The 50,827-nt window shown below is 35.3% G+C and overlaps 2 protein-coding genes across 10 annotated transcripts; both read left to right on the forward strand.

Moving 5' to 3' along the window:
- The first annotated feature begins 6,777 nt into the window (after positions 1–6,777).
- Positions 6,778–13,440, forward strand: LOC104592612 (putative sulfate transporter 3.5). 2 transcript variants are annotated; one of them, XM_010252056.2, is made up of 12 exons: positions 6,778–7,186; positions 7,322–7,529; positions 7,636–7,807; positions 7,928–7,993; positions 8,095–8,205; positions 10,656–10,772; positions 11,025–11,151; positions 11,494–11,780; positions 11,946–12,136; positions 12,417–12,499; positions 12,677–12,753; positions 12,839–13,440. In XM_010252056.2, exons 1-12 carry the CDS (start codon positions 6,874–6,876, stop codon positions 13,001–13,003), a joined length of 1,917 nt encoding a protein of 638 aa, XP_010250358.1. In that variant the 5' UTR covers positions 6,778–6,873; the 3' UTR covers positions 13,004–13,440. The 2 variants fall into 2 exon arrangements, with proteins under 2 accessions (XP_010250358.1, XP_088749668.1); XM_088893542.1 differs by lacking the exon at positions 8,095–8,205.
- A 5,931-nt stretch (positions 13,441–19,371) lies between these two features.
- Positions 19,372–43,160, forward strand: LOC104592256 (coatomer subunit beta'-2). Of its 8 annotated transcripts, none has more exons than XM_088893997.1 (27): positions 19,372–19,682; positions 19,961–19,981; positions 20,097–20,158; positions 20,349–20,403; positions 21,880–21,916; positions 22,001–22,326; positions 22,436–22,567; positions 22,664–22,812; positions 24,485–24,553; positions 24,719–24,869; positions 24,951–25,016; positions 27,975–28,163; positions 28,343–28,483; positions 28,571–28,645; positions 28,797–28,973; positions 29,068–29,159; positions 29,250–29,366; positions 30,460–30,574; positions 30,688–30,759; positions 31,412–31,608; positions 31,727–31,820; positions 32,088–32,194; positions 34,220–34,352; positions 34,567–34,748; positions 41,217–41,289; positions 42,609–42,678; positions 42,883–43,160. In XM_088893997.1, exons 1-24 carry the CDS (start codon positions 19,680–19,682, stop codon positions 34,702–34,704), a joined length of 2,718 nt encoding a protein of 905 aa, XP_088750123.1. In that variant the 5' UTR covers positions 19,372–19,679; the 3' UTR covers positions 34,705–34,748; positions 41,217–41,289; positions 42,609–42,678; positions 42,883–43,160. The 8 variants fall into 8 exon arrangements, with proteins under 8 accessions (XP_088750123.1, XP_088750124.1, XP_088750125.1 ...); XM_088893998.1 differs by having other exon boundaries at positions 42,613–42,678; XM_088893999.1 differs by having other exon boundaries at positions 34,567–34,672.
- Positions 43,161–50,827: the final 7,667 nt, after the last annotated feature.

A 50,827-nucleotide genomic window follows, 5' to 3' on the forward strand; every position in this document is an offset into this window, starting at 1 on the left:
AGATGGATTTTCACCAAAATTCATAGGAGTTGTGATTGGTCAAAGACTTTCTAGTATGATGTTTTTATAGTATTATAGATTTTTTTCGATATTTTACTATTTAATTATTTTATCCACTAAAAAACAAAATGATAAGCCATCATCCATTTCAACCGTTATCATTTATATTAGAGAATTAGGAAAAAAAAAAGAACAGTTAGAAGGTATATCTAAGGAATATGGGTGTTCGAGTGATGGTTGAGCTAGCCAATTATGCCACATGGCAACCTCTGTGTCCGTCCATTCTCTCAAGCCACGTCGACACCATGCATAACGAAAGAGCATAATCACAAACAATGAAGCGGACTCCGTCGGGGAAGGGGAAACCTCCCAAAGACCTTGGCAGACGCCCTCATTTTGATAAGCCCAGAAGCCTTATCCATCTAGGACATGGACACCCAATTATAAATAGGTATTCCCCGCTCGAGATAAGGGACTTTTGGAAAAACATTCTTTGAATACCTCTCTAGACTATCTCTCCAGCCCGGACCAGTATTATTTCAACCTGTTCGACCTGGCCATCTTTTTCTCCACCCAACTAACTTGAGCGTTGGAGTACCTACCCGGGGAACAATTCCTCGGGCCTATGACCTTTCTCCTCGTTTCAGATATCGGTATATGTCTTCGTCCTTCCACCTTGGCCTCATCCAGTTGGTAGGATTAGATAATTATGTCTTCGGCTCAAAACACCTCAAATCGGACAACATCAACGAATATCATTATTGATTAAAAAATACGAAAAAATGAACAGATAGGCTTATTTTAAAAATATTCAGACAAACCAAAAAGAATATGTGGGAAAAGGGTCCGATCTGTATTGATCTCGAGGCATGATTCTGACCGTCAGATCTTTACATTATTCCCTCTGATCCAATGGAGGGATATAAAAGCAGGTTGGCTTTATTCTATTTGAACTCGATTTATCCACGTGCTTGTTTCTTCACCGGCTCTCCCTTTTAAACCTTTAATTTATTTATAAGAGGGGAATTCTTTGGTGGAATCAATGGTAATTGGGCTCTAAAGCGTAAAACTGATATCTACTTTATTCATAAATAAATTTATTGATGATATATACGTGTTCCTATATATCATTTTTTATGGTAATTTTATCAGGGTGATTGGAATTTGATTCGATTAGTTATCAAAGACATCTACCTACCATTTGGTCTCTATATCTGCTTTAGCTAAATCATATTCGGATCAGATCCGAATAAAGATGCAATCAACTGTCGATTGTACCCAATGTTTATGGGAAACTCTTTAAGATAATTATGGTTAAGTAACGCATATACATGCAATACCCTTCATATCATCACTTATCAGCTACAAATTAAGTGCCCGTTTGTGAGGGCTTAAGTGCAATTTCTCTTTGTTGAAAAATCTGGATGTTTTTGAATCGTTGTTGATCTGAACAGTTGAATTGTTCAGCCTGTAAATCGTTCAGACAACCAGTTCTGTTTTACTTTAAATTCAGTGTTAAAAACTATTGAATTGGTAGATGACCTGTTCAACTCGTTTAATTGTTGACCCGAAAATTAGTGATTAGAACGGTTTTGATTCTGGATTGGTTCGAATAGTTGACCTAAAAATTGGTGGTCAGAATGGTTCCAATTCTGAATTGGTTTTTAAAATCTTAATTATTAGTTAGTCATTTAATTTGAAGGGTTGTCAACTTCATCAGCCTTTTTTAGATAGTTTATCAGGGGGAAAAGTACGGATACACACGATGCAGAATTCTGAATTCCAGCCCCCCCTACAACTAGCCCTCTCCCCCCTACAAACCACATCCTGCCCGTGAATTTGGCATCAATTCACAGTCAGGATGCATTCCCCCTGTACTTTGGGCCTAATAAATTCTGATCTGGGCTGATTGGTACTTCTCCCTTTATCAGGAGCACTTCAAGGCAACTGAACCAGGTAAACTGAATCTTGAGCTCAGCCCTCCCAAATGGGCCCTAAGGCCCCTAACCAATAAGCTTCCTAAGGAGCTCTATGCTCACTATGAACCCTGCTAGGAAAGTTACCGGGCTGTTTCCATGTATTTATATATATTTTACATGGTTTTCTCCATTTTCTTTTCTGATGCATGTTTGTTTTTTTTTTTTCTTTTTTTCTCTAATTAAGGAACATGTTCCCTATAGTATGATATTAATGAAACAATAAAGAAAAAACATATAGTCTCCCATTAAGTGAACCCACTTCTTAGATCTGATGCAGTTTTAATTTCAATTAGATTCCCATGTGAGAGTAACCCAGTAATTAGTGCCATATAAATAACATTAATTACTGATTATTACAGTAATTTAATAAATATATAATTAGTGATTATAATTAATAATTATCGTTATTATAAATATTGTTAATAAATAGATATTTACTTTAATTTTATTTTAAATTAAAATTATAAATATTGTTATTAAATTTAGTAACTATTGTTATATTAAAAACAATTAAAAATGTTATTACAAGTATTGTTATTGATTATTTAATAAAATATTATAATTACTGACTATTACTGATAACTACTGTTAATTTAATTTAAGTTTGGTAATTAGTAATTTAATGAATATTGTTAATAAATTCTATTCATAAATTTAATATTTACTGTTATATTAAAAATAACTAAATAATATTATTAAAACTATCATTAATGATTATTTAATTAAGTAGTATAATTACTTACTATTATTGATAAATGTTGTTAATAATGTTCTGACAACTGACAGTTCAACCGTCCGATTCGAACGGATAGCCCGTTCTGACAACAAAAATTATAGAACCATTCTGGCCATCGGTTTTCGGGTCGATGGTTCGATCATCTGGTTCGAACGGACGGTTCGTTCTGACAACAAAAATTATAGGCAAAAAATTGAGTTTGTGAGGTTCATTAAGTTGTATCATACGTGTTACGTCATTCAAGCATGTGACTCATATGACCCGAAAACGAAATCGTTCTGGCCACTGGTTTTTGGGTCGATGATTCGACCATTCGATTTGAACGGATGACCCGTTCTGACAACAAAAATTACAAGCAAAAAATTACAGAACCGTTCTGGCCACCGGTTTTTAGGTCGAGGGTTCGATTGTCCGGTTCGAACGAGCGACCCATTCTGACAACAAAAGTTATAGGCAAAAAATTGAGTGTGTAAGGTCCATTAAGCAATATCATACGTGTTATGTCATTCAAGTGTGTGACTCATACAACCCGAAAATGGAACCGTTCTGACCACCGGTTTTTGGGTTGACAGTTCGACCGTCCGGTACGAATGGATGGCCCATTCTGACCACAAAAATTAAAAAAAAACAAAAAAACAAAAAAAATGGCCAAAAACCATTGAACGGGTCAATGGGTTAACGGTTCAACCACTCAGGTCAATGGGCCGTTAATCGATTCAATGGTTTTTGGCCAGGGACCGGGATTGGGGTAAAACGGAACTGGTTGATTGGATGGTTCCCAATTAAAAGAAAAAAAAAGACAACCCGTTCTGATAAAAAAATTACAGGCAAAAAATTGAGTGTGTAAGGTCCATTAAGTAGTACTATACGTGTTATGTCATTTGAGCGTGTGACTCGTACGACTTGAAAACGGAACCGTTCTGGCCACCGATTTTTGGGTCAACGGTTCAATTGTTCGGTTCAAATGTATGGCCCGTTTTGACAACAAAAATTAAAAAATAAAAAATATATCCAAAAACCATTGAATGGGTCAATGGTTCGACCGCCTGGGTTAATGGGTCGTTGATTGATTCAATGATTTTGGCCAGGGACCAAGATTAGGATAAAACGGAACCGATTGCCTGGATGGTTCCTAATTAAAAATAATAATAATAAAAAATAGTCAAAAACCATTGAACTGGTCAACGGTTTGATCGCTTGGATCAATGGATCATTGACCGATTCAACAGTTTTTGACCAAAGACTGAATCAAAAGATCAACAGTTCCACTCCACTCCAGCCCTTGCTAAGCAGGGCCCCTCCGCCAGTACTTCTATTTATAATGATAAAGCTAATTCGTAGAGGCTCTTTTGATCTTAATCTAAATAGTGCTTTGAATGTTAACCAAGGTTATGCTTGGATTCATAGAAAAATAAGGTAGAAAGATAAAGCTGAGGTGAAGTTCTTAAAACTAATTAATCTTGTCAAATTCGTTATCTCAGTTTGGGAAGAGTATAATAAATACAAATATGTATAGTGTAAATATATATAAAATACAAGGTTTTTGCACTTTATATATTTGCATTTGTACTCTTACCAAATAGTCATAAGAATTTTTTCCTCAAATTTCCGTTTCACTCTCATTTTCTATCAAACCAAACAACCTTGTTATAAACTTATGCAACCATCCCTGAGTAAATAAAGAAATATAATTGAATACTGGAAAATGCATTTGTGAGAGACGTGTATCATTCTGTGGGATATATTGCATGTCCCCGCTCCCCATCGTTAGATTTTCTAGCTCTCAACTATAAATTATTGATCAAATAAAAGGTTCTGATCAATTCAACTCTTCAAGATCTGTAGAGCCAAAAGGTAGGACGTTAGAAGATGGAAAAGAAAAAGAAGAAAGCAGAAATGAATAAAATATTCCTTAATGGGTATATCTACTTTCAAGGTTCATGACTGAATTTTCACGAACACCTGCGATTGGTTAAGCTTTTCAAGCCAGAATTCTGTTAACTTCTTCTTTCTCTTTGTTACTTCAAATAGACCTCCCTTAGTTAACCATGAAACTTATCACCTACTCCACTATTGTGTTTAACGTGTTAGTGGGTTTCTGGGTTTAGCTCAATTTTGATTAGTAACTGAATTGCAGTAGTACTCTCTTCTGGGGTGAAATATGAAGACCCACGTTTTCATGGATTAATGCTCTTCATCATAGCGAGTTCACCAGAGTTCAAAAGACTAACAATAAGAACAGCTCCACCTGATGAGAAAATATATTTATTTGTCTTAAAACAAGAGAGGGGTTTCAATGAAATGAAACCCCTGAAAATGTATTTTTTTAATTGGGATGATTCACCTCAAAAATCTGAAATTACAGTCACCTCTTAATCTACTGAACTATAAAACCCTTTATTATTTTGGGTTTCAAGGAAATTTAGAGAATTTTGAGATGCCATTAACATCTCAAGCAGTTTAATTCAAATGACTTTCTTTCCTTTAACTAAAAATTAATCATCCTCAAGTTTATCCAATGTCAGTAATCCCTTTGACTCCAACACTTCAATACTTGGTCGAGCTCTTTTCTAAGACCAATCAGGTCTAAGTGGGAAAGCTAGCTTTCTTCTTGAAGCCATGTTAAAGCAGTTAATTAATGGAAAAATTAATAATTGTGGAAGTAGGCATCATCACATATTTGACACTTTGAGGGAATCCACTGGTAGCCATGCTCGCCCATCCCACATAACAATTAATATAATAAAGTGTATTTTGTCAAGGGAAAATTCCCGATTAGTACTCTATATTTTGGGTCTAGTGACATTTTGGTCTCTAAATTTTAAAACACAACAGTTTAGCATCTGAACTTTCAAAACGTGTCAATTTGTACCTACCGTTAACCAACTGTTAATCAGCCATTAAGTAGCATTTGAAAAAGACATAAGTGCCCTTCGAGTGTCATCTAATTTTCTTGATCAATCATCCAAACGTTGACAAAAAATTTAACAATCCCAAATCCTTGCCTCTTTTATTCAAGAAAGTTGGGGTCACCACTTTGTTAATATTTGGATAATTGGATGATTTATAAAGAAAATTAGATGACACTCAAAGGGCATTTGTGTCTTTTTCAAATGTCATTTAATGGTTGATTAACAATCGGTTAACAACAGGTACTAGATTGACATGTTTTAAAAGTTCGGGTACTGAATTGTTGCATTTTAAAGTTTGGGGACCAAAGTGACACTAGGCCCAAAGTACAAGGTACTAATTGAGAACTTTTCCTTTTGCTAATTAAATTTAAGTTACATTTGGGAGTGTGTAAAAATAAGTGCTTGTAATTAGAATAAACATTTTATTTTGGGTTGGGATCACATTAATAAGCACTTATTTTCATTTGGAAAATAAGTCTGAATAAGTGCTTATTTGAAAAACCTAAATTATAAGCTTAACCTTAAGTGCTTATTTGCTTTCTGACTTATCTTAGTCCATCATGCCATTTTGAAAATACTTATCATATGGTTATCATTAGAATAACCACTCCCAAACTTCACCTTATATACACATTGTAATTGTAATAGAGACTAGAGAGGTTTTATTTTTGCTCTTTATCAGTTTGAAAGCAATACAAATGTAAATATATAAAGTATAAATACATACAAAATATAAGGTTTTGCACTCTACATATTTACATTTATACTCCTTCCAAACTCAGCAACCCACCCACGCCATAAGACATTTGGTGTAACCGTTAGAGAGCGATATGAACAGTTATAATTAATCATTTTGGTCGGATTAGTGGAAAAACTTTGGCTGTTGGGAGCCAACAGCCTTTCCTGCTGTTGAGAGAGTTTCTGGATTGGGCATATAGACAGCCGAAGTTTGATCCCTTCTGCATTCCAATTTCCAACACATCAAGACTGACTCTCTCTCTCTCGGACATATATTACGTGTAGTTCGGATCTCTCTTTCGGACATATTATTACATATAGTTCGGATCTCCTGCAACTACGTATAGTTCGGATCTCCTGCAACTACGTATAGTTGGGCTCATCCAATCATACCACGTCTGAGAGTCTAAGACCTCCACTCTGCGGTCCTCTCTATATATACCCTTCTTCGCTTCTTACACCTTAAACACTCGATCTCTCTCTCTGGGTGTACGCCGTGTGCATCGCCATGGGAAGCCGTCGTGAGGTCGTTCACAAGGTGAACTTTTCTGACCCAAGAAGCTTCGCATCCTCGTTCAAATCTGATCTGAAGGAGACCTTCTTCCCCGACGACCCCTTCCGGCAATTCAAGAACCAACCACCACTTGGGCGAGCGAAGAAGGCCGTCCAATACTTCTTTCCTGTATTCGAATGGTTGCCGAAATACAATTTCCGTCTATTCCAGTACGACCTGCTCTCCGGGATCACCATTTCTAGCCTTGCAATCCCTCAAGGGATCAGTTATGCTAAGCTCGCTAGCCTACCACCAATCATCGGCCTATGTGAGATGCTGCTTCAATCTTTCTCTGTTATTCATCGGTTTGATCTCCACTAGTCGAAATCTGACTAATGGGTTATCTTCTGTTCATTGAAATACGCTGGATTGATTCATGACGGTGAGATTCTCTGTGTTGCAGATTCGAGCTTTGTACCTCCTCTCATTTACGCCGTTTTCGGTAGTTCCAAGGATCTTGCTGTTGGGACTGTAGCCGCTGCATCGCTGCTCTTGTCTTCAATTATAGGTGGAGTAGCACCACCCAAAGACGATCCAACATTGTATCTTCATTTGATGTTCACCGCTACTTTTTTCACCGGTGTCTTCCAGACAGCTCTAGGCATCTTCAGGTGAGAGAGAGAGAGAGAGAGAGATAGAGACTTTGGTCTTATTGTACGTTTTGCCTTCTACTCTGCATGGACGTGAGTGGTGAAAGGAAAATCGCTTTGTTTACAGACTTGGGATCTTGGTGGAGTTTTTATCGCATTCCACCATCACAGGCTTTATAGGAGGAACAGCGACAATTATCTGTCTGCAACAGCTGAAGGGCTTGTTTGGATTGAAGCATTTTACGTCGAAAACTGACGTAATTTCTGTAATACATGCGATCTTTAAAAACAGAAGCGAGGTCTGGCCATCTTACTTCCAGCAGCTAGCTCTTTTATTATTCATTCAAGGAAAAAAGGCTTGAATTTTCACAATTAATTAATTAATTGAATTCACTAATTACTTTCTTACGTTGTTGAAGTGGAGATGGGAGAGTACAGTTATTGGTGTCGTCTTCCTTATGTTCCTCCTCTTGACCAAATCCCTGGTGAGGATCGATCTTAGACAGTTTCTTTCTTTTTCAATTTTCCTCAAATTTCCTTGCTTTTTTTATGGAAAAGTAGCAATCAATAAGCATAAATAATGCAGAGGAACAAGAGGCCAGATCTGTTCTGGGTCTCAGCAATGGCACCAATGGTGACTGTGGTTGTGGGCTGTCTTTTCGCTTATTTTGCCCATGGAGAGCACGGAATTCAAATCGTTAAGTCGTCCATATCTCTTATTTTTTTCTCCCTTGTCTATCTAATTATATCCTTGTTTTCGTTATTAATTATATAATTGCTCCTCTTAATCTCTCTGTGCCACCATGCTAAGGCCCTGTTTGGGAGTGCTTTTTTAATAAACAAGTGTTTATTCTAATAATTGCTTATGAGTGTTTAGTGAAAAAATGCTTCTTTTAAACAGGGTAGGATGAACATTTCAAAAATTGTGTGACAGGGCAAAAGAAGCCACAAACACAAAAATCACTTTTACAAAAAGTGTTTGAAATAAGATAAAATTTTGGGAGAAGTACCAATCAGCCCATATCAGAATTTACTAGGCTCAAAGTACAGGGGGAATGCATCCTGACCTGAATTGATGCCAAATTCATGGGCAGGATGTGGTTTATAGGGGGAGAGGGCTAGTTATAGAGGGGGTTGGAATTCAGAATTCTGCATCCTATGTTTCCGTACTTTTCCCTAAAATTTTAGGCTTATTCAAAATGGGCTTATTTCCTCAAAAAGTGTTTATTTAAACTTATTTTTCAAATACATGTAAGTGATTATTGATGTGGTCCAGGCCTAAAATAAGTATTTTTTTTCAACAAGTACCGGCAAACACAACATAAATGTCTACTGTGAATGAGACGAGATATACTACCAATAAAAAACTCTTTCCAACATTATCTATATCTGCACACATGTCAACCTAAGACTGGGATTCATCATGTTTGAGATGTGTTGACATCATGTTGGAAGCATTGGAATGGCTGTTTGTTGAGAACATAGATTTCTTATTCACTTTTTCTACCCATGAATCGCAACCACATGTCTCACAATTCAATATGGCGATATATGCTGCAATTCATAGCCGGTAGAGTGTGGGTAAAGAGTAGTGGGCAAGAAATCCGGTTTGGGATGGACTAAGTACCAACTGAGCCCAAAGTGATGGGACTAAGTACCCGATCAAACTCGGCCAATTTAACACCGCTACCCACCCTTGTCATTGAGTTGTATAAGTTATAAAGTTCTTTATCCTTGATTCATCATCCATCATGCAGTCTTATTTGCGTAGTTGGGTTTGTATTTTTAGATAAAGGTGATCCAACCCTAATTCAATTAGTTAGGGATGGTAATTTGTCCCATTTTTCCTATTCATGTGGGGATTCGTCCCGAATGGGGTGGGGATGGGGATATTTTTCCCTCACGGAAATGGGGATGAAGAAATTTTCATCCTCATTAGCAGGGATGGGATATATATATATGTATGTATGTACACATACATCTATATATTAATATTTTTAAAAATATGGTTGAATATGTTTGAATCTTTTCTAATAGGATTGTAAATTTTAATTATTTTATTTTTATTCTTTTAAATAAAATAAAAAACAAAAACAAAATTATTAACATTATAAAAAATCACAGAGAATGGGGATCCCTGCGGGGATGGGGATATCCTTGTCCCCATTAGCGGGGACGTGGACGAGGACGGGGATAACCTTGTCCCCGTTAGCGGGAACAGGGATGGGGAGAGGCTCCTCGTCCCCGCCCCGCCCCGCCCCGTTACCATTCCTAAATTCAATAGGATTGATGAAGGCAAGTTTACCACTTAGTCCTATGCACTAGCATCCTTATCCTTGGTTTTCATAATCCAAGGGTAACTAGGGGTGTCAACGGTATTTGAAAATTCAGTTTAAAAATCAAGATTTAGCATAATCGAATCAATTTTGGATAATTGGAATATTTAATTGGATTCGAATTCAGATATGACCTGATTCGATTCGATAAATATCCAAATTCGATCGATTATTTAATTCTTATATATAATATATAAACTTTTTAAATATTTTATATAATTTATATATATAATAATTAAATTATATAAATAATTTATATATTTATATACTTTGTATAAATAAAATATTTATTAATTACCTAAATAATTAATTAGTCAAATTCGATTTGAATCGAATATTTAATTAGATTCGAATTCGAATATTAATTTTCAATATCCGTCGGATATTGAATTTTTTAATCGGATTCGAATTCGGATATTGCTTGATCTGATTCAAATTCGATCTGTTTACACCCCTAAGGGTAACAATATTCAACTCTTAGGTTGTGTTTGGTTTGAAGGAAAAAAGGTAGAGAAAGGAATGGAAAGGAAAGGAAACCTAGCTCTTTCCATGGCTTCTCTTTCAAACTAAACAAAGCCTGAGCCCCTTGGGTTGTGTTTGGTTTGAAGGAAAAATAAGGAAAGGAAGGAAAAGGTAAGAAAACCTTTACAAATCTAGGCTCCCTTGCCTTTCCCTACCTTTTCCTTCAAACCAAACATAGCCTTAGACTTCATAATGAATGACCCATTTTTTTCCTTCTTTTCCCTTTTATTGTGTGTTTGATTGTTTTGGGTTTTACCTAACATCTGTATTGTATGTTATATCTTGACAGGTGGGTCACCTGAGTAAAGGATTAAATCCTCTTTCTATTAAAGATTTAAGATTCGACTCTAAATACCTATCAGCAACGCTTAGCGCTGGGATCATTACAGGCATTTTGGCTCTATCTGTAAGACCACTAGCATCAAGTATTTGTGCTTTTGGATCAGTTTGGAAGGAGTACAAATGCAAATATGTAGAATGCAAAATCTTATATTTTGTATTATTTTATATGTATTTGCAATCTACATATTTGTATTTACACTCTTTCCAAACTGAGCCTTTTGTAGACTTTTATTTATCTTATCTTCTTTGAAATGAACTTCTCTGCAAATTTTATTCACTGCATAGGTTGAGTATGATTTGAAAACCATCTCTGCAGGAAGGAATAGCAATAGGAAGGAGCTTTGCAGTAATGAGAAATGACCAAATAGATGGGAACAAGGAAATGATAGCTTTTGGATTGATGAATGTTGTTGGTTCTTTCACTTCATGCTACTTAACTACAGGTTTTTGGAGTACTTTTGAGATTTTTCTTGATTTCCTAATTATATATTATTAAGGTTCCGTTTGTTTACACGAATAAGATGCAAATTTTACACCCAGCTCATATTTGCATCGATTTGTTTACAACTATGATTTGTATTCCTACTTGGTGCAAAATTTGCACTGTTTGTGCCACCTTCTTCCTATCTTTCTTCTCTCACATAAAGTGGGGGTTATACCAATGTAAATGAAATTTACAACCGGCCCATTCAATTTAAATGAAATTTGCAATGCAAAGTGTTGCATGCAGAACAGTCCATGAATGATCAATTTTCTTTTGACATGCTTAAACGTCTCGTATGCAGGGCCATTTTCAAAAACTGCAGTAAACAACAATGCAGGATGCAAGACAGCAATGTCGAATATAGTGATGTCTCTATGCATGATGCTGACTCTCCTATTCTTGGCTCCTCTCTTCAGCTACACCCCTCTTGTGGCCCTTTCAGCGATCATCATGTCTGCAATGCTGGGTCTCATTGAGTATGATAAGGCTTATCGCTACCTCAAGGTTGACAAATTTGATTTTTGCATCTGTATGACTGCCTTCCTGGGAGTTGCTTTTATTAGCATGGACATTGGCCTCCTAATGTCTGTAAGAATCTCATTATTATCATCATTTAAGCCTTATCGCATCCATTCTTACTATTTCAACCCATGTCCTTTTTGATCTATTCTAACCCTTTTAAATTCCTTCAACTTGTAATAAATCACTTCTTCTTCGAGTTTAATCTATTTACTTTTATTTTTCTTGTTTCAGACAGGACTTTCAATAGTCAGAGCGCTTCTGTACATGGCCAGGCCTGCTACATCCAAGCTTGGAATAATACCAGGCTCGGCGATGTATCGTGATATTGAGCAGTACCCATCTGCATCTGGTACCCAAGGCATCTTAATCCTGCAATTGGGATCCCCAATTTACTTCGCAAATTCTTCTTACATCAGAGAAAGGTAAGTAATATCCACCCTCTTTGAACTAGCTGATTTCTTTTGTAACAAAAGGGATCATTACTTGGTGTAATGGCAAAATCTCATCCTGGCAAGCGTGAGAACATGGGTTCAAGTTTGAGTGCAGCCACCACTTTGTACAGAAGTAATGCCAAATGTTAGAATTGTATCGGGTCTATCCCTCCAAAACCCTTACATAGCTGGACCAACATTGGGTAATGACTTTGTGAAATACTTTAGTAGGGTTTCGAATTCAATGACATATATTGCACACTTTAATTAGGATTTCAAGGTGGATTGAGGATGAAAGAGGCAATCTAAACTCCAAAAGCGGTGAGCTTGAACATCTTATTCTAGATATAGGAGGTAAGCATAAGCAATACATAAATTCACAACTACTCTTTCTGTTTCCATTTTGGTCTGATACAAAGAAGCAACATTTTGTGAAATGTTCAAAAAAAATTGGTTCTTGGTTGTTCAAAATGTCTGAACTTGGTGTCTAATTGATGCCAATCTAAATGTGGTTGGTTCTGTTACTCACAGGAGTTACTTCTATTGACATGACTGGCATTGGAATGTTAACTGAAGTTCACCTCAGCATGAGAAAGAAGGGAATTAAGGTGCAACAATATCTCCTCTCAGTCCTGTTTTTCCCCTCTGAATTAAGATGAAATATAAAATTATATGCTTGTATAACCTGTGCAGATGATAATAGTAAACCCCAGGAGAGAAGTACTAGAGAAGTTGATGTTGTCAAGTTTCATAGATGCCATTGGGCAGGAATCAGTGTTCTTATCAATTGAAGCAGCAGTTGAGGCATGCGATTTCAATTTCAACGAATCAGAGCAGAATGATTGGTCCAGGCATTGATCAGACGCAACTAGCAGCCAAAGCTAGCTAGCTAGCTATGTAGTTGATGATAAGCTTAGGAGAAGAAGCTAGTTATGCTGGTGACTGTGTTAATCTGAGTGCAATGGTAGCTCTGGTTCAGCAATGTGATTTTTGGCTGGGAGCCCTTGTTTGTTGTATCCATGAGTTATTTCTTCTACTGAGCCTAACATGGATTTCATGCCAACCTGAAAACTTCCTCTATGCTCTATTTGGTTTGAAAGAAATAAGAGAGAAACATAAAATTAAGAAAAGTTCTTTAAGGGGGCTTCACAGAATTTGTTAAGAACTTTCCCTCATCTTTCTTTCTGCTTCTCTCTTATTTTCTGTCAAACCAAACATATCACTGAATCAGAGGGGTGGAGGTTTCAATTATCTTTACCAATAAAATGAAAAATTATCTTAAGTATTTCATTAGTTAACATTGGCGTCCAATTGAATTTCATTTTTTTTTCAATTCTTTTCTCACCACGAGTTGCATTCCATGGATGTTTCCACCAATTGGGCTGTGAAAGGGTGACTCTCCATTGCATATATTCCAACTAATTATGAACTGAATGACACTTGTGTTTGACAATGTCGTTTACTCAGAAAATGGCACTATATCAGTACCACATTAGAAATCCGTTTTGTGGAAAAATGTCTACTGTTTGGTTAGCCGTTTTTTCTGAAAAAAAAAACGTTTTCCCAGAACATACCTTGAAAATCAGGAAAGGTGTGGTATGAAATAACACCTTTTTTTTGGTGTTTTCCTGTTTTTTCTTCCATTGCTGGCAATAGTATGTTGATATGACATCAAAAACTTGAGAAAACATTTTCTGAGAAAACAACATCCTTATATATGCAGCACCATTTTCTGAGAAAACACTCGTTAAGAAATGCAACTGGTTCTAAATACCACTTACATTGCATTATGTATTATCAATTTAGGCCAAGGGATCTTTTGCAGGGTAGCCATTAGTTCAGTTTGTATACAACTCCTCTACTTAGGGCTTCCATTGATATCCAATTATGAGTCCAATTTAAAAATTCGATTAGATTAATTAAACTGGATTTGGATGTCAAAATATCAGATTGAGGGTAATAAAACTTCCCCGAGGCAATTTCATGCATCAATAATGGCATCCATACACTTCTCCTTCCATATGATATCAGCAATACAATCAAGAATATAAGTAAGCCAAGTTCTGGATTCATTACACTAAACGGCCGATGTTCATCCAGTCACGGTTTGGGAAGAGTACAAATACAAATATCTATTGTGCAAATATAAGGTTTTGCATTGTACATATAAATATTTGTATCATTTTGGAAAAAAAGTATAAATGCAAATGCAGGTTTAGAAATATAAAATACAAGGCTTTGCACTGTATATATTTGTATTTATACTTCTTCCAAGTTGAGTCTAAGGAGTATAAATACTGATGATGCACGATCAAATAGCTCCTTGCTAGCTAATGACTCCGAGGCCGAGCTGGACAATTCCTTGTTGGAGGGTGATTCAGATGCCAAGCTAAATAACGACGAACTATATAATTTTCTGGGGCATTGTACAGGTAAACAGTATTAGAATGCCCAAGTTGCTTTACCTGAGGTGAACACTTCGATGCTTAAGTCAGCGAGTTAGAAGTTCTAGAGAGAACCATGATGCTAGATAACTAGAATATGTGAGAGCTGAATTGGGCGTACCTTCTCACAGGAAAGCGATGCCTTTATATAGGTGTAAGGAACTAGAGGCCCCTTATAACAGGCCCGAGATTCCCAGGGAACCACTCCCGCTAAGTTCAGAGAGAATATCTCAGTCAGTTATGTGATCCGTGCATATGACTAAGGTCCATCTGATCTACTCTGGTGTGGACAATGCAGGTAGGTAGGCTTAACGGTTGAGTGATGTTACCCCAAAGAATTCGGTCTTGACAATGGGTTTAAGGAATAAGTCGACGAGCACGTCTCATAGGTCACTACTTGTATCTTAGTTAGCTTAGCATGTCCTCGAAGGAGGTTGTCCCTTACACTGAGGTCCTTCAGGTTGGCTAGGCTAAGGTACCATAGGTCAGCCTTGGACGAGGTGATGCTAGCCTCTCTACCGAGGTGATCTGCTTACTTGGTGCTGAGATGTCATCTAATTGTTCATGAATGTTATGTGTCGCGAGGTAATTCAGAGGACCAAATTACCCCTCATCAAAGTGATTCCTACTTTATACCAAAAATGAATGAAAATGGGAGGAAGGCTATTTGTTTGGAAGTGTTGGAGTGATGTAGGAAGCAAGATGATCAGGGTGTTTGGTTCCGTTTACGTTTATTTAGTAAACATTTATTGATGGTGCCACATAGGCACCATCTCAGCATTTTCTCTCTCTTGCTCTTCTGCATACATTGAAAATGTAAAAAGTGAACTTTGGTTTATATGCATGCCAACTGAATGAAAATGGGAGGAAGGCTATTTGTTTGGAAGTGTTGGAGTGATGTAGGAAGCAAGATGATCAGGGTGTTTGGTTCCGTTTACGTTTATTTAGTAAACATTTATTGATGGTGCCACATAGGCACCATCTCAGCATTTTCTCTCTCTTGCTCTTCTGCATACATTGAAAATGTAAAAAGTGAACTTTGGTTTATATGCATGCCAACTGTTTGTAGAAGTTATTTTTTGAAGCTTCCACAAATGGCCAGACATTTATTCAATGTTACGCTGAAGTGGCACCTATTTATCATAAATGGTTGCAATTATTGTATTTCTCGGTTTTACCAGCAAATAAAGTAAAAGCGTTTATTCAATAAACATAAACGGAACCAAACACATACGATATAACTTCCAATTTTAAACCCCCAAAAAAAGAGCTTTATATTATGCTTATGAATGTGTTTACAATGATTTGGGATCTGCTCCTCACACCTACCTTGCAATGTCTTGTAGTGGCACATTGAGAACATCTTCTATACTTTGTATTGTTATTCATAGGGAAATGTTCCCAATACACAGTGGGATAGGCTGTGAGGTCGGTGTAAGGTGCGTTCTATGATTAGTAAATCCCAAATTTGTTTACATCAAATCCATGGGAGCTTAATTGAAAAACAACCATAAAATTTGTATTCACTTCGGTCAAGGCCTTATTTAAATGATGGTCAAATTTTACGAATTTGGTTTTGTGGAACCAATGGTAATGCTTCGTGCCAATGAAAAAATACATAGGGCCCATGCAATCAAATAGTTGTATCCCATGTATTTTATTACAAAGTGGAGAGTGATCATCCATTCCAAAATCCCGCTTTTTGACTTCAGTCAACCTAATTCAAAATTTATGGCAAATCCACTTGCACGGTGCACTAAAATATGTAATTGGTTAAACATGATGGCAAGCAACGTTTTAAAAAACGACCTGTAAGTGCCATCGATTTCTGGATTAACGGTTTGACCATCCGTTTTGAACGGGTGACTTGTTTTAATAAATAAATAAAAAAATATCAAAAACTATTGAAGGGGTTGATGGTTTCCCGATTGGGTCAAGGGTTGTTGACTTTTTCAACCATTTTTTACTAAAACCGGGTTTTGGGAAAAATAGAACCGGTTGCTTGGACGGTTCTTGGGCCAAACGGTCTGACCATCCAGGTAAACGGAAGTTTGAAAACCTTGATGGTAAGTATATATTGTTAAACTTAAAATTACCCTAAACCAATATTAATGAATTGTCGAGACTTAGATTTTAACTTGCATCAAATGTAATCTATTAAGAAAAACTTGCAACAAATATTAATGAAGTCACCATATTAATGTATTAATGTATGGCCAAGTTTGGGAGTGTTTATTTGAACAATAAGTGTTTGTTCTAATAAGCACTTATTAGTGTTTGGTGAAAAAGCACATATTGAATAAGCACTTAAAAATAAGTCCAAAATTTGGGCTTCTCAAATAAGTGTTTATTCTTATTTTAGAATGAACACTTATTCAGGCTTATTCCCCAAACACCAATAAGTATTTATTGATATAGTTCCGGTCTAAAATAATTGTTTCTTCAAATATTCACTTATTTTTAAGCACTCCCAAACTTAGGCCATGTTTGGGAGTGCTTATGTTAAAAATAAGTGCTTATTCGAATAAGCACTTATTTGCATTTAGTATCAAACTTTTTCAAGTGTTTATTTTCATATTGGACATTTGGTAGTCTTTTTCTCCAATAAGCACTTAAATAAGCATTTGTGACTATTTTGTCCTTCATTTTTCTTTTAAAATTTCAAAATATACCCTTACGAAAGTACTTTTATTAAATTACTTTTATAAAAACACTTTTATGAAATTACTTTTACGAAAACACTTTTATAGAAGTAATTTTAGGAAATAAAAATACTTTTACAAAAGCACTTTTATGAAAATACTTTTACGAAAGTATGTTCCCAATACACAGTGGGATAGGCTGTGAGGTCGGTGTAAGGTGCGTTCTATGATTAGTAAATCCCAAATTTGTTTACATCAAATCCATGGGAGCTTAATTGAAAAACAACCATAAAATTTGTATTGACTTCGGTCAAGGCCTTATTTAAATGATGGTCAAATTTTACGAATTTGGTTTTGTGGAACCAATGGTAATGCTTCGTGCCAATGAAAAAATACATAGGGCCCATGCAATCAAATAGTTGTATCCCATGTATTTTATTACAAAGTGGAGAGTGATCATCCATTCCAAAATCCCGCTTTTTGACTTCAGTCAACCTAATTCAAAATTTATGGCAAATCCACTTGCACGGTGCACTAAAATATGTAATTGGTTAAACATGATGGCAAGCAACGTTTTAAAAAACGACCTGTAAGTGCCATCGATTTCTGGATTAACGGTTTGACCATCCGTTTTGAACGGGTGACTTGTTTTAATAAATAAATAAAAAAATATCAAAAACTATTGAAGGGGTTGATGGTTTCCCGATTGGGTCAAGGGTTGTTGACTTTTTCAACCATTTTTTACTAAAACCGGGTTTTGGGAAAAATAGAACCGGTTGCTTGGACGGTTCTTGGGCCAAACGGTCTGACCATCCAGGTAAACGGAAGTTTGAAAACCTTGATGGTAAGTATATATTGTTAAACTTAAAATTACCCTAAACCAATATTAATGAATTGTCGAGACTTAGATTTTAACTTGCATCAAATGTAATCTATTAAGAAAAACTTGCAACAAATATTAATGAAGTCACCATATTAATGTATTAATGTATGGCCAAGTTTGGGAGTGTTTATTTGAACAATAAGTGTTTGTTCTAATAAGCACTTATTAGTGTTTGGTGAAAAAGCACATATTGAATAAGCACTTAAAAATAAGTCCAAAATTTGGGCTTCTCAAATAAGTGTTTATTCTTATTTTAGAATGAACACTTATTCAGGCTTATTCCCCAAACACCAATAAGTATTTATTGATATAGTTCCGGTCTAAAATAATTGTTTCTTCAAATATTCACTTATTTTTAAGCACTCCCAAACTTAGGCCATGTTTGGGAGTGCTTATGTTAAAAATAAGTGCTTATTCGAATAAGCACTTATTTGCATTTAGTATCAAACTTTTTCAAGTGTTTATTTTCATATTGGACATTTGGTAGTCTTTTTCTCCAATAAGCACTTAAATAAGCATTTGTGACTATTTTGTCCTTCATTTTTCTTTTAAAATTTCAAAATATACCCTTACGAAAGTACTTTTATTAAATTACTTTTATAAAAACACTTTTATGAAATTACTTTTACGAAAACACTTTTATAGAAGTAATTTTAGGAAATAAAAATACTTTTACAAAAGCACTTTTATGAAAATACTTTTACGAAAGTACTTTTATGAAAACACTTTTTGCGAAAGTAGTTTTATGAAAATACTTTAATAAAGGATTTTTACAAAAAAATATATAAAAATATTTTTGTGAAAATACTTTTATGAAAGTATTTTTATAAAAGCACTTTTATGAAAGAATTTTTATAAAATTCAACTAGGGATAATTTTATAAGTGGTATTTTAAAATTCAACTAGGGATAATTTTGAAAGAAAAAATTAAATAAGTATTTATATAAAAAGGTGAAATTTGGACTTAAAAAATAAGTCCTAACTTTTTAAATAATCACTTATTTCATGCTTATTTCCCAAACACCAATAAATGCTTAATGGTGTGGTCCCGGTCCAAATAAGCACTTATTCGGAATTAGCACTACCAAACATAGCGTTAGCCAATATTTTCTTTCGGACCGCTCCATCAGAAAAAAAAAAACTACTAATACCAGTAGAAAAAAAAAATAAATAAAAAAAAACAGTGGTGAACTAATGACTTAATGAGGGAGTTTTTATTACGAACATTTAAAGAACAGGGTAAGTTTTAATATTCTCATAGAGACGAGGTATTTTTTCGTTGTTTATTTACTTTTTTTCATAAAATTTCCTTTCCCCTCGGTTTCTCGACATCATATTTACGAACCGGGAGGCCTCTTTGATACAAAACCGCTCAACCTCCACCCTTCGCGCTGTTCTTCGCTGCGAGTACAGCGAAGAAGATAGATGCCTGCTAACAGAAGCTGAACTCTGATCTCTCCTTTTTTTAGATCCTACCTGGATCTCTAGTGTTCGTGGTTCTGGATCTGTGATTTCCTTGATACGCCTTCGATCAGGGATCTCTTCTCGTCAATTCGTCAGCAAAAATGGTAGGGCTTCTTACTTTTTATACTATTGTCTCGGTGATTCTTCCCATGATTATGGCTTAGATCTGGAGAAATTTGCGCTGATTTGATTTCATTCGTTCCTGCTTGTGCCTGAATTGGCCACCTTTTTATCTCGATATGAAACTAGTTTGGAGTTACCGTTTGGAATGCCACGCCTAGAATCAGCCAGGATTTTTAATTTATAAGGGATCTGGTTTTTGAGTGAGGACTGATAGTGTATTTGTTTTGCTTAATCTTTGGCGCTTGGTGTAATGGCACAGCCTCTCAGACTCGAAATCAAGGTAACGTTCTTCCAGTCTGTTTGAAAATTCGTTACATGTACTCTTTTTCTGTTTTTATTATTTCTGTAGTCTTCAAGTTTACTGAGTTTTCTACTGACGACAATTTCTGGATCAGAGAAAACTTGCTCAAAGATCCGAAAGAGTAAAGTCCGTGGATCTACATCCAACAGAGCCATGGTAAATATAATCCTGCAAAGAAAATCTTAATGCATTTTCTACATTTTCTGAATTTACGTTTATTCCGTTTCTTGACGGACACTTAAGTAATCTAAAACCATTACCAGTTTTAAGTTTGAAGAAGGAATGAGTGTTGCTCTATAAAGTGCTTATTCACTGAACTGCATTCTGAATGAAACCTTTTCTGCAGGATTCTTGCAAGTCTTTACTCGGGAACTGTGTGCATCTGGAACTACCAGTCACAGGTAAGGAGCTTTATACTGATTGCTACTGCATCAAACCGTCTTTTACCATGTTCATTGTGTTAATATTTCATATACTGATTGCTACTGTAGTTTACATCCATGACATTATTTATGGATTAACTCTAAGCTAAACTACCTTTGGTTCTTTCAGCATTGATTCTCTTACATTACATGTATTAAACGATTCTAATTTGGGAGGCTAGATATAAGTTTGTAAGTGATGCATAAAACCAATTAGAAAATAAATCCCTTGTTTGTTTATGCTAACCTAAAGAAAAAGATAGTGATCTGGAAATGGAAGCAGACATTACCAATCCCAAAGAATTAAACACACCAACAACTTTATACAATTCATATTGACTATTAGGATGATATTTCTAGTTATTTAAACTTCTAGAAGTGGTGAAAGAGGCTTGTTTTTTGGTAAAATAACATGAGTTTATAGAAACATTTTATGGTGTGGCCATGGGGGGTGTCGGGGTGCTATGAACCAATCAATGACTAAACTTGATTTGATGCAAGATTATTCATTGGTAAAGCATTCCATATATTGAATTTTAAATCAGTAACTTATTAGAACTTTATTAAACCACATGACTGAACTTGATTTGATAAGAGAGAAGCATTCCTGCAGCTCTCCCATATGAGAAAAAGGATCTACCTCCATACAAATCTATAAAACCTAAAAGGAGAAGGGCATAGGCACACTAACCTAGAGGTATGTCCTTGAATACAAAGACTGTCAACTGTATCTCCTTATCCAGGTAAAGCTTCCACAAGGGGGTATTGTATAGCTTTTTATATGTGGAGTTACTCCCCCTTTACCTTTGCTCTACTGCAGTATACTTGTCCTTACCCAAAAAATCCTGGAGATATAATACATCATAACACAATGTCATTTTCCTCTTAAAAGCTTGTTCTGAGTAACCACAATGGGGGAAGATATCTTTCTATTTTATTTTTCTGTGTTTTTTTTTATAAGCTTGTAGTTGACATGCAATGTTACAGTGGACCCTAGTACAATTCTGAAATGCCATCAGATTGATTCAGGTAGGTCGTGCTTTGTGAAAACTTAGATTTTATTTTGTTCTATCATGATGTATAAAAACAAATTGTATAGAACAATTCTAAATCCAAAAAGATACAGAGAAGACAGTACAAACAGCACAAAGCTGACGGATTTATAAGTTTCTAATTCAGTTAGGTTGGATTTACATCAATGCCCAGACCTGGAGTCCCCCAGCAACGCTGTTCCCTGGTCACTCCTGCCCTAGCAAGTGCATCTGCTATTAAGCAAGATGTCCATTTACTGAATGCCTTTTTTTATGTATATTGGTTTTTCAGGAAATCCATAATGCTATTGGCTTGTTTTTATAGTTGTAGAATTAGCCCAAGTATTTGAAACTTACTTTCTTTCAATGTTCATTTCTCGATGAAAATTCTTGGTGATATTAATTTAGTGTTCTAATTCTCCAGACAATGGCAAAGTCTTTCGAGGTCACTGAATTACCAGGTAAAATATTCATGTTATTGACTTGTTTTCTGCTCTTGCAGAGCTTGCTAATTTCCTCTTTTGTTTATATTGTACATTTTGCAGTTCGGTCAGCAAAATTTATAGCACGGAAACAATGGGTTGTTGCTGGAGCTGATGATATGTTTATCCGTGTATACAATTACAATACAATGGATAAAGTCAAAGTCTTTGAAGCACACACAGACTACATCAGGTGTGTGGCAGTCCATCCTACCCTTCCTTATGTGTTGTCATCATCTGATGACATGCTTATAAAGCTATGGGATTGGGAGAAGGGTTGGATGTGTACTCAGATTTTCGAGGGGCATTCTCACTATGTCATGCAAGTGACATTTAATCCTAAAGACACCAACACTTTTGCAAGTGCTTCCCTTGATCGCACAATAAAGGTTTGACTGAAAATCATTTTTGATAACATTCCATTAAGTAAATTTCTTTCACTAAACATATTGTTAATTAACCTACTACTATGGTTGGGTAAATTTACCTATTTTCCAGATTTGGAATCTTGGCTCACCTGACCCAAATTTTACATTGGATGCCCATGCGAAAGGGGTAAATTGTGTTGATTACTTCACTGGTGGTGATAAGCCATACCTAATCACTGGTTCTGATGATCATACTGCTAAGGTTTGTCTTCTTATTCTTCTTTTTGAGATATAATTTTTTAATCTATATATGGAGACTATTTTGATAACATTGTGTGTGCAAATTTTATGGAAACAGGTGTGGGACTACCAAACCAAAAGTTGTGTGCAAACTCTAGAAGGTCACACACACAATGTTTCAGCAGTTTGTTTCCATCCTGAACTTCCAATAATAATTACAGGTTCTGAGGATGGGACTGTTCGGATATGGCATTCAACAACTTACAGGTACATTCAATAATTAGTTGCATTTTTTGGCTTACTAGTATGAATTTTTGTAAGTGAAGTCTCTCATGATCAAGATGTATGTGCTATTCTAGGCTCTTTGCTACTTGTGTGATGGTTCTTAGTTTGCGTGAAACTACTATCTGATGAACTTCCATCTTAAGTAATTGCAAATTGCACACAGACCAAGTCAGTAATGAAAGTGGTTTGGACTCCCCCACCTAGAGGATTCTTGAAATTAAACGTTGATGGATGCAGTAGGGGAAATCCGGGGCAATCGGGGATTGGAGGTGTTTTTAGGGACGAAAATGAGGTCATCTCTGCCATGTTCTCAGGCCCAATTGGAGTCGGTGACTCCCTTAGAGCTGAGATCCTTGTAGTTATGGAAGGAGTCCGAAAAGCTAAGGAGTTGAACATCAAGAAACTCATAATTGAAGGGGATTCAGAGGTGGTGATAGGATGGCTGTCTAAAGATCAAAATGGGTTATGGAAGTATAACAATGAGAGGAGGAAATTCATGTGGCTGGTGCGGGAGATGGAAGTTAAGACATGTTGGGTTAAAAGATCGACTAATTCCCTAGCTGACGGTTTAGCTAAACAAGGGGCAGAAAGGGATTCACTGTTTTGGGCCAAGATGTAACTTTAGTGTATTCTTTTCTCTTTTTCTTCTTTTTTCTTTCTTTTATGAGGCTCTTAGTGACTCTTGGAAGATAAGTGTGTTTATCTTCCTCCTGTAAATTTTCTACTGATGATTAATGAAAGTGTTATTGATCAAAAAAAAAAAAAACTTTCATCTTAAGTAAATAACATTCTTAGATCTTTTTTTACAAAAAAAAAACCTTCTGATGAAGAACGACTTTCAGATGTTGTGCATTGTCCACATGATTGGGCTTTCTCTGAACTCTTTCTTATTTCTTATAACAAGCTGGCTTTTCATTTCATTTATTTTTCTTGTTAGCTTTTGTCAACTGGAAATTCATTGCCTCTTATGTTCTCTTACATCTTCGAATTGTTATCAGTTTTATTTATTTATTTTTTCAGCCTATATTTTGCTTTACCAGTGTGTGTGTGTGTGTACTGCTCCCAGATTTTGCTCAGTTTACCCAGGCAGATTTGGGGGGGGGGGGAGTTTTATGGAATGTACTTGGAATTCAAGCTTGTAATGTTGATCAGTATGTAGTAGATTAGCTCTCTGATAAGTTACTTTACTGAGGTGTCATCTTGTCACCTCTCAGATTGTAATAGTTCTTTTTTGTTTAATGAAAATTTTATTTTACTCTTCAAAAAAAAAAAATAATGGGGTTATTTATGGACATATTTTTAGTCATTTTGATTTCTAGGGATTTTTAAAGAGCTTGTTTGATGATAGTTTTAGGGGAGAGAAGTTTATTTTGCTTCATAGCTATTCATTTTTCTAAGCATTAGGTTGTGGATCTAATTTTCATATGTCCACCTATTGGTGACTTGTTAGTTATGATTTCCTGTTAGCTTTGCTTAAATGGATGGTTGCAAGAATTCTGCTTATCATGCCATTTGATATTATTTTGCTTTCCATCACCCCCGCCCTAAAAGTTTATATTAGTCAACACAACATAATTTAAGCTAGTGAGTTCCATTTTTTTGTAAAATCAAATTTAAGTTGGTCTAATGACCTTTTTGATAAAACCAAATGCAGGCTAGAGAACACATTGAATTATGGTCTTGAGCGAGTATGGGCTGTTGGGTACATGAAAGGTTCCCGCCGGTAAGTTGTCTCTGTGTGTGAGTGTGCATGCTTAATTTTCTTTTCTCCTTAGCATTTTTTGGTGGAAACTGTGGGGAGATGCTCCGAACTAGCTGAAATTCTTGCTTACTAGTGTACCTCTGATCATGTCTGAAAGTTCACCTGACACCTGTTCCCTATTTGTAGTGTTGTGATTGGATATGATGAAGGAACCATTATGATAAAACTTGGTAAAGAAGTACCTGTTGCTAGTATGGACAGTAGTGGGAAGATCATATGGGCTAAGCACAACGAAATTCAAACTGTGAACATTAAGAGTGTTGGATCAGATTTTGAGGTTTGAGCTTTCTACTTGATCTTTTACCATTTGTTGCATAGTATAGAGCTTGAAATCTGACAGGTGCTCTGTGTTTCTCAGGTTACAGATGGAGAGAGATTGCCTTTGGCTGTGAAGGAGTTAGGAACCTGTGATCTTTATCCTCAAGTAGGTCCTATGTTGGCCATATATGAATGTCCATGAAAATCTAAGACGTTTTTGATGCATTTTCGTTTCCCTTGCATGATTTTCTAGTATGATACCTGGATACCTATACAAGGTGCAGTATCATGTCAGATACTTGAATTTGGCATCGTGTCCAGCCATGTCCATGCTGTATCTGGGTTACATAATTCCTACCAGTTGTTCTTTTTTTAAAGTAGTTATTTTCTATAAGTCAGCGAAAGCATACATATCTCCATACACAACAATAACTCCAATGATTACTTACCATGGTGTGAAATTCTGAAAATCTTATGTCTCAGAGAAACTAGTTCCATTACTCTAAGGATGTAGCACATCTTGCACATGGAGTATTATTTTCTACTTATGATGAAGGGTAAAAAGAGAATATCTTGAATACATTGCTTAACATGTGCAGTGTCCTAGTCTGTTTTTCACTTTTAGATCTCTTCCTGTGCCAGAATTTTCTTCTTTCGAAGTAATATTAGTTTGCGTTGAAGGAAAATTTCTTGATATAGATATTTCTTGGAAGAAAGTTTATATTTGAAGAAAAGTGAAATAAGATTTCCCTTATCCCCTTGTTCTTTTTTAATTTTATCAAGTGGTTGTCTTTTGTTGAATACTCAAAATTCAAGGCCCTTATTTTGTTTTTACTGATTAGATGAGTCGAAACATCTTTATTGTGAAGTTTGAATTGAGAAATATGTTAAATATTTGGTCTAAGATTCACTTAATGAAGTTGAGTTTTGAATGTTCCATCATGGTATGCAAGCATGTTCTAGTACCATAATAAAAATAGAATTAGTAAGAAATGAAGGATATTCTACTTTATAAACATTCTGAGCAAAAGTTTGTGATGGATACATGCATATTTGAATGGTATGGGAAGTTGTATAAGCTTCATGAAAATTGGTGGTGTGTTTAGACTTTAGAGACTCCTCAAGTAAAGTGTTGGCCATGTACTCAGGACCTTTAGGTATAGGGGACTCACTAAAACCGAAACTGATGGTGCTGTTACAAGGCTTAAAATTTGCTAAGCAATCAAACTTTAGAAATTTGGAAGTTGAAGGGGACTCAAAATTGGTTATTTCTTGGACCACTTCTAGATATAATGTACCTTGGACTTACAGACATGCTTTAATGGAGATAGAAAGCCTGGCAAAGAACTGAATGCCTCTTTTTACCTGGACAAGAAGGACGGATAATGGGATGGCTGACACTTAAGCTAAAGCAAGGGGTATTTAGGCAGCAGCTGTTTTGGGCTTTGTTGTAATTTTGTTATTGGACATTGTTGTTTCAGGGTTCTGTATTCTTGGGTAAATGGATAGTTGGACACCCATACTGCTGTAACTTGTTTTTTAACCTATTAATATAATTAATCTTTTCTTGCTGATAAAAAAATATTAACAAAGAAGGGTGATTTGTTCTAGTGTTGTCTTTGTTAATCAATAATCATATAAAATTTCCCAAGATGATTTGTTGCAAACATGGTATGTCATACTGCTGTAACTTGTTTTTTAACCTATTAATATAATTAATCTTTTCTTGCTGATAAAAAACGATTAACAAAGAAGGGTGATTTGTTCTTTTGTTATCTTTGTTAATCAATAATCATATAAAATATCCCAAGATGATTTGTTGCAAACATGGTATGTCATATTGGTGATTTTTCCTAATATCTCTGATGTATTGTCGACATGTTGGCAATATTTTAGATTTCGTTAATGGAATACACATTTAAGGTTTAAAATGTTACAATATTATTAGAAATTTTCCAATACTTCATTAAAATAATCATAATTTTTCAAAATCTTTTCCAGAAAAAGGGGATTCAATGATTAACTGATTGGTTTGCTATTTTGATACAATTCACTAAGTGTAATTCAAAAGAAAAAGAAATGAGGTACACAAATACAAAACAGAATTCTCAATCTAATTAAAATGTAGTAACAAAAAAGTCATAAGTCAAAATGGAAAATAAATAATGTATGTACTAAAGAGAAGATAGATAAAAGACTAAAAGGGAGACAGAGAGAAAGATGCCCATTCAAGTGTCTTAATCTTCTCTATTTGATTTGTAAATTGTTTGCTATAGTTTTTTAAGCCTTAAAATATGCAATTATAATGGTGAAATGTCCATTGATATCGAAAATGCGAACCATGGTTCCAAAGTGTCTTCTGCACATAAGTACGCATGGGGTTTGAAGTTTGAACCCTATAGCCAGCAGGTAGCTGCGTTATGGTGGATATTAGTTGTATTGGGGAATATCCTTGGGAATCTAATTATTAAGTGTAAGAAAAAGGTGAGAACAATGGTTTGGGCAGCAGGGATTGGCTTAAACTTTTCTTAAGGAGTGCTAGGCACAGATTGTACGTCATCTTTTTCACAGCTTGACAGTGTAAACAGGTTGAGAGAAGACAGAAGACAGAAGATGGGAAGAACTAGACTGGCAAATGGGAAGATTAGATTAATCTTTCAATCAGCCAGGAATCCCTTTTTTTACTAGTCTCTTAACCATCAATGATATCAAATGGATACTTGTCAAAAAAAAAAAAAAGATATCACATGGATGCCTCTCTTTAGTTATAAAGATTGAAGGGCTAATTTACCCTACTTAAGTTACTTTAATAAAACACACAACTAACTGCCTATGTTTCACACTTGCTAAAGAAGGATAAAACAGTAAAAAAAAGAAACAAATACTGCTGCTAATTTTAATCTACCAACCAACCACGCTTTACATGCACGATTTTTTTAATCATTAACTATTTTTACATGCCTTATTGAAATGCTGAACTTCCTAATTCCCTATTTATGAATCTATACTTGATCTTTATGTTTGAAAAGAGAATGCAAGTTAATTTGAGTCTTAGCTTAATGCTCTCTTGGTATAATTGCTAATTGATTTTCTTTTATTTTCATTTTGCAATTTTTCTCCACAGAGTTTAAAGCATAACCCCAATGGGAGATTTGTTGTTGTCTGTGGGGATGGTGAGTACATCATTTATACAGCTCTGGCATGGAGGAACAGATCCTTTGGGTCGGCTTTGGAATTTGTGTGGTCATCTGATGGAGAATATGCTGTCAGAGAAAGTACATCAAGGATTAAGATTTTTAGTAAAAATTTCCAGGTTTGGATGCTATTTTGGTTTCTATTTGTCAATAAATGGAACTTTTGTGAACAACTACTAACAGATTAATGTTTCATTTATTTAGGAAAATCCAACCTAGTTCATGATTATTCATAAATCTAATTCTTTTGAAATTTTCTACCTGGAATGGTAGCCAACTAAGGTGATTTTTTTTTCAGGAAAAAAAGAGTATACGACCTACATTCTCTGCTGAGCGTATTTTTGGGGGAACTTTACTTGCTATGTGTTCAAATGATTTCATTTGTTTTTATGATTGGGCTGAGTGCAGGTTGATTCGACGAATCGATGTTAATGTCAAGGTAAGTAATAAATTAATTTATATGTAATAAGTTTATTGGTTACTATCTTATCTTTATACAACACCTCTGCCGATTTTATTATCTCAGAATCTATATTGGGCCGATAGTGGGGATTTAGTGGCAATTGCTAGCGATTCATCCTTTTACATCTTGAAGTATAATGTAAGAATGCTCACAACTTTGCTGCATTCTTTGTTTTATACATTCTCTATAGTAATATGCCTTTATCTACTGATGATTTTGGGTAATATATTTTGCAAAATATCTTAGCAGAAGTTCATTGGAAACTGAATGCCTTTACTTAATGTTGCAGCGGGATATTGTATCATCTTATTTAGATAGTGGAAGACCAGTGGATGAGCAGGGTGTTGAGGATGCTTTTGAGCTCCTCCATGAAACAAATGAACGAGTCCGGACTGGAATATGGGTTGGGGACTGCTTCATTTACAACAACTCCTCTTGGCGACTAAACTACTGTGTTGGTGGTGAGGTATACTGGATATCTAACCTCAAGTTTTGAAGAACTTCATAATGTATATCACATGAGTGGCATTGGCATCTTGGTTCTTTTTCTGATGATTCAGGTGACTACCATGTTTCACTTGGACCGGCCCATGTATTTGCTGGGATATCTTGCAAGTCAAAGTCGGGTCTATCTTATAGACAAAGAGTTCAAGTATGTTAGGCTTGGAAGCTGTTCCTTCAAAAGTGCTTGTGTTGCCATTCATACCGCTTATCTCTCATAATTCATTTCTTTCCAATGCAGTGTTATGGGATACACCTTACTTCTCAGCTTGATTGAATACAAGACTCTTGTGATGCGTGGGGACCTAGAACGGGCAAATGAAATTTTACCCTCAATTCCAAAGGAGCAATACAACAGGTATTCATGATATTCACCCAATGTGAAAATTATGCCGTCTAATTTGCTAATGTGAGTTGAGTTTGGTTCCTAGTGCATTACAAACAAATTGTAAATGATTGTATCATATAATCAACTTTGGAAAATGGGAAACTTCATGCTATGTTTTTTACTTTTCATTAATCTACTGAGCTTGTCCACTTGATACAAGCATTAGGATCCAGATATTTGTAGCTTACATAACACCATCATTTTAAACCAGTGGAGTAATGACCTATTTGACAACTATTCATAACTTTCAAGTTTCTTTGTTATATTTTCTGCTGGATTTTCTTTTTATTTGTATGATGTGGACAAAGAGATAATGATGTTGATCTACATGAAAAATATGTAGTTGTACTTTTATTATACACAATTTTATAGAGTTATCATTGTTGTTGCTTATGGCAATATTTCTCAAATCAGAAAGTTGTTTGATGACTTCAAATTTGAGGAAAAATGGATTGTTAGTTTTGACATTTGCAAGTGCTATACTATGGATTCCATTGCAGTGAAAATTGTAACTAGTTTTTTTCTTTTTCCTTTTCTTTTTCTGGAGAGTGTTAGCGAAGGCTAACCACCCCCATATGGTATATGTTTGATCTTTTACTTCTCATAAAATCTTAATAAAATTTCATCAGTTATTTATAAAAAAATATAACTTGTTTGATGTTAGTCTTAGTCTGGTCCATCTTTCTATAATCCTGAATTCAAGTTCCATTCTGGCAAGTGAGTTGAACCTATATGTTTTGAAAAAAAACTGCAAGGTCTTTGTATTCATGATGCCACTATTGCATATTGCTTTCTTGTATACTTAGTGCTAGAGATGAAAACTGTATCTGTTATACTGAAGTTATGGTCCACAAATGACATGCAAATACTAAATTATGATGCAGGAGTCATTTATTCATTTTGAGATTATACTATTTTTCTGGCATCTTTGTTCCTTGGTTAATTTTTTTCTAGACCTGTTCTGTGTTTCATTTTTGTCTTAATATTTTTTCATGTTTGTTGTTCTTGAAGTTTTTATGAAAAATTTCTTGAATGATGATGGGTAATGTGCTTTACTTTCCAGTGTGGCTCGTTTCTTGGAATCTCGAGGTATGCTGGAAGATGCACTGGAAGTAGCTACAGATCCTAATTACAGATTTGATCTGGCTATTCAGCTCGGGAAGCTGGAGGTTGCAAAGGTAGATTCTGTTGATTCCTCCTAAGGTTACAGCTGTCACCAGAATGTTAAACTGCTGGATCTGTTTGGGAGTTGCATTTGCTTCATGCTTGAGTGTTGCTTCTTTCTTTGTAGGCAATCGCCACAGAACTACAGAGTGAATCTAAGTGGAAGCAGTTGGGAGAATTAGCTATTTCCACTGGGAAGGTACTCTAGTTCCAACAGGCTATCCTTTTCCTTTTATTTCATTTGTGAGAAAATTTTAATCACTTCTTTTACCCCACAGAAGTCGTAATTTTCAGAGAGAACAGAATTGTAATCAATACATTTTTGGGTTTGTTCACAAGTTTGAAAGTAAATGGGAATGCTATCTTGCTTCCGCTCTATGGCTGCAAATTTCCTTCTTATTTTCTCTCCAGGGGTAAAAAAGAAAGTTCTGAAAATAATTTGGTTTAAGATATTTGAATTAATGCAACACAACTTAATGTTAAAAAAATGCAACACAGCTTCATCATCAAAGAAAATTGCTAATTCTGACTGATTTGAGACTTACTGATGGTAATTAGCAACAAGACTATTTTAATCTGTATTACATTTTGAATAAAGTATTTCTGTCAGTTGGTTCTTATGCAACCTGACTTCATTTTCTGATTGTGCAAATTATTTTCTCTCTCCTCTACATCTCTTTCAAAATGATCTCAACAGGAATAAGATCATTTTGTTTTTGTTATGATCTGGTTATTGCTATATATAGTCTTTAATGGAAATTACTTTATCTACAAAAAATGTGTCTTTGAATATGAGAATTTAATGAATGTTATGTTTACTAGATGCTCAGATACTGTGTTTCTTGATGCAGTTAGAAATGGCGGAGGAATGCTTAAGGAATGCAATGGACCTAAGCGGTTTGTTGCTTCTCTACTCCTCTCTTGGAGATGCTGAAGGAATATCAAAACTTGCATCTCTTGCTAAAGATCAAGGAAAGAACAATGTTGCGTTCCTTTGTTTATTCATGCTAGGAAAGTTGGAAGAGTGTCTCCAGCTATTGGTTGATAGGTAATTCCTTAGAGCCTTCACTTGTGATACCTTAAACATGAAGTATAGATTTCTGCTATTATTTTGCTCTTATTTTTTGGATGGCATTCTTATTTCTTACTGGAATTCTTGTCTGCAGCAACCGGATACCAGAAGCTGCTTTAATGGCCCGTTCCTACCTTCCGAGTAAAGTCTCAGATATAGTTGCACTTTGGAGAAGTGACCTCAGTAAGGTTAGTTCCTTTCTTCTTTTAAATTTGTTTCTCTCATTGTTTTTATTTTCAAATATTAAGCTTGAGTTAGCAGAACCAAATCAGGAAGGTCATAAGTCATTGATATACTGTGGCTTCCCTCCCTATCCCCTTGTTTGTTCATTTTTTATTGAATCTGTGATGCTGCAGAAAATGAATTGAAAAGGACAATATTTGATTCTCACTATTTGAGGGTGGAATCAATTATATCCTACTTGACTTGGTATTGTAATTTGGTCTTGTTTACAGGTTAACCAAAAGGCAGCTGAATCTTTAGCAGACCCTCAGGAGTACCCTAATTTGTTTGAAGACTGGCAGGTTGCTCTTGCTGTTGAATCTAAGGTTGCAGAGAAAAGGTACCTTTTTGTGTTCACATCTACCTGTCATTTTCATATCGATATTGTTGTTTTCCAATATTTGTTGCTTGTTATATTTGAAATTGCAATTTCTTTTTCATGTAGATCATGCTGTTGACTTTTGGAAGTGTGTGCTGTTGCTTACTAAGAGAAGCTAAAAAATAAAGTGAATATTTGATATTGTCCTATATAATTAAACAGTGTTTTCAAACTGTATTGACCCGGATGGTCAGACAGCTTGACCAGCATCCTGGTCTTTTTTTTTTTTTTTTTTTGAGAAAAGTTAACTGTTATATTCAAAAGGGGCAAAAAGAGGGGTGGGGGGGATGTACATGAGAAGATGTACAAACAACCATCAGGATCTCACAACTATAAAATCTCCCCATTTAAGGGGGCAAACTATTAGCGCTATAAAAAAAATTCCTACCCACCCCAGATTTAGCCAAAAGATCCGCAATTGAGTTCAGCTCCCTTGGAATCCATCTAAAGCCGCAATTCAGAGAAGAGGTTATTTCTGAGATCTCATTGAGGAAATGCCCAACCTCCAAGTGCCCTTTTCTGGGTGGGAGGCCCAATTAATAACATTTCTGGAGCCCCTCTCAATGAGAACAGAATTCAGCTGCAGAGATCTAACAGTTCTCAGATCCATCACCAAAGCTCTGATTTCAGCTACTGAAGCATCTACAGCACCAACTGGGCCACTGTAAGCCCAAATTACACAACCCTCTCTGTTTAAAATAACTCCCCCGATGATCTACAGCTGCCATCAAACCTCAGTAAGAAATCTAGATCTGGTCTTGGAGTGCTGGAGTGTCCGGGCCGATTGTCAAAGTGGCAGGAATGCACAATCTCTAATAAATTTCTTTTAAGATCAGAACAGCTGAAACCTTTGAACTGATCAGAAGAGAGAAGCCAGGAGAAAGTGGAAGAAAAGATTCTTTCTCTAATGACCTCCATCTTAGCAAAACTGTTGTAAAAAATTCTCTTGTTATATTAATCCCAGATACACCACATAACGGCACGAGTTAAGGCTTTCCAAAAGGTTTTACCTCTTGAACCCATATTGCAAGTACTTTTCTATATATGTCTGCAAGTCTTTGTTTTGTCATCTTTCCAAGTCAGACTCCAGATGTGTCAGATTCCTCTGTCCGTGTCCATGTAACATTGACAATAATACACTTTATTTGCTGGCTGTTTACATGAATAATCCGAGTAGTTAGCAGCTGTCTTCCAAGTTGTAAGTTGTGCTAAAGATTCATCTCTTCTGAACTCATGCAGACGGGAATCAAATGTAGGTTTCTGGTCTGAGAATAAATAGCAAGAAGAGACAAGAAGAAAATAAAAAGTGAGGAGAAGAATGAAAGAGGGTGGAAGAATAGGTTGTGGGATACTAGAATAATGCCGCCCCCCTCCCCATTGACCGTATCTCTTATTTATAGTAGGTGACAATAACTTTGAAGTTAGACAACTCAAATATGCAAAAAAAAGGGAAACATAACCTCATTTAGTAAACTTGTCGACCAATATATCCTAACTACTGAGTTAAACATAACTCTTTAACATATGCATGGTTTCTTACAAGCACAAAATAAGAACAAAAAGTTGTATTGGTAATGACTTATGAGTTTGCGAAGGCTATATAAGGAATGCAAGTTCAGCCAAATCTGAACGGTTTAGGTGTCATATTTTGCGCAGAAAAATCTCTTCATTCTTTTTGGACAAGTTTATTATCTTTTATCTGTTTGGTTTATGTCTCAACATTTTCCTACTAGTCTTGCCACCACATTTGCAGATCATTGTTCTTTAGGAATTTTTCATCATTTGTATTCAGAGAAAGAAGCCATCACATTGTTTTTGGAATTTTATTTAGGGATAATGACAATTTATGCATTTCTGGAATCATGCAACTTTTTTTCTGCTTTTATTTTGCATCTGGATTATCTTGTAGATATTGAATCTGTATATGTTTTTTACATGCTTCATGGATGTGCAACATTTTGATTGATTTGTTCTGATTGTTTTTAGGGGTACTTATCCTCCTGCGGAACATTATTTAAGATATGCTGAGAAATCAAATATCAACCTTGTTGAAGCTTTCAAGAGCATGCAAATTGATGATGAAGAACCGCCACTTGAAAATGGAGATTCTGGTCATGAGGTATGACAACCTTTCCTTTTTCAAGAATAAACTCATCATCTAAGCCCTGTCCCAACCCTATGGAGTTTGGTTAAATGAATCCTCTTCCACCATCGTACCATATCCATTTCTACAGAACAAAACCGTAATCTATAACCTTCAACTCTGGTATGTCTAGGTTTTTGAACTTTAGAGGAAAGTATAGTTTCTATTTATTCATCATTTTCTATTGCAGGTGGTAGAAGAAAATGGAGAAGAGGGTCAAGAATCTGCTGAAGTGGATGCTGATTCTACGGATGGTGCTGTCCTTGTTAATGGTAACGAGGCTGACGAAGAGTGGGGTACGAATAATGAAGGAACTCCGTCAGCCTAAAAGCAATTGGTTGGGCAAGTGTGAAAATCCAATTTTTTTCTCTGGTGATTAATTGATTTTCTCTAGTGTGCTCTCACATTTTCCTATTTTAAACTATTACTATTATTATTCTATTATTATTTTTCTTGTTATCATTGCCATCGTAATCATTGTTGTTGTTTGTTGTTATTATTATTATTATTATTTATTACTCTTACTCTTACTATTACTATTACTCTTACTATTACTATTACTCTTACTATTATTATTATTATTATTATATAGATATGCTATCTATTATTACTACTGTCAATTATATCTTGAATATGTATGTGATAAGGTCCTGCAGTTAATAGTGTGGCAAGTTTTCCATCACATTCAAAGCCCTGAAGAAGGGAAAGGGACCTGATGGAAGCTGGCTCCAACACTGTTACAGATTCCACTTCTTTATGATGGAAAACTTGCTCGCTACAGTAACAGAGCACCCTCTTATTGGGTTTGTCTTGTATTATTATTATTACCACCTATGCTACTATAAGGGCAGCCTAGTGCATGAGGCTCCCATCAATGCGGGGTCTGGGGACAGATGTATTATTATTATTATTACCAGTTCCACCTATGCTACTATTATTGTTATACTATAATGTTGCCATTATTTTGTTAAGCTAATGAATTCTACCAAATCTTGACATAGAAACACCATAACCATGAATAATTGACTATGTAATTACCTTCTCTCACCTTTATGTTTAGCAAGACTAATGTATAACCTCTTAAATCTTTACTTTAAAAAACCATAACCATGAGTGTATAATTATCTGCTCGTATCTTTTTTGTAAGACTAATGTTTATACTTCTTAACTTGTTGTATTTGGTCCTATTCTAGTCTGTAAAATGATCAAACAATTAAATTGAAATGTTCTCTTTGTACAAGGGATATTTGTTAGACAAAATCTACGTTTTCTGGGTTACAAACTAAACAGTCTCACATTGACTTTATTGCAAATCTTTTGGCTTGGGCTTGATTCCAATGCGCTGATAAGGAATCAAGGTTAATGCCTGATGTTTGAATTTATCACTTGCCTCTATGCTAGATTTTGTTCGCTGAGAAACGATCATGATCTTCTTGTCACAAGCTTCTATTGAAAGATTTTATAGAGAACCTACCATTGTTCTCCCACAACCAACTACAAGAATCAGGATGACCCACTTGAGGTAGGTGAAGTTGCACAGATCACAGATTGTGGTTCTAAAGGGCTCTGTTAACTCCTGATGGAGAAGCGAGAGGGATCCTTTGTACCAGTGGAAAATCGAGAGGTAAGATGATGTTTGAAGCTAAGTTCTTTTTGGAAGAAGGGAAGAGTCGAAGCCAACTTGTGTTAAAGATCAGAGAGAAAGGGCATCTATCTTCTTAATGGGAGAAGCATTACTGTGGCCGAAAGGTTTCATCAATGGGGCACTTTTAAATGTTAAGAATAATGGTTGGGAGAGTTCTTTGGAGCTTCCAAGAAGAAGGTATCAGGTGGACTTTAAGGAAGCAATTGGAAGATTTGTTGTTGAAAGAGAGATTAGTTGGAGACAAAAATCAAGAAATATTTGGCTTAAGGAGGGGGATAGAAATATCAATTTGTTTTCATGCTCTAGCAAATTGGAGGAAAATTGTCTCTAAATTGGTGGTGGATGGAGTTACCTTGACTTGTCAAAATGAGATTGCCCAAGATTTTATGGACCACTTTAAATCAATCTTTAGGAAAACTTTGGCTGGAAGAATGTGGCTTGATGGTTTGGAATGGTCTAAATTAACTGGTGATTCTATGGCTTGGTTGGAAAGAAGTTTCGAGTTAGAGGAAATCAAAGAGGCAATGTTCTCAATGGATAGATCCAAAGCACTTGGTCCAGATGGTTTCACAATGGCTTTCCATCATGATTATTGGGATGTGTTAAAAGGTGACCTACAGAAAGTTTTTTATAAATTCTTTGGGAGAGGTGTAATCAATCCAGGGATTAATTCCACTTTTATTGCTTTAATCCCAAAGAAAGCTAAAGTTGTGCATCCAAAAGATTTTAAAACCAATTAGCTTGATCAATAGGTTGTATAAAATCATTGCTAAGGTGCTATCAAGGAGAATTAGGGTTGTACTTCCCTCCATAATCTCTCCCTCTCAAGGGGATTTCATTAAAGATAGGCAAATTATTAATCATATCTTAATTGCTAATGAATGTTTTGAAGAAATACAAAGATCTAGGAGGAAGGATTTGGTGTGTAAATTTGACTTGGAAAAGGCCTGTGATTTGGTTGATTGTGGTTTTTTGTTGGAGGTAATGGAAAATTTTGAATTCGGTGATAGATGGTGCAAATGGATTTCAGGATGTATTAGGACATTCCACTACTCGATTTTGGTGAATGGAACTATAGTGGATCTTTTTCCAGCTCTTAGGGTGATAAGGCAAGGGGACCCCTCTCCCCGTTCTTGTTCACCTTGGTAGCAGATGCTCTCAGGAGATTGATCTCTAGGGATGATGCTAGGAATTTGATGATGGATTGGATGGTAGGCAGAGAGGAGATTCCTATCACTTATATATAGTTTGCTAATGATATGATTTTATTTTGTGATGGGGGTGACCCTAGGTGGGTGAGGAATTTGAAGATGTTAGTTCTCATCTTTGAAAAAATGTCAAATCTAGTGTTTTAAAAGCACAAGGCGCAAAAAAGGCGAAGGGGTCAATTTGCGCCTAAGGCGCAAGGCGAGGCACACGCCTTTTTGATGCAAGGTGCAAAAATACAAAAAAAATGCTAAAAAATAAAAAAATATTAAACATAATATTAATAAAAAAATATAAACTTAAATTTTAAAATAAATGTTTTAAAAAATCTATTATCTAAAATTAAAATACATAAACATAAGATGTAAAGCATATCCAAATGAGAATTTAAAAATAAAATCAAACATATAAAACATTTTCAAGCATGTAAAACTTCTAATCTCCTTTTTCACTCAATTGCATTACTTCAAGTAGCTAATGTAATGTAAAACATATTACATTCCTGATTCTACAAGCCACCTTTGTGCCATGCCCCTTGAGGCAAGCCCAAACAAGTCCACATTAGGTCTTAAATTCTTAGTTCTCACATTCGCTCGCTCACCGAAGCTCCGAGAACCCCCAATTTGGTAATGTTGTACATTCATTCATTCTAATAAAATATCTTGTTAAAAGCAGTTAAAACTACAAATTCATCATTTTTTGTGTGAGAACTAAGAATTTAGGACCTAACGTGGACTTGTTTGGGCTTACCTCAAGGGGCATGGCACGGGGGTCCGGGGGCGGAGCCCCCAACCCAGCCACTATGTAAAAAAAAGCAAAAAAGCATCAAATTTTCAAAAGGCACATGCCTGGGCTGAGGCGCTAGGCGTGCGCCTTTTGAAAGGGCTGCGCCTAGGACCTAGGTGAGGCGCATACCCTAAAATGCGCCTCGCCTATGCGCCTAGGCGCGCCTTTTAAATCACTGGTCAAATCTAAAAGTTAATTGGGATAAAAGTTGTCTTGTGGGCTTGAACATGGAGGAAAGACAAATTACAAAAGGAGTAGAAATTTTGGAATGCAAGGTTGACCATTGGCCGATGAACTATTTGGGTTTACCTCTAGGGGACAATCCAACAGGTTATAATTTTTGGAACCCAGTAGTTGAGAGGTTCACTAAGAGATTGGGTTCTTGGAAGAAAATTTATTTGTCTTTTTTTTTGGGGGGGGGGGGAATGGAGGATCACTCTAATTAGGTCCACTTTAGCCAATTAGAAAAGCTGATGAGGGATTTCTTGTGGGAGCTAGGGGAGGAGAAAAAGAACCATAGAGTTAGTTGGGAAATAGTCAGTAGAAGTAAGAAGTTTGGTGGGCCAGGTTTGGGGAATATTCAAGAAAGAAATGTGGCTTTACTTGCTAAATGGCTTTGGGGGTTGCCACTTGGTAGGGACAAGTTATGGGCAAAGGAAGTTATTAGTATTCATGGTCTTGTGACTGATGGTTGGGATGCTTGAGTGTTGGCTAGAGCTACAAGAGCCTCTCCTTAATAGTCTATCCACACTATACTTCATTCTTCCCACATATCTGGTATGATCCTTGCTCAGGTAATCTTGATAAATTCTGAGATCGTGTTTGGATGTGTAATTCAACCCTTAAAGAGCAATTCCCTTCCATTTATACAATCTCTAATTGGAATGATGAACCTATAACCTATTGCTTTCTTTATGGTTCCATCCAACTCAACCTCAAGGAGTCAAGGTTTGATTGGGATTTGGGGCTTAGAAGAGGTCTGCGTGACTGTGAATTAGGCCGTGCTTTGTCTTTGATCCAAGATCTCGAAGGGGTCTTTTTGGACCCTTCACAAAGTGGCCGTCAAATATGGACCCTCTCCCCTTTGGGTACCTTCACTTGTGTCTCTTAATTTTTTGCCCCTAATTCGACCAAGTGATAGCCTAGGCCAAACTTTTCCAGTAAAAGAGGTTTTGGTTAAGCCAATTCCTCGTAGGATTGGAGGTTTCTGCTAGGAAGTGTTTCTGGATAGAATTAACATATGCAACCTACTCCAAAGAAAAAGACCTAATTGGTGCTTATCTCCTCACTGGTGTATCCTTGGTAAGGCCAATGATGAATCTTCTTATCAATTGTTTGGCTCTACCTTTGTTAATTGACAGAAAAACAGGGGAAGAATTATATGGAGATGTATGAAAGCTGCAGTTTGTTGGACAATATGGGAAGAGAGAAACTAGAGAATATTTTCTGCATAAGAGAGTAGGGAAGCAATTATTGAAGCCATCACTATTAGAGTGGTCCACTGGGTGAAAACTTTAAAATTATTTAGAGTTTTGGCTGCTAAATTGATGAAAAACTGGAGGTTGGTGGCTGATTCTGCTCCACTGTAATCTGTAACCTGTTAAGGCCATCTTGGTCTCCCCCAAGCACTGGATTTATAATGCTTAATTATGATGATAGTGGTGAAAGTAATCCGGGTCCCTTAGGCATTGGAGGAGTCTTCAGGAATGAAGGCAGAATAGTGGCTCTATTCTCAGGTTCTATAGGTGTGGGGGATTCTTTGAGGGCTGAAATTTTCGCTGTTATGGAAGGAGTTCAGAAAGCAAGGAGTTGAACTTATCTAAACGGATGATTGAAGGGGATTCAACGTTGGTTATCAGCTGGCTTCATAAGGAGGAGATGGGGTGGTAGGACTAGACTACAATGAAAAAAGGAAGCTTAGGTATCTCACACAAGGAATGGAAGTTGATCTGAATTGGGTTAAAAGAGATGCTTATTGCTTTGGTGATGGGTTGGCTAAACTGGGAGTGGGAAGGAATTGTATTTTTTGGGCTATGTTGTAATTTACCTTTGTTTTGCATTTTGTTTGGGGAGAGTTAAGAGAGTTTACCTCTCCCTTTTTGTACTTCCCTAATTTTCTTTAATGAATATATTTCTGTTATTGATAAAAAAATATCGTTTGCTTTGGTGATGGGTTGGCTAAACTGGGAGTGGGAAGGAATTGTATTTTTTGGGCTATGTTGTAATTTACCTTTGTTTTGCATTTTGTTTGGGGAGAGTTAAGAGAGTTTACCTCTCCCTTTTTGTACTTCCCTAATTTTCTTTAATGAATATATTTCTGTTATTGATAAAAAAATATCGTTTGCTTTTTCTGTTACATGTTATATGGTCCTTATCGTGGAACTATGATGGTTAATACCCGTACACTTAGCTTACCAGTATAAGACCCGATATGACATCGGAGACTGCAGGATGCTCCCAGAGTGTACTTTATAATCTAGTATCTTGTAAACAATAGCATTAATACCTGTAAACTATGTAATCTAGTATCTTTTAAACAAATCTACAATAAAATATTTGTATTCTAGAATAGTTAAAATTGACAAGATATATGTATCAGGAAATGACACTTGGATTAAAAAACTGGACATAAAAAGCATATTAAGTGGGACCCCCTATCATTGTCTGGATCTTGGGAAATGGAGAATTGTGTCTTGTCCATGCCCATGTTATCCATATCCGCCACCCTAATTTGGTAGCATCATTGTTGATGTGCACTTTTTTTGGTGCTCCCATTCTAGAATGACATAAATCCAAGCTGTTAGATATTGGGAAAATACTGTCATAAAAAAGGATGATGCTATTACTAATCTGATGGCTGTGTTGTTCTGATCATAATAATTTGTTCACATCCCATTTTTGATAAAGAGATTTCTCCCCTAATGACTATTGTTAGTCAAAAAGCACATGCTGTGAAAGACAAATTACTAAGGAAGTTTAGCTTTGTGTGATTTTTACGTTCTTGATTTGTTCTGTGAAGACCATGAGTTGGTTCTAATGATCTTTCTATAATTTAATATTGTGTTTTTCTGGCACAAGATATTAAAATGTGTTGTATGGCATCATGGATTTTGTGATCTTCATGTATCTGACTTGTTTTTTTTTTTTTTTGTTTGTTTGATAATTCATGTATCTGACTTGGTTTCTTATCACTGAGATGGCAGTGCTTGCGCCACATCACTAGGTTTCATCTTATCAAGACAGCCAGTTCCAGCTGTTATCCACTCTCTTCTGGAGGTGAGAAAAGTATCCTTGTAGAAATTTATTTTGTTTTCAATTTTCTCTTTTCTCAATAATTTTCTATTTATATTATTTACCAATAAGGACAAGGAAGAACATGGGAATATTTTCTGCAAGTATTTTAATTCAATATGTGGACTCTTGTTGTATAACCCCTGGTTTTGGTTGACCTCACATTATACACCCTTCTTCCGAATAAAATGAACTTAATACTTCATTTAACCTAAGACTTTTCTTGATGCAAATGTCCCTGCTATCATAGTTAATCATACAGGAGTAGTGACAAATAGAATTCAACTTACTGCATGGTTTATAGATCATCTTATTTGATTGATTTTGGTCCAGTCCAGTCTACTCCATCTCTGGTATATTTAGTGAAAGTCAATCATTGAAACAAAATGAAAACATTATTGGAAATCTAACGGCCAACATGGTGAATCAGTAATTTGAGGAAACATAATATTTTAATGGTTGATTTAGGAATTACAGTGTACTAAAAGCTGATAAAAAAATCAGTGTACTAAAATGATAATCAAACAATCGGATAATTGTTGTTACAGGCATAATGATTCCAATTTCATGATTGTTTGTCTTCTTGCTAATAGTGTCAATGGGTATTTTAAGAGATGTGCTAGAGATCTTTATCAAGTTAGATGTGGCATGCATATTGTCAAATACTTGACTCTTACTGAAGGCAACTCAGTTGCTACAGGGTTGGGCAGCCATTGATGAGTTCGGATCTGCTGACCACGATACATTGCTGGCCATGCACATCCTGCCGCACATCAGGAACATTGGTTGTACTTTAAAACATCAATATTCCTGGTGTATAGCTGGATGCGTGTGGCAAGCAATGTGTCGTAGTCAGCAGATCCGGACTCGCCATTGACTAGCATGCTTGTGCTGATAATAGCATGTGCCATATTTGGTCAAAGTGGGATCAAAATTTCCTGCCTTCTCATAGAGAATTTATATACTAGAAATGAAATGGTGAATAACTGTAGCTCTAATTTGAAAATCTCTGTTCTTTTGCCCAAACCATCCCCTCCTTGCTCCTCTTTCAATAGCAAAGAAATAAAATTCTACAGTCAAACTTTCAGTGTGAAGTGTCAAGCCCAGCAACATTTTTGTTTTTTAAGATTTTAATTTTACAGATTTTGGAATCTTGTATGCTTTTGTCTAGTTTAGCTTGCCATTTCCGATGCCAAGCCCAAGTTGTCAGTTTCATGCCCCTATGTGTGTCGAACATGAGTTCCTTGGATTCTGATGCGCACTATAACTAACATAAAGTCACTTCCTCTTTGGAATTTACCTAGCTAGGTTGATTCTTGGCGTAGTGAGATATATCATAGATGTCACAGTAGAACTGTTGTATGGTATGAGCAGGTGGGTTTAATGCCTCTACTTTTTGCCTATTGTTCTTTTATTTGCTCTCTCTCTCTCTCCATAAAAGACACAACTTGGTCATTGTCAAAGAGATTATTGCTTTACGACATTCCCAAAAATGTAATCCAAAAGAAAGTTATCAAGTATTGGCTTTCATTTATATCAAAATTGAGATTAATCAATTTGTATTTTCCCGCCTTCCAGCTTTGCCATTGTTGATTAGGTTGACGGAAAGATGTGAAGGGACAAGTTGCTTCAGGAGGGCGGTGGATTTTGGGGCGCATGGAATTTTTGCCGTAGGCCATATATATTATGAACAGAGTTAAATTGTTTACATTTTCTGCTTTTTTTTTGTTCCTTTTTCTTTTGGAAGATTCTTAGAGGCTTTTCCTTTTCCTTCTTTTTTTTTTTGGGTGTTTGTTACTTTGTCTATTGTACCATTGTGAAGAGTAGCAAGTAAAGATTTTCAGGCCTTTCTTTTTTCTGTTTGTTTAAAATATTCAATATTATTTTTTCCTCCGCTGTTCCATATTATATAACAAAAATAAAAAAAAGAATATGTTAAGTGATTCAATACAGACACCACCAACCGTGTTCTATCATACCAATCGTTTGTCCATTACTCTTTATTTTAACGGTGCATGATTTATTACAACATGGTAGTGGGCTCATTTCCTTTCTTTTATCTTCTTTAAGATGACGACGGTTATGATGGAATGGATTGTGATGTTCATGTTGAGTATACTATTAAACGACAATAGGCAAAGCCCCCACCACTCAGCCCAAGCATTTGCACTATTTATCGAGTGCCCACTTTTCCATTTTGTCAAACGGAATGATTTATAAATCGATATATGTTCTCTGTGGAATAATTGAAGGTGCCAGCTAGCTTGCCGGTAAGGTTTAAGGCGCGCTTTTCTTTTTTTTTTTTGGGTTCTTTTTGAAGTGGTGACCTAGATCATAAGATGATAGAGTTTAGGGTCATTTATTAAAATACCCCTTATAGTTTCATGGATTTGTTAAAATCTACCTTATAATTTCTGTTTTTATTAAAACTCTCTTTATAGTTTGTAATCAATTTACTTAATTAATCTTCTATCAAGAATCTTTTATATTGCTGTTTGAAAATGGTAACCAAGAATTAAACTATCGGAATCGGGTATCATATCGGATAAGTCAGATACGGATACGCTTTGGAAATGTATGGATACAAATGAAATATATGGAAACTCTTAGATACACTAGTGGAATGCATACAAATCACATAAATATATTAATCATATTAAACCAAAAGCTAAATTATCTATGAATAAGATATAAACATATGACAAATGCATACTTCAATAGGTTATATGAAGAGAAATATTACAATAAACAATAATGGGACTCTAGAACATTCAAACATTGTACAATAATTATCACTTTCAATTTTATAATTTTCATTTTCATTTTTTATTAATTTTTTAGAATATTTATTAATTTAGTATTTTATTTAAATAACAACTATTTTTAAAATAGTAAATATGTTTTCATTTTTAACATATAATGTTTTTATTTTACATATAATTGTAAAATAAAACAAATAAATCATTTAAGGTAGATAAAATAAATTATATTTAATTTTCAGTTTTTATTAATTTTTTTGAGAAAATTAAATCTTAAATTATTCGTTTCAGTTTTTTATAATTATAATTTTCTGCTATCCATTAATTTTGTTGGGAAATTTTTTTATTTAGTATTTTTTATATAGTAACTCTATTTTTTCAAATAATAACTATATTTTCATTTTTATCATATAATTATGTGTAAAATAAAATATATATATCATCTAAGGTAGATGGAATATATTATTTTTATAAATTTTAGTTTTTATTAAATTTTTTGGAAAAATTAAATCTTAAATTATTTATTTCAGTTTCCATAATACTATTTTTTAACTTGTATTAAAGATGAAAACTAGGCACGGATACACCTCCATATCGGTGTGTATCGTACCATATCCACCGATATGGTGCGATACGTCCTGATATGGAGGCGTATCATACCGATGCGCATGACTCATAGGATACGTATCCAGTCATAGTGTATCGTGTATCCATGATCATGGATACGGATACGATACACTCCGTATTGGGAGTATCATATCAATACCTTAATCCTTGATGGTAACTCGACCACCTATACGACTATATTGAGTGATAAAGGCATGGGTTTTTAAAATGAACTTTATGAAATTACCCTTACCACTTAATGTTTGATTTTAGTGGAATGAAGAAGAGAGAACAGTGCATATCAGGTTATTAGTTAATTTTCTACAGCATGTCTTTTTTCTCCAAAAAATTGATTGAAGAGTTTTTGTCCATGTTTTACTAGGGAAAAGAATGGTATTTCATTTATATATTTTGTATATTATATTGGTCCAAACAGATCCTAAGGTCAAAACTGTCATTTTTCGCTTCAATCTAATGGAAGGTTGATTAAGTAAATTAGTTATATACTATAAAGGGTGTTTTAGTATAACACAAACTATATGGGGTGTTTTAATAAATGATCCAAGAGTTTACTTAGTGTACGTCTCAGACAGTCAAACCATGTTAATCCGAAGTTCCGAACCAGCATAGCCAAAAAATGCTACTTAGGATGGAGTCTGAATCTCCTGCTCACGTCTACCCACATAACATTGCAGACACACATGGAGAGCATCTCATCCTCCTACATAGTATTATGCAGGGGGAGATGTTCCCAATTCACAGGGGTAGTGTGTTGTGGGTAGACGTGGGTAGGAGATCCGGAGTCGGCAAATTGCAACCTACCATGGTGATTACGAACTATATTCTCAGAGTCCACATCTGCGCCCTGCATGCACATCTCAGCATGCATTGGGAACTAGGGGTCAGCCAAAAAAATTGAAAAATCGAACTGACGGAAATCAAACCTAAAAATCAGTTAATCGAACCAGTCGGTTCGGTTTTGGTTCGATATTCTTAAAAAATCGATAATTTCGGTTTGGTTTTGGCTAACCATTTAAAAAAACAGTTAATCAAACCGATCGATATATATTTATATAATATTATATGTATATATTATATTTTTTATTTTTCAAAAAGGTTCGACAGTTTGAATCTCTGAGAGGTTTTCAATTTCAGCCCCTCTTCGGCAGTCTACCGGAGTGCCAGACTGCTACTGCAGTCTCACTCTCTTCAAAACTCGGAACCACTCAAGAGTAAGTCTTTTCTCTTCTCAGCTTCTCTCACTCTCTATCTCTTCTAAGTTTCTCTAGTCTCTCCCTTCTCTTTTCACTTTCTCAGTTTCTCTAGTCTCTCCATTCAACGCTCTCTTCTCGGTCTCTCTAGTCTCTCCATTCGATGTTCTCTTCTATGTCTCTCCGTTCTCTTCTCAGACTACCACGCGGCCCACGCCAACCACCAACACCAAGCGGCAAGCCGGTCGTCGCCTCGCCGACAAGCAAGCACCAACGCCATTCAGTGTCGTTGGTAGTGTTGAAGGCTTGAAGCATTTGTCAATGGTTGTTTTGAAGCATCTGGGATCCTTCTCTCTCTCACCTCTCCTCTCTGTAGCTTTGCCAGCAACCACCGACACCAACCAGTCCGACATGACGGCAACCACCGACAATATTAGGGTTTTTTTATATATTTTAAGTGCATAAAAATTGAAAAACCAAACCGCAGTTAACCGGTGAATCGGTTAACTGATTGCATCGGTTCAATTTTGGTTTGAATATTTAAAAAACTGACCAGGTCAATTCGGTTTGAAAGAATTCCCCACGGTTCAACCGAACCGTGAGCACCCCTATTGGGAACATCTCCTGTAGTTGTCATTGGGAGATATTTCCAATACACAGTTGGAATGTGCTGTGGGGCACAGATTTGAGTTTGTATTTGGAGATTGCAGAAGTCTTTTGAACCACATTTCTATTGGCTTGGTTATATATGTACTAGGAGTGTGAATTGTTCTGCTCAAGATTGCAAAGTTTGGCCTCTCTGTGACAAGATCAAAGACTTGGTCTTCGGTGCCTAATGCTCAGTTTGGAAGGAGTATAAATGCAAATATGTACGGTGCAAATACATATAAAATAATACAAAATATAAGGTTTTACACTCTACATATTTGCATTTGTACTCCTTCCAAACTGAGCCTAATTTTTTTTAACTTCTACCATTATATCCAATTTGAATCCGAGCTAACGAATGAATGAATTGCATTTTTCAAAAAAAAGTAACGAGAATATAGGAAAAACAAAGAAAATGACCAATTAAATATTATCATGATACTTTATTAAAACGATATATTTCTTCTTCTTTCATGGGAAAATAAAAGTGAATCGTGTAAACTATATAAATGATTTGAGCTTTTTCTCAAAGAAATATTTCACTCAAGGGTAAGACACAGACATTAGTTGTTAAACTCTTGATACCCATTGATTGAAATTAAAAGACGATGAAGAATAAGACCAAACTACTTAATAAAAGCAAAACCTTAAGGCTGTGTTTGGTTTGAAGGAAAAAGTAGGGAAAGGAAAGGAAAGGAAAGGAAAGGTATGGAAACCTTTACAAACTTTGTATATGTTTTCCTACCTACCTTTTCTTTTCTTTCCCCACCTTTTGGAAGCGGAGCTACATTTTTTATTGAGGGGGGCAAAACCTAGAAAACATGGATAAAAGGGAGGGGGCGGGGTGCAAAAGCTAGGAAACATAGATAAGGGGCCTAAAATATAAGTGGAACTTAAATAGATTTTATGAGAAATTTGAAGACATAGGGGCTCCCCTCTCCCACCCCCTGTTGTCTCCACCCCTACCCACCTTTTCCTTCAAACCAAACATAGCCTAAATGATTGCCTTTCGCAGATTCATATACATGTTATATCAATTGTCTTGCTTTGGTACAAAAACAGTCTAACAAGTTAGAGCAAAGAACTTATGAAAAAAAAAAAACCGTGTTAATCAATCATAGAGCATAATTTGAAATAGATATCAAGAGTTAAAAAGAAATCAAAGACTCTTTTATTGAGAAAATTTACTAAAAAATATCAATAACAATATAAAAAAGTAAAAAGAATAAAAGATATTATTAAGATTAAGAGATATTATTAAGAATCCAGATCTAGATGAATCAACTTTAGCACGTTAATATAAGCTATATTTTATCAAGAGGAGTACAATAACATATACTTAAAAATTGGATTTATGAAAAGAACAAAAAAGAAGGGTAGATCAATACTTCTATCTAGAATAAATTTATTCTTTGTTCTAATTAATACTCCAACTCCCCCAATTTCAATCTAAAATCAATTTACATAATACAGGATTAAAAAGAACAATAAATCAAATATTAACAAAAATATAAATTCAGTATATTAGTTTACCTTTCTTTTAATCACAGTATTGCATGTTCTTCTTAACTTTGTTTCTTTGATCCAATTAGCAAAATCTTGGCAAAGAAACCCTTACGACATTTTCTGTTAAAGATATTTTCAATGTAAGAAAGACAAAACATCAACAGCTTCGAATCGCCACGAATGGGAAATTAAAGATTCTTAAATGGATAATTACCAAATACTATTTATCTGGTGGATTAATATTTTTTTCCAAAGTATACATCTTTTAACATTTTTATGCATCCTAGATTTTATTAATTTAATCTCACTACACTATTATTAACAGTTTTTTTGTACATTTAATACCCTCTTGGGGCCTTCAACAATCTCTTATTCCTAATAAGATATTGTAAATTACATATTTAATCCAAGTTCAACCTATATTTAAGAATATATAGGGTTGGACTTTATGGGTATCGTAAGAGTTTTGAACAATTAAAACCCACCAATGAATTTAGATAAATAACACCTGATTAGCTATCACGTTAATGATATCATTTGATTGGTCAAAAAAATTTCTGATATCATATCTTTCCCATATCATAGTCGAACCCTGAACTTTATGAATACATAAGGTATGTTCTGTCAATTTGGGATCCAATTCAAAGATTCTATCCTAGCTATCCTCACCATCAACCAAACTCGAAAATGGTAAGAAACCAAATTCCTCAAATTAAAATTTTTCTTTGCATTTGCAAGATACTATCTATAATTATTTTATGCAATGGTTGCCCATGCAGAATGATTTATGTGTATGGTTTAAGAACTTGATAGGCCTCATGAACAAGTTTAATTAACAGAGAACTTCACCCTGGCAAAGTTCTCATGAATGATTTCTAGAAACTTTTTTCATACACTACTTCAGGATTAAAACATCTAATTAATTTAATTAATGCTAATTAGGTGAAAGGGCATTTCTTATTTAAACTCTTGGGAATATTTGCACCTGGTTTTATGACCTATAACTTGCTTTACTGAAATAATAGAACTAAGGTGGAAATAACCCAGATATTGGCTAGGGCAGCATTGAAGGAAAACAAAGTACCATTGAAAATAACAACTATGGGCTGAAAAATCTCTCAAATTTAGTTATATCTTTGCAAAAGCATTGATACAAAAGGTCTGTCATATACAACAAGATACAGCTTAATTCTACAAGATGGGAGTTCAAGAAGAAATGAATTGTAGAAATATTGAAGTCATCAAATTTCTGTTTCTTGAATATTGTTTCTTAATATCTTATACAAATTCTAGTATTAGTTAAAACCAATAGAATCAAAAGACTTTTGCATGATTTAACAAACCCAGTCTCTACTCTTCAACATCATAGAAGCAAGTAACACCATACACTCAGTCAGAAAGGTCTTCATGAAACAAATAATCTATTTACCATGCAGCTGTATATGAGGTCTGAGATTATCATGAAAAAGAGTTTTATCTACCAAATAAGCCTCATTCTTATTGAACAATAACCTTCATTCTTTCTTGTAACAAAAAACTGCTACTTTATTCTATTTGGAAACTTCTCTCTGCTTGTTCTTTGCTCTAGGTTAACTCTGAAGCCCTCATTCCCACTGCAGGTTTAAGTTCAACTTACAAATGAAATTCAGGTCTCAAAAAATAATGTTTGAATTGAACTTGGACCTACACGACTCATATTATAATTTTCTTATTAAAATAATAAATAATTTTAAATCCATTAATAAATAAACACAAAAAATTAAAATTACAAAACATACATAATTAACAGTTTCTTTCTTTTTTAACATTTGCACTTAGTTACAAAATGGGTATACATCACATCAAAAAGAAAGTATGACAAATGAAGAATTTTTTTATCAATGATTGAGATGAACAACCTATAAAAGTGTTCTTTTTACCTAGTTTTACTTGACAAAGCCCGAGCACAGGTTTAGGCTAGTTCTATCTAAAAATATGTATCATGTTGAGTGGAACAGGATGTCCCAAGGGAGAAAGAGAGAAGCTATAATAGGAAAGTGATGGTGTTCTAGACGACTCCGGGTCTCCTGTCCACAAGAACTCTGTCTACTTATATACCCACAACACACTACTCCATGCATAATACTATATAGGAGGATGAGATGCTCTCCATGTGTGGCTGCGACGTTATGTGGATAGACAATTAGACATAAATAGAGTTCTTATAGGCAGGAGATTCGAACTTGCTTTGGATAGTTCAAGAAAAGAATGGAGGGGGATAGGTAAATTGGAAAGAAAAGGCCATTGAATACCAAAAAGAATCATCCCTAAAGGGAGGAACGAACTCCATAGAGAGGGAGGGTAAGCTCCATAAAGAGAGCGGACTTCAAGTTCAATGCTAGAATTCCTTCACCAAAATTTTCCATTAGACCTTAAGGTTCTGTTTGGTTTGCGGGAATAGGGGTTTGGAATCAGAATCGGAATGGGTTATTCCGATTCCAACTGTTTTGTTGGATAGAATTAGAATTTCATTCCCATTCCTGCTGGAATGATCATTCCCTGCCCTTTCCTTGGGAACGAAATCCTATTCATGCTGATTTCAATTTTTATTCTCATTCCTATCTGAACCAAACATACTATGGGAATAGATCATTCTGATTCCAATTCTAGAAAATTTCAATTCCGATTCCAGAGAATTCTAATTCCAATTCAAAGTGCAAACCAAACGCCTAAATATTTTTCCAACTAAATAGTGAGAGCCCATATTCAATCTTTGAGTTTTTTTTTATCTTGCCATTTTCATGGTTATCTCAT

The sequence above is a fragment of the Nelumbo nucifera genome, chromosome 8, assembly GCF_055504915.1.
Source record: "Nelumbo nucifera cultivar China Antique chromosome 8, China Antique-T2T, whole genome shotgun sequence".
Taxonomy (NCBI): Eukaryota; Viridiplantae; Streptophyta; class Magnoliopsida; order Proteales; family Nelumbonaceae; genus Nelumbo; species Nelumbo nucifera.

Bases quoted from the DNA above. Each gene is read 5' to 3' on its own strand.
- LOC104592612 (XM_010252056.2), top strand. From the start codon at position 6,874: ATGGGAAGCCGTCGTGAGGTCGTTCACAAGGTGAACTTTTCTGACCCA. The intron at 8,206-10,655 runs GTTAAGTCGTCC...ATATCTTGACAG, and splicing joins GAGAGCACGGAATTCAAATC to GTGGGTCACCTGAGTAAAGG. The intron at 11,152-11,493 runs GTTTTTGGAGTA...TCTCGTATGCAG, and splicing joins TTCATGCTACTTAACTACAG to GGCCATTTTCAAAAACTGCA.
- LOC104592256 (XM_088893997.1), top strand. The intron at 19,982-20,096 runs GTAACGTTCTTC...TTTCTGGATCAG, and splicing joins CTCTCAGACTCGAAATCAAG to AGAAAACTTGCTCAAAGATC. The intron at 30,760-31,411 runs GTACTCTAGTTC...TTCTTGATGCAG, and splicing joins TAGCTATTTCCACTGGGAAG to TTAGAAATGGCGGAGGAATG.